At 45.3% G+C, this 71,889-nt stretch overlaps 2 protein-coding genes across 6 annotated transcripts; both read right to left on the reverse strand.

Annotated features, from left to right (window-relative positions):
- Positions 1-1,922: 1,922 nt before the first annotated feature.
- Positions 1,923-30,681, reverse strand: eogt (EGF domain specific O-linked N-acetylglucosamine transferase). 5 transcript variants are annotated; one of them, XM_089009462.1, is made up of 16 exons: positions 30,478-30,681; positions 28,968-29,209; positions 28,779-28,882; positions 28,603-28,711; positions 19,722-19,816; positions 19,545-19,649; positions 18,465-18,571; positions 18,179-18,282; positions 10,958-11,050; positions 10,590-10,661; positions 9,568-9,654; positions 7,805-7,873; positions 7,614-7,675; positions 7,400-7,519; positions 2,877-2,979; positions 1,923-2,234 (listed from the first exon to the last, which is right to left on the reverse strand). In XM_089009462.1, the coding sequence occupies exons 2-16, from the start codon at positions 29,163-29,165 to the stop codon at positions 2,088-2,090; spliced, it is 1,575 nt and encodes a 524-aa protein (XP_088865588.1). In that variant the 5' UTR covers positions 29,166-29,209; positions 30,478-30,681; the 3' UTR covers positions 1,923-2,087. The 5 variants fall into 5 exon arrangements, 4 of the variants coding, with proteins under 4 accessions (XP_088865588.1, XP_088865587.1, XP_088865586.1 ...); XM_089009461.1 differs by having other exon boundaries at positions 28,968-29,180; positions 30,478-30,680; XM_089009460.1 differs by lacking the exon at positions 30,478-30,681 and adding an exon at positions 30,200-30,462 and having other exon boundaries at positions 28,968-29,180.
- A 1,613-nt stretch (positions 30,682-32,294) lies between these two features.
- On the reverse strand, positions 32,295-56,496 carry tmf1 (TATA element modulatory factor 1). The gene is made up of 17 exons (XM_089009459.1): positions 55,960-56,496; positions 54,503-55,887; positions 53,026-53,129; positions 52,201-52,327; positions 51,978-52,083; positions 50,400-50,542; positions 45,898-46,064; positions 45,196-45,352; positions 44,970-45,062; positions 41,111-41,267; positions 40,802-40,994; positions 38,434-38,503; positions 38,253-38,345; positions 37,445-37,546; positions 34,117-34,275; positions 33,913-34,038; positions 32,295-33,841 (listed from the first exon to the last, which is right to left on the reverse strand). Exons 1-17 carry the CDS (start codon positions 56,093-56,095, stop codon positions 33,701-33,703), a joined length of 3,459 nt encoding a protein of 1,152 aa, XP_088865585.1. The 5' UTR covers positions 56,096-56,496; the 3' UTR covers positions 32,295-33,700.
- Between the last annotated feature and the right edge of the window lie 15,393 nt (positions 56,497-71,889).

Consider the following 71,889-nt stretch of genomic DNA (forward strand, 5'->3'; position numbering starts at 1 on the left):
CACGCTGTCGCCGGATAGCTGCTTTTCGTGAATCCAAATTAACTGAAGTTTTTCAACTTCTTCGATTGCCCGAGACCGTCGCTTTGAGAGCACGGAAACACCTTTTGCAACAGACGCACCTTTGATGGCTTCTCTGTTCCGGAGAATGGGAGCAATGGTTGACTTAGCATAGCCGTGCTCGGCCACTAAATCACACAAACGCACACATCGTTCGTGTTTTTCAATTATCTCCTTCTTCTCAGCGACAGTGATTTTATTTGGTGTTTATTAAAGTGTCCAAAATCTGCAAAAAATTGAGCTGCGAATTGGGCATTTTCAGAAAGTCCCGCCCCCAGTACGTGACGTCACGCCAAGACGTCTTGGATTGCTTGTGAATCAAAACAATGGCTTCATATTCGGAGAATATGCTTTCTTGTTACACATCCAGTTATGAATATGATTCAAATAGTTCTGAAGAGGAAAGCATGCAATCGATTAAATAATTTATTTGTGCCATTTTGAGGCAACATCGGGGGGGAAATCTCTCACCCAAAAAAATGAGGCACAAAATGGCGACCTCCAGTGGCCACCCCCGATTCCACAGACTGATAAATTCCTTATATGGCGCTTGGACGCCCTCTTCTGGCCTACTGGCGGCTTTTGGGTGCAACACGAGGTCCCCAGAACAAGCAAGTACAGCAAAATACATTGACGTGATGGAAGGAATATGATGCGTCTTTTTTACGGTCAAGAGCGGTCCTTTAGTGACGTCACGTACGGACTCGTCACCAACTCAAAACACTTCCTGAAAGACTTCCCGAATATTCAACACGAGTCTTAAAACGTAAAATATAGCTATATGCGGTGGAATCTTTGTAAAATACGTAACGTAATAAGTCATTTGAAGCCATTATACAAATTATGGACACAACTAAAAAATGTACCTAGTTAGGCGTACATTGATTTAGTGAGTACTCCTGTGCTGTTAACGCCATTTACGTGGATCATTGAACATAGCAAAACTGTCCCTATAATATTAAAAAAAAAAACAAAAGAAAACCACATTGTAAGATGCAATTTTACTGAAGTAATTGACAAAATACTAGAGAATTAACGACTAACATAAAATGCATTGATTAAGTGCATCAATCTGTCCGTATACGTTTTCACGTGACTTTAGTTCCCTTTTACTGAGTATCTTCATTTTTACTAAGTTCATAGACTTGCTTGTTGTGTAGCCACAAGGGGACACAAGCCAGTGTCTTCTTGTGCCGGTCCCAAGCCCGGATAAATACACAGGGTTGTGTCAGGAAGGGCATCCGACAAAAGCTTGGCCAAAACAAACATGCAAATCAAACCTTTGAATATGGAGGACACTGATTCGCTGTGGCGACCCCTTGAAGGGAAAGGCCCAAGGGAAAAGACACACCATTAATATGACTGGTTTTCTGTTCCTTGGTAAAAATCCAGCCAAATTATCAAAATAAAAGTCAATTTGCCAGGTACACACGCAAGGTTACTGCTCGCTAGCCTGCACACTGCTCATTAGCTTGCACGCTTGCTTTCTGCTGCCTCTCACAGTAGTATATTGATGCTAACGTTAGCATGGGGCTTGTCAGAGTGCCATTGACATTCAACTGTTTCATCAATGGTATTGTTTCATGGCAAATTATAGAATCTATCAAATTAGAACCTGTTCTCTCCGCAAAGGTGAATCCTTCGGCCTGCCACAAGTTGTCTCCTTGCGTTCCGTCCGATATAACACCAGATTTTTTTTTACTCGTCCGCTTATTCAAAAGGGGGCGTTTACCTGTTTTGACATCAACGGCACCTAAATCAAGATCATCCAATCAAAATTATGCTTTCCGCCAACTGGCGTCAATATCATGCAATCAAAATTTCCGCCAACACAAGCCGAAACGGGAAATGAACAGCAAAAAAGCGAGAATACATATTTAGTTTTATCCGGTCAATTTGGTCTGAAAAAGTCGGAAATCCGATGATCGGCGGAAAATTCTTATCCCTGAATTTTGTGTGCGTGCGACACCCCACCCCCACCACCAAATACGTTAGCTTTTTCTTGTGGTGTCTCCAGCCGAGCGAGGATTCTAGAACTCGTCGCGCAACCTCCAATGCTGCCATTTGGGATGACGGGTGACGTGACGCACCGCCTCCAGCACCAGGCGCAGAAATTCCTCCACGTCAAATGAGTAGTTGGTGAATTTGGGATGATCTCCCAGAGTCGGGTGGTGACCCTGGGTAAAACAGGGGGGAGCATCTTTCCATGACTACGACAACTCGAAGGAACGTGGATGACCTAAAACTTCTTCAAGAAAAAAAAACAAGTTTTTTTTTTTTGTCAAATCAAACGTTTGTTTTATTCAATAAAGCAAAAGGTACGCACAAACCACTCGAGGCCATGTGGACTCTTCTTTCTAACCAGCTTTCAAAACTCTCAAGTACACATTTCAGTCAGGTTTTAATCCAAAATAGGCTTCTGATTGGCTGCCGGTGCCGAGTATGCAAATTGCAAAACGAACGTTCATTTGTTAATTTGCATACTCGGCACCGCCAGCCAATCAGGCCAAACAAACGTTTGTTTGTCAATTTGCATACTCGGCACCGGCAGCCAATCAGGAGCCTGCTTCGGACTACACTGAAAAATCAGGCAGGCAACTTTATGGCCGGGCAGGCAACTTTTCAGAGTTGTCTTCCCGGGTGTCCACTAACTTTTTGTCATGAATTTTAGACATTGCAACATGGCCATGGCGGAACAGCAAAGGGTCCCGTTTGATCTGCTTAATCGCTTGAAAACTATGCCGGTGTCAAGCCCAAGTTATGCCGCAGTCGTGCAAACATCTGGCATCGGGGGAGGGGGGTAGTTCTCCTTCCCTTACCTTGTCCTGGGGGAACACTTTATCCTCTCTCTGCCAAGTCATATAGCGAACACCCCGCAGCCGCGCCAAATCTCGATAGCAACCCTCATCGTGGCAATTATACCTGGGTGGCACACAACAATAATAATAATAATAATAATACATGTCATTTATACGTGCCTTTCAAAACTATCAAGGTCACTTTACAGTCACATGTTTTTCTGTGGGTGAGCAGCAGCAGCCACACGCGCTAGCATTCACGCAACCCAGAAGTAACTTAAATAGATAATAATTAAGCTAGCTAGCGAGCTAATTGATAGCTAGCTAGCCAGTTAGAAAGTTGGATATCGAATAGAATGCTAGCTAGAGAGCTAGCCAGCCAGCTAAACAGCTATTAGATACAGTAAAGTCTCGTTATATCGATATTCAAGGGAGTCCGAAAAAATATCAATATAACCGGGACTATCGATATATCCGACCCTGTTTGCATGTAATCTTCTCCGTGCGTGCATAGAAATAGTATCGATATAACCGGGACTATCGATATATCCGATATCGATATAATGAGACTTTACTGTAGTTCGCTAGCTATATAGCTATTAGATAGCAAGCTAGATAGCTAGTGAGCCAGTCAGCAAGCTAGACAGCGAATAGAAAGCTAATAGATAGTAACTAGACTAGAGCTAATAGATAGCGAATAGATAGCTAGGTAGCTAATTAGATACCAAGTTAGACTGTCATAATTTATAATATAACAGGAACCCTAACCATGAATTGAGATCAGTACATTTAAAGGACAACCGACACCATTTTTTGGTTTCCTAACTGACATCAGAAAAATGTTTTATAGCATCTAAAATACCCAAAACACGCAGGCTGATATTTTTAGTCAAGTGCAAAACACAAATAAAAATGACTTCAAGTGTCCCAAAACTACTTCAAAATGACCCCGGAGATGCCGAGTTTCAAAAGGTCCCGCCCCCTTGTTTGTGACGTCACGCCAGGACGTCTTGCCTCGCACTAGAATCAATACAATGGCTTCAGATTCGGAGAAGATGCTTTCTTGTTACTCATCCAGTTATGAATATGATTCAAATAGTTCTGAAGAGGAAAGCATAAATGTTTGCAATCGATTGAAGAAGTCCTCCCGTATCAATTCGAGCCGTCAGGACTCCAAAGTAGCGTCCGAGAAAATGCACAAGATGGCGACCAAGCTCCGTTGGAAATGGGCTGATTTGTCTGCTGGAAATTTGTGTCAACTAGTATCAAATAGTAGTCTTGGTGCAACACACAACGATTCACCATCGCGTTTTTATGTGTTTTCCTTCTAATTTCGCCATCAACACGGATCAACATGAAGTTTTCAGACCAAACAAAGTACCCAAAATGCATTGTGTGTCGCTTTCTCGGTCAGGTGCGTCCCTGACGTGACGCCACGTCAGGAATCGTTACCAACTCAAAAACAAGACTTCCTGAATATTCAGTGCGAGTCTTAAAACGTAAAATATAGCTATATGCGGTGGCATCTTTGTAAAATACGCTCAGTAGAAGTCATTTGAAGTGATTTTACAAATTATGGACACAACTTGTCCGGAGGCGTCCATTGTCCTTTAAATACAGCAAGTGATATAAAATACACGTAAATAACCCGAAAGTTGGAGCACAATATATTAGCAACATTTGCCTTTGCCACCATAAAGAGTCATATCCCCCTATTTTTGGCTCATTTTATTTGTCATTATTTGGGTTCTTCAAAATTCAATCTTAACTCTAGACCAGGGGTCGGGAACCTATGTCTCACGAGCCATATATGGCTCTTTTGATGATTGCATATGGCTTGCATATGGCTCGCCGATAAATCTAATATTCTCATATTCTCGCATTTTCTGTTGGAGCTGCAGTTGGCGGAAAGCGCAATTTTGATTGGATGACACTGGCCGTCAGTTGAAACAGGTAAACGCCCCTTTGAATGAGCCCGACGAGTAAAACAAAGTAGACTTCAGCTTGAATTGCATCAAGTGTACAGATGGATTCGCCTTTGTGGAGAGAAAATGTTCTGATTCTAATTTGCTATGAAACAATACCATCGATGAAACAGTCGAATGACAGTGGCATTTCAACAAGCTCTTTGCTAACGTTAGCATCAGTATACTTCTGCGAGACAGCAGAAAGCAAATGTGGAAGCTAATGAGCCGCGTGCAGACTATAGCTAGCAGTAACTTCGGGTATGGAGCCGGCAAGTTGACTTTCATTCCCATCGTTTGGCTGCATTTTCACCAATCATGAGGAACAGAAAACCATTCATGTTAAAGGTGAGTACTATCAAAGTTATTTTAAATAATACTTCTTCTTTTCCTTTCGGCTTTTCCCTTCAGGGGTGGCCACAGCGAATCAATGTCCTCCATCTATCCCGTATTATAAATAATACATTCTGACATTTTGTTGAAAAGTGGCCGCGCGTGCGTCTGTGTGCATGTGTGTGCGCGCGCACTCGCGTGTTGTGGCTCTCACTGAAAAACAAAGTTTCAGTTTCAGAAGGTCCCGCCCCCTTGTTTGTGACGTAGCGCCAGGACGTCTTGCCTTGCTTGAGAATCAAAACAATGGCATCAGATAAGGAGAAGATGCTTTCTTGTTACTCATCCAGTTATGAATATGATTCAAATAGTTCTGAAGATGAAAGCATAAATATTTGCAATCGATTAAAGAAGTCCTTCCGTCTCATTTTGAGGCGACTGGACACCAATGTAGCGCCCAGAAAATGCACAAGATGGCGCCCAAGCTCCATTGGAAATGGGCTAATTTGTCTGCTGGGAATTTGTGTTAACTAGTATCCATGCCTTTCCAGCAGTCCATTTATTTTGTTTTTCTACTTTCATTCCTTTCATCACTTTGCTGCTGTGAAATGTAAATTTCTCCACTGCGAGACAAATAAAGGTAAATCCAATCCAATCCAAATAGTCGTCTTGGTGCAACACGCAACGATTCACCATCGGGTTATTTATGTGTTTTCCTTCTAATTTCGCCATTAACACGGACCAACACTGTGTTTTCACACGAAAAAAGTACCTAAAATGCATTTTGTGTCGCTTTCTCGGTCAGGGGGCATTCCAAATGTGATGTCACGTAGGGGATTGTCATCAACTCGAAAAAAAAAAAGACTTCCTGAATATTCAGCGCAAGTCTTAAAACGTAAAATGTAGCTGTATGCGGTGGAATCTTTGTAAAATACACTGAGTAGAAGTCATTTCAAGTGATTTTAAATATTATGGACACAACTTGTCCGGAAGTGTCGGATGCTTTTAGTATCTCCGGCCCAAAAACTCCCTCCAGATCATGGGTGCTCATTACGTCGATCGCGATCTACTGGTCGATCGCGATCTACTGGTCAATCGCGATCTACTGGTCGATCGCGGAGGTAGTACTGGTTGATCGCAGCGTGACAGTAAAAAAAAACATTTGTCAGCCTATCAAACGTCCCGTCACTTGATTGACATACAGGGCAACCATTCAGATGACAACTGAATTTTTACCTTTAGGTCGCCGTGCATGCGTAAACAACGGCGCTAAACGCAGCAAAATTTACAAGCTAGTCAGCGAATTACCTCAGATTTTAAGCCCTTGCTAAAACATATGGTGATCAAAATGAGTGAGAAAGCGGGACCAAGTAAGGGGGCAAAACATATTACTTTCATACGGAATGGGAAAATGTGGAGCGGCATTTTCGGACTGTTAATGGAAAATACGACATTGACTTCCCGCCGAAAAGCTGAGAAAGAGAACGGTGGACGAACTAAAATCCCATTTGTCCGGACAGCAGTCATTTTTCACTCAACATACTTCAAAAGCGAAAGTCGCCACCGAAGCATCTTTCCGGGTGAGTCACGCCATCGTTAAAAACAATAAGTCCTTCCAAGACGGAGAGATGGTAAAATAAGCATTCGTGGAAGCAGCTGACTCCTTGTTCAGAGACTTGGACAGTTCTGTAACTTACACAGTAAAAGTACCCCAACTTGAGGAAATGTGCTACCTCCTTGGCTGCATTATTCGGCTCCACTTATTTATGTGAGTCAGCCTTTTCCTACATGAAGATCATTAAGTCCAAATCCCGTTCCACCATGAATGATGAACATCTGGAAATGTGCTTGAGGCTGGCTGTCAGCAGCTACTGTCCGAACTATGCATCCCTGGCTGATTCAATTCAGTGCAAGTCATCAAAGTAAACTCAGGTAATTACAAAAAAATGTTATTTATTATGTTATGTATATGTAGTTATTATGTGTATTGTGCAATATTGGCTTATTCAGTTATGCAAGATACATCAACATACATTGTACATACAAAGAATCCTTAAACCATTTGAAAATAATTATGTTTTGCATTTTTGTCGTGGGTAGATCATTTTGACTTGGTAGTTTTTGTAAGTAGCTCGTATGCTGAAAAAGTGTGAGCAGCTCTGCTCCATATGGTGCTTGCCCAGCCCCTCTGTTAAATTTTAGAACCCATTGTGGCCCACGAGTCAAAAAGTTTGCCCACCCCTGACTTACAGCTCGAAGACCACAGCCCAGTCGGGGAGGAAGAGGAGATGCGTAAGTCCCGCCCCGTGCATCCCGATGAAGACGTCTGAGTTGTGAGTGATCCTCAGTTGCTCCGGGAATGGAACCTGACTGCCGGGGGTGGGGAGGGGGGACAGGAAGCCGGTGGAACGCCATCAGCGTTGAGTGGCAGTGGCCAAAAAAGCACACTCAGTCTCTCACTAACTTGTACTTGTAGTCGATCACGGTGACCTCCAGCCGCGTTTCCGTTTGTAGGGCGTTTACCAGCTGCAACAGGGGAGGGAAAAAAACAGCCATTGGTCCCACTAAGAAGGAAACGAGGAAAGTCGACCTCGCCGGCTTTGATCTTGGCTTGGTCTCAGAGAAAGAAGACTAGGTGGAATGAGCTGGACCCACCTCCTTCTGGTTTAGAATTCTTCGGTATTCGGTGCTGCGTGCCAGCAGGGTGACACGAACACGTCCAGCCTAAAGACATGGCGTTCGGTTCCAGGATGAGAACAAGAAACGTCAAATGGGGGTGAAATATTGCCAATACAGTGATAACTTGGCTTACGAACTTAATTGGTTCCCCAGACAGGTTGTGTGGGGTGAAAAGTGTGTATCCCAAAATTTATTTTTCCATAGGAAACCATTAAAATGACAACAATCTGTTCCTAGGTCCCCATAAAACATCATTTTCTAAGCCTTAAAGGACAACCGCCACCGTTTTTTTGTTTCCTGACTGACATCACAAAAACGTTTTAGAGCATCTAAAATATACATTTAGTCAAATGCAAAACACTTAAAATGTCTTAAAATGTAAAATACAGCTATATGCGGGGGAATCTTTGTAAAATACGCTCAGTAGAAGTCACTTGAAGTGATTTTACAAATTATGGACACAACTTGTCTGGAGGTGTCGGTTGTCCTTTAAAACTACACAAAATGTTCTACTTCATAATTTTCCAAGCCTTAGAACTAGACAAAATATACCTTATTTTATGTATAATAAATGTGTTATGGTATTATAATTGAAGAAATAAACTGTACTATATAATAAAGTCGTTTTATTTACCTTTGTGATGGTCCATCGATGAGAAGGTTTCTTCAGCCGTCATCTGTACAAATTTGAAGGTTTCGGACGTTTCGCCTCCTATCCAAGAGGCTTCGTCAGCGAGCTAAAGTCTGACTGGTCGTATCGGCCCTATTTATATATCCCTAATGTCCAGCCATGGCGGCGCCGGACACAGCTATGATAGGTCCCTACTCTCAGGTTGGGGGGAGCAGAGGACCACTCCCTGTGGCCCCACTGATTGTTCCTACATTCCTGACTAACGACTGGCCTATTTGTCCCACTCCCACCGGTATCGCCTCATCAGCATTACGAATGTTGCCTAACCTGTGTTGCCTAAGCAGGCTATTGTATGAACGATCCAAATTGAACCTCACCCCACCAGACCGGTTTAATGAAGGATTTTGTTGTTTTATAAGAATCGCTTCTTTAACCCCCCTTTCAAACCATCTATGTTCTTTCGCTAAGATTTTAACCTCATTGTCGTCAAATGAGTGGTTGCTAGCTTTTAGGTGCAACCACTGGGGTTGGGGTTGGTGGCGGGGAACAGAGGACAAAAAAAAAGTCGGCTGGCATTTTCTTTTTTGGAGAATGGCCTCACTGAGTGAGGCCATTCTCCAAAAAAGAAAATGTAACTCCCTGTAACTCCCACCCCGTCACTGCTGCGTTCCTGACCAATCACGTGGCTTTAACCGAAGAATGGGGGTGGGGAATAGAGGACAAAAACAGTCGGCTGCAATTTTCTTGTTAGGAGAACGGGCTTGTTCTCAAACGACACATCACTCATTGTGGCGCTCCGTGTGTATCCCGAAAAATAGTTCGTATGCCAAGGTAAAATGTTCATAAACTTAACGTTTGTAAACCAAAACCTTCGTAAGCCAAGGGGTTCGTAAACTGTATTCCAAATTGTTTTTTTTCTGGAACCAGAATGGCATCTAATATAGGCAAGCGCAGATATACGCAGGAGAGCTGAGTCAAGTGCTCGTTCAACGACCCGCCGAGCACAATGGGATCACGTTGGGGTGCAAGAGGCTTCCGGGTGCTCCATGCGCTTCGGTTCTTTGAAGACGACGGAACAAGACGGGCTGGGACGTTCGGAGCCTCGTACCATGGCTCCGCGCTGCAGTACGTTCAGACGATGGAGGACATGTTGGGCGAATGCCCGAAACAGCCCTTGGCTGGAGCAACCCAAGACCTGCCATCAAACGCATGTCAGTCGCGTCGCTTTTTTTTGCTCCACCGTGCGCATCGTTAAAGGACAATCGACACCATTTTTTGGTTTCCGAACTGACATCACAAAAACGTTTTATAGCATCTCAAATACCCAAACAGGCAGGCTGATATTTGTAGTCAAATGCAAAACACCAGCAAAAATGACTTAAATTGTCCCAAAACTGCCATGAATGAACTTGAAACTGGGCAGATTCAGAAAGTCCCGCCCCCTTGTTAGTGACGTTAATAAGGGTGACACACTGCCTTGCTCCAGAATCAAAACAAGCTTCAGAGACTTCAGATTCGGAGAAGATGCTTTCTTGTTAGTCATTCAGTTATGAATAGGATTCAAAGAGTCCTGAAGAGGAAAGCATAAATGTTTGCAATCGATTAAAGAAGTCCTTCTGTATCAATTCGAGCCTTCTGGACTCCAATGTAGCGCCCAGAAAATGTACAAGATGGCGCACAAGCTCCGTTGGAAATGGGCTGATTTGTCCGCTGGGAATTTGTGTCAACTTACACCTTCTTTATGCGTGATACCTTAATTGGCTGCAACACACAACGATTCACCATCGCGTTATTTATGTAGTTTTCCTTCTAATTTCGCAATCAACAGTGTTTTCAGATGAAAAAAAAGTACCGAAAATGCATTGTGGGTCGCTTTCTCTGTCAGGGGCGTTCCCTCCGTGACGTCACTTAGGGCATCGTCATCAACTTGAAAACAAGACATCATGAATATTCAGCGCGAGTCTTAAAACGTAAAATATAGCTATATGCGGTGGAATCTTTGTAAAATGCGCTCAGTTGAAGTCATTCGAAGTGATTTTACAAATTATGGACGCAACTTTTCCGGCGGTGTCGGTTGTCCTTTAAGCCACTATTCGGAAGCCAAGACGGTACGTTTGCCGGTAGACTTACAAGCGGCGTGTTGTAAAAGAGGCCGTATCTCATTCTCGGGAGTAGGGAGAAGAAGGCGTCTTTGAAGCATACCTAGCAAAGCACCAAATTAACTCACAGGACGGATGCAAATGGTGGCAGACATTTAAACAGCGTCTTCCCCCAAGCCATTAACTCTTTGAACAGTAGCCAAAATGGAACTGTATAGTGCCTCTTTGCAATTTTTTGATGATGATCGTAGTGCGGCGTGTTCGACCGGAAACAAATTCCTTGTGTGTTCTACATATTCGGCAATAAAGATGATTCTGATTCTGACATACATCAAACTCGGGATTGCTCCCAGTGTTCGGCGAGCTTGGGAGTCGGGAAGAGAGGCAGTCGTGACTTACCCGCTTGGAATCAAAGGTCTTGAGGTGAATGACATCCGTTTGTGAGAAGGCCTTCCACGTTTCGCTAAACAAATCTCCATATTCGGCAAAGCTCTGTTGTAAAATGAACACAGCAATCGTTCTAAATGCCGATGTCAACATTCACACCTTGCACCAGTGGCCAATCTGAATTTGGAAACGGGGATGAGAATGACAAATGAGAAAAAAGTCTGAAAAAAAGCCAGGGGTCTGGGGGCCACAGCGATGTTAGGAATTTAATAATAATAATACATTTCATTTGAAGCGCCTTTCAAAGCTCTCAAGGACACTTTACAGTCACAGACAAGCATAGGTACTATAATAAATAAAGTACAACCACAAATAGAATACAATAAATAAAATAGTTATAAATAGAAACAAGAGAAAGAGCTACACAGAAAATGAATTTTTAAATAGGTGGGTTTTGAGATGGGATTTGAATGTGGGAAGAGAATCGATGTTACGAATGTTGGGAGGAAGTGAGGTCCAGAGTTTGGGGGCAGAGCAGCTGAAAGCCATGTCCCCCATCGTGTTGAGACGGGCAGGGTGGGCATACAGAGGTGGAGGGAGGAAGAGGATCTGAGGGAACGAGAGGAATATAAATTTGAAGAAGGTCAGATAGGTAAGGAGGGGAGAGGTTATGGATAGCTTTAAAGGACAACTAACGTCTCCGGACAAGTTGTGTCCATAATTTGTAAAATGGCTTCAAATGACTTCTACTGAGCGTATTTTACAAAGATTCCAACGCATATAGCTATATTTTACGGTTTAAGACTCATGCTGAATATTCCGGAAGTCTTGTTTTTGAGTTGGTGACGAGTCCTTACCCTATGTCACTGAAGAAACGCCCCTGAACGAAAAAAAAACACATTGTAGCAGTCCTTCCATCACGTTAATGCATTTTGCTGTACTTGTTTGGTCTGAAAATGTCGTGTTGCACCAAAAACAGGTAGATGAGTGCGACAAAGCTACATGTAAGGAATTTATCAGCCTGTGGAGCTTTGTCGCCCTCATCTGCCTCTTTTTTGGTGATACATTTCCCCCGCTATTGCCTCAAAATGGCACAGAATAAATTATTTAATCGATTTCAAACATGTATGCTTTCCTCTTCAGAACTATTTGAATCATATTCATAACTGGATGAGTAACAAGAAAGCATATTCTCAGAATCTGAAGCCATTGTTTTGATTCTCCAGCAAGGCAAGACGTCTTGGGGGGACGCCATGAAGAAGGGGGCGGGACCTTCTGAAACTGGCTACTTCCAGGATCATTTTTTTTTGCAGATTTTGGACACTTTAAGTCATTTTTGTTGGTGTTTTGCAATTGACTAAAAATATCAGCCTGCGTGTTTTGGGTATTTTAGATGCTATAACACGTTTTTCTGATGTCAGTTAGGAAACAAAAAAGTGATGTTGGTTGTCCTTTAAATGTATAAAGAATTTTAAAGTTGATTCTATATTTAATAAACACAAAAAACATTAATTTCTTTACTGAAATTTAACTGTATTTATGAAAATAAAGTCCCTTGTTTGGTGGGCTACCTGTATGGCAAAATTGTTATATCAGTTTCCTTTTTTGCCGTGCTTCAAATATTGCATTTGTTCAAGTTTATGTAAGAGTTTCACCATTTGCCACACTTCTGAAGGAATTTTCATTCTACGATATTTATACATCATTATGTTGTCAATGTAAACATAATATAGTATCATAGGATCAAGGATATAAAGGTCAGGCTAGCTCATAGCTAGTTAGCAATAAATTGTACATTGATGGCTACTATAATAATAGTCATTTTCGTAGACAATAACAGTCAACTTTATACATAACTAAATGAGCTAAATGTGACACTATGCTTTTTGTTCAGTTAGCTAGCTCGTGTTACTTTCGGGTTGAGTGAACGCTGCCGCGTCTGGCTGCCGCTGCTCACCCGCAGAAAAAACATGTGACTGTAAAGTGACCTTGACAGTTTTGAAAGGTGCTTATAAATGAAATTTATTATTATTATTATTAAATGCTTGAAAGAGCAAAAAAAATAAGTGTACACAGTGTCTGAAATAACGTCTGCCCGGACGCCGAGGGCGTTCCAACTTTTACGTCGGGCGTACGTTTTACAGAAAGAAAAAAAATAAAGAAAGATTTTTTCCAAATCAAACATGTGCTTTATTCCGATTTCGAAATCTTCGTTCGGTTTGGAAATTTGGGAATTTCGGTTCGTTTGGCAATTTGCATACACGGCAGCCAATCACAAGCCCGCATCGAATAACTTTGTGCTTCCGGGTTCATTTGCATATCACTTTCCAAAGTAGACGCACAGAGAACACAAGAATAATGGATAAGTGGCTAGGAATCAAGACAAAACCTCAGCCCCAGAAGAAAGATTCAAAAGAAGCTAACAAAATGTATGATGCTACAAAAAGTAAACATACATTAAAAGCATTGTGGAAAGAGGAGTTCACATTATTATTATTCTTACTATTGTTGCAGACGATGCAATGCAAACATTGCATTGTTCAACATTCCGAACAGTGTATGGACAAACGACAACTGGAGCAAAATAATCAGAGAGGGATATTTACCATAAATTAAGCAAGGGAGCATTTGTGGTACATCACTTACTTAATTTTAAAGTGTTGTTCTGTTATATATTCTGATTATCAATCCTTAATGCTTTGCAACAATGTTTTTTTGTGATTAGTCGTCTTATTTCGTCGGTGTAAGCTCTCAGTCGTACAGGAGTGGTCCATCGATGCGAAGGTTTCTTCAGCCGTCATCTGTACAAAAGTGAAGGTTTCGGACGTTTCGCCTCCTATCCAAGAGGCTTCGTCAGCGAACTAAAGTCTGACTGGTCGTATCGGCCCCAAATGGGGTCCATCGATGCGAAGGTTTCTTCAGCCGTCATCTGTACAAAAGTGAAGGTTTCGGACGTTTCGCCTCCTATCCAAGAGGCTTCGTCAGCGAACTAAAGTCTGACTGGTCGTATCGGCCCCAAATGGGGTCCATCGATGCGAAGGTTTCTTCAGCCGTCATCTGTACAAAAGTGAAGGTTTCGGACGTTTCGCCTCCTATCCAAGAGGCTTCGTCAGCGAACTAAAGTCTGACTGGTCGTATCGGCCCCAAATGGGGTCCATCGATGCGAAGGTTTCTTCAGCCGTCATCTGTACAAAAGTGAAGGTTTCGGACGTTTCGCCTCCTATCCAAGAGGCTTCGTCAGCGAACTAAAGTCTGACAGGTCGTATCGGCCCCAAATGGGGTCCATCGATGCGAAGGTTTCTTCAGCCGTCATCTGTACAAAAGTGAAGGTTTCGGACGTTTCGCCTCCTATCCAAGAGGCTTCGTCAGCGAACTAAAGTCTGACTGGTCGTATCGGCCCCAAATGGGGCCGATACCTTATCCTATATATAATAAACGTGCTATTGTATTGTAATGAAAGAAATACACTGCACTGTATAATAAAGTCACTTTATTTACATTTGTGATGGTCATTGATGGCAATTGACACCTGTTGCTTTCTGACTTGTAAGGTCTTACGAAACTGAGGCATCACATTATCATTCATCATGTTGATGATTCTCATAGCCTTTTCTGAACGGAACTGTTCAATAAGAGCCTGCACATCAACTGTTGAATGGCCTGCTTCTGCTTGTCCTCTTGAAGGCAAATCAAATTCTCTGTGTTGATGACCTCATTATGGTCAGCAACAAGCTCCTCGATGTCATCAGAGATTTTATGACAACAAAAGGCTCGAGTCCGATGATTCCACGGACGCGGAATAAAACGCGACAAAAGAAGGCGGGCGGGGCGAATAAAATGGCACAGTCGCCCAAATGGGGCCGATACGACCAGTCAGACTTTAGTTCGCTGACGAAGCCTCTTGGATAGGAGGCGAAACGTCCGAAACCTTCACTTTTGTACAGATGACGGCTGAAGAAACCTTCGCATCGATGGACCACTCCTGTACGACTGAGAGCTTACACAGACGAAATAAGACGACTAATCACAAAAAAACATTGTTGCAAAGCATTAAGGATTGATAATCAGAATCAGATGACGGCTGAAGAAACCTTCGCATCGATAGTCGTCTTATTGTGTTTCAAGTTGTGAAAAGTTGTGAAAGTTGTGAAAAATGGGGCAGACAACTTTATAGCTGGGCAGGCAACTTTTCATAGTTGTCTGCCCTGGTGTCCGCTAACTTTCTGTCATGAGTTCCATCTAAAACAGTTTTTGATCCCAGCACTCTTGTCAATTTCCCTCGCTCGATCTTTATCCTTCTTTTCTAACATTTTCACCATCGTACACAACGTCGCTTGAGTAGTTTGTACTATCTGCCTGTGTCTAATGCGCCATTATCTCCAGCTAACTGTCAGGTTACACTACATCTTGTGAAACTCACTTCCTCTCAACATTTGTAAAATCGATTCTCTTCCTACCTTCAAGTCCCATCTCAAACCCACCTATTTAAAATAGCATTTTCTGTGTAATTCTCACTCGTTTCTATTTATAATTGTACTTTATTTATTGTATTCTATTTTGTATTATTATTATTATTATTATTATTATTATTATTATACAGCAAAACTCGGTTGTACAATCGAGTCATCTGCCGCAAACACGTTTTAATGTTTATATCGCAAAACGCAAATATTTACACTACGGGGAGCTCAAGCACAGTACAGTGAGACCTCAACTTACGAACTTAATTGGTTCCCAGACAGAGTGTGTAAGGCGAAAAGTGTGTATCTCGAGAAAAAAATTCCCATAGGAAACCATTAAAATGGGAATAATCCCTTCCCGGGTTTCCATTAAATATACTTTTCAACTAAATAAGCCTTAAAACTACACACAACCTACCTTATCCTATATATAATAAACGTGCTATTGTATTGTAATGAAAGAAATACACTGCACTGTATAATAAAGTCACTTTATTTACATTTGTGATGGTCATTGATGGCAATTGACACCTGTTGCTTTCTGACTTGTAAGGTCTTACGAAACTGAGGCATCACATTATCATTCATCATGTTGATGATTCTCATAGCCTTTTCTGAACGGAACTGTTCAATAAAAGCCTGCACATCAACTGTTGAATGGCCTGCTTCTGCTTGTCCTCTTGAAGGCAAATCAAATTCTCTGTGTTGATGACCTCATTATGGTCAGCAACAAGCTCCTCGATGTCATCAGAGATTTTATGACAACAAAAGGCTTGAGTCCGATGATTCCACGGACGCGGAATAAACCGCGACAAAAGAAGGCGGGCGGGGCGAATAAAATGGCACAGTCGCGTCTAACAATCACCTCGTGCAAAGCAAACACTTGGAGCACAAGCAAACTTTTGGAGCACAAGACGTAGCGATGCACTTCCGTCGTAATCATGTCACTGGTGAGGTGACAGTGACTCGTTGAAATGAAATGAAATTGCAGAACGACAATGAAATGAAGTGTCGCGAACGTAGGCCACGCCCGAACTGTCAACTCGCACGTGACAATTTAGCGTGACTATTGACACCCTGTTCCAGTGTGTGAAAAAACTAGCTCTGATTGGCTTACCATGACACATGACTCTACCGTTTAGCCAATCACAATCACTTCTATCGCAACTTGACAGAGGGGTGCGTTCAAGTGTAGCAACACAAAAACGTTGGTGTTTGTCACCGCTCATTCAGTTAGACAATGCTTTCCAAACAGCCTAGAGTCTTAAGAAATCGTGCACTATTCTCGAACCTGAACGCACCCCAAGTCTTGGATGACAAATAAACAGAGCAGAGTAGACGGGTACGGCTGGTAGTTTCTTCAATTTATTCATAGTAACGCACCACATTTGAACTGAGGCTGAACACGAGCCTGTGGTGTTTATTTTCCGGTCCTATAATAGTCAAATTATGAGCAAAAAGCTCCAAGTAGGCGATCGACGTGTGCATTCAATGAGAAGGGGTATGGAAAGTAGCGCCGCACTGTTCTGTCGTACTTCTGCCGAAGATCACTTTCGCCAGATCCGAAGGTCGTGTGCTTGACGGCCCGGCCGTGGTGGGTTTGTATTATGAAAACAGTACGTATTATAAGGCTTAATTTTCATAAATTTGACGTTCGTATGATGAAAAGTTCGTATTATAAGGCATTCGTAAGTTGAGGTCTCACTGTATATGATAGTGGTGCTTGTGCCAGCACTTAGATTCTAACGCCAGGAATGAGATTGACAAATGAGAAAAAAGTCTTTTAAAAAAAGGGACACACACGCATAAATACTGTTATGTGTCTATAAATATGATTTCAACAAAATGTCAGAATGTATTATTTAAAATAACTTTGTGATAATAATCACCATTAATATGAATAGTTTTCTGTTCCTTATGATAGGTAAAAATCCAGCCAAACTATCAAAATAAAAGTCAACTTGCCGTGTACATATGCAAGGCTACTGCTAGCTGGCTTGCACACGGCTCATTAGCTTGCACGCTTGCTTTCTGCTGTCTCTCGCAGAAGTATATTGATGCTGACGTTAGCATGGGGCTTGTCATAGTGCCATTGAGATTCGACTGTTTCATCAATGCTATTGTTTTATTGCAAATTAGAATCTATCAAATTAGAACCTGTTCTCTCCACAAAGGCGAATAAACGTGATTTTTTACTTTTTTACCGCTTGTTCCCCCGCTTGGGGGTGTTTACCTGTTTCGACATCAACGGCAACTAAGTCAAGATCATCCAATCAAAATTACGCTCTCCGCCATCACAAGCCGAAACAGGAAATGAACAGTGAAAAAGCGAGAATACATATTTAGTTTTATCTGGTCATTTTTGGTCTGAAAAAGTCAGAAATCTGCGGATCGGCGGAAAATTCTCATCCCTGTGGAAAAAATGTCCCGGGATGGAACAGATTTGTTCTTTAAGATCGCCCAGTGCACACACAGCGCTTTTTATGCCCCAAGACGGCGGCGCGTGAACAGGCAGCGGCTTCTCTCTCTCCCGGCAAATTGGCATTTTTGTGTTTATTATGTTTGTTCAACTCATTATAAGTGCCTTGCACGCTGGGTCCGAGAGGACAGTAATTTCATCTGTGTGTCATGCATATTAGCATACTTGACAATGAAGCTGACTTTGACAGCAAACTAAAAATGAACGCCACCCCGCATCCCCCACCCCCCAACGATGTTGGCGGTTACGTGGCGGCGGTCAACTTGAAATCGAGGGGGTTGAGCAGGTACCCACCGTGTCCCACATGACGATGTTGATGTCTGAGCTGAAGGAGTTGTTGAGGTGTTGGGAGATGTACAGGTTGACAAAGTCACAGAAATGGTGGTACATGTTCACCCCTGGCGAAAAAAAAACACGGCCAGGATAATTTTTTTTGCCATGCCGCCACTAACTGCTCGACGGCGGGAGACAAGCAAACGACAAGCAAGCGACGCCCGCGAAGACCAAAGGATGAAAAAAAATGTTTGAATGAGCGGGAGGACTCAGACTGAGGCGAGCGGCGGCGGTCTGGCGGGCTTACCGGCGTCCAGTTTCATGAAAACGGTGGGTTTCTCCATGACCACATCGCAGGATTTGGAGCCAAAGGGATCAAAGTCCAGCTGGGTGTAGTTTTGTAGCTCGGCGTACCTGCGAAAACCACAGCGTTTCCATGGCCACTTGTTTTGCCCGGCAGTAGCACTTTGTAGTGATGTGTCGTTCGCGAACGAGCCGGTTCTTAGAGCCGGATCTCTGAAGTGAACGAAGAGAGCCTGTTCCTAACAAGGAGCCGGAAATGGGAGCTGACTTTTTTTGTCCTCTATTCCCGCCCCCAGTCTTCGGTTAAAGCCGCACGTGATTGGTCGATATCCGTGGTAGAGGAGGGAGGAGAGAATTACAGAGACATGCAGCAGTGAGGAGAAGGGGGCAGGGGGGACGTTAGGATAGACAGGTGGACAAATAATAATTAAAAAATGATTTCTAAGGGCATTTTAATACTGTTAAGGTCACTTTACAGTCACAGCATCAGTTTTATGTGAGTGAGCAGCGGCAGCCACACGCGCTAGTGTTCACTCAACCCCAAAATAACTCAAATAGATGGGAAGCTAGCTCGCTAGCTAATACATACAGTCGCTAATAGATAGCTACCTAGCCAGCTAGATAGATAAATGATAGCTAGTTAGATAGCTAGCCATCCAGCTAATAGATAGCAAATATATAGCTCGGCAGCTAGCTTGATAGCTAGCTAGACTGTCATAAGTCTTCTCTCATAAGCAATTCTGTCAAACGGAAATTCCTTCCTCCAGAAAATGGAGTTATGCTGTTATGCTTAAATTATGATATTTTTTTTACTAGTTGGTATGATAGCATTATTAATATGAAAAGCAAATTAGTGACAGCTGATGATCAGACCAGAGTAACCACAGGGAAAGTGAAAGTTAGTGGATGCTATCTGTGCACATATAAATCAGGCCATATAAATAAAAATATTTCATATAGTGTATTTTTACATGAATAATTTGTTTGGCTCTCTGAAAACAATTCCCATCACTAGCGAGAAAGGCAACGGCGGCCGTTGATTTGGACAAGTGGCAAGAGATTTTGGAGCGACCGACTCACTCACCAAGACTGCAAGGGGCTCTTGTGCTGTCTCGCTGCAGCGAGCGCTCGCTTGTCGAGTTGGCAACAGCCGCCGATCTCACCACTTTGAACAAAGTCCTCCCGATACCTGCGGCAAAAACATGCATCAGGTTGCCGGATTTGTCTCGGCCATGAAAAAACAAAAAGTTATCATCTTGACCTTTCGTGACCCCTGCGCGGTTTCCGCAAGTCCAGGTAGAGGCCGGTAGCTTGACAGAATCTTGCGTGGCTCGTGCATCTCAAAGAAGAGTCGCCCTGCGGACAAAAGTCACTTGTTTTTCTTCATCCAAATTGACACCGTGGTTCAGGTCTTCTTCTTTTCCTTTCGACTTTTCCCTTCAAGGGGTCGCCACAGCGAATCAGTGACCTCCATCTTCAGAGGTTTCATTGGCATGTTTGTTTTGGCCAAGCTTTTACGTCGGATTCCCTTCCTGACAAAATCCTCTGTATTTATCCGGGCTTGGGTCAGGCACAAGAAGACTTATGTCCCCCTAGCCTTTTGCATGAAGTGTATAGATGGCTTGTGCGGGTTGTTTGTGGAGCCTGATTGATGGGATATTTTAACCTTCCAGTTTACACTCTGCTTTTGAACTATCAATGTTTTTTGGAATGGAATGGAATTTTTTTTTGGGTGATACACACTTTTTGGCTTACACACTCTGTTTGGGAACCAATTAAATTCGTAAGCTGAGGTCTTACTGTACTAATAATAATACAAATACTACTACTATTACTTTTCCTTTCGGCTTTTCTACTAACACGAATAATACTAATACTACTACTACTACTACTAATAATAATAATAATAATACATTTTATTTCTAAGCGCCTTTCAAAATTCTCAAGGACACTTTAATAAAAGTGTCACATCTCGTCGCCGTCCTGGGCGTGCCCCGCCCGTCACCTCCTCCGCTGCTCCCTGGAGACGGCCCCTCCCATCATCACTAACCTGGGGTCCCACAGCTGTTTGACATTCACTGATTGTGCCTTCTGACTATATATGCCGATCGCACATTACCGTCTCCGTCGGAGAATTCCTTCCGCATCCAGGCCGCTGGTAGCGGCTACACCGACTGAGCGTTGAGGGGGGTGTTTCGTCGCGGTTTGAACGCCGATCTCAAGGACGAGTTGGCTACCTGCGACGCTGGCACTACCTTCGACGACCTGGTCGACATAGTCATCGGCGTGGATCACCGTCTTCGGGAGCGGCAAAGGGAGCAGAGCGGCCGGCGGCCCAACGAGCCGCGAAGCCGGCCCAGGACGACCACACCCGGCAGCGAGCGCATGCGGCGCCTGGAGGGATCCCACAAACCCATGCTGATAGGGGGAGGGAACGACCGCACCAACCCCGTCGCACCCAAGACCCCCAGCCTAAGACCTCCTGCCCCTGCAAACCCACGTCGAAACGGCGACCACGGCGACCTCTGGAGGCCAAGTCCACGGTCCCCGTTACGCGGTTGGAGCTGGACGGTGAACCAAACCGTGCGGGCGCTAGTGGACTCGGGGGCCGACGGGTGTATCATCGATTCCCAGCTGGCTGACTCGTTGGGCTGTCAACTGTTTGATCTCCTTCCCCCTAAGGAGATCGTCGATCTTGACGGCCACCTGTTAGCTAGAGTCACCCACATCACGGCCCCGCTTAAACTCAGGGTAGTGGGCAATCACCTGGAGCACCGACAATTTTTAGTTATGCCCTCCCGGAACGCGCTGTTGGTATTGGGTCTCCCTTGGCTCAATACCCATGACCCGTCCATTTCCTGGGAGGGCCCCACCATTCAGGGCTGGAGCCCCTACTGCTACGCCAACTGCCTGCGGTCGGCGACGGCAGGGCGAGACCCCTCCCGCGGTGGCCCGCCCGAGGCCATCTGCCTCAAGGGCGTGCCGCAGTGCTACCACGACCTGCGGGAGGTGTTCATGACAACGCCAATCCCTGCCACCCCACCGACTGTATGACTGCGCTATTGAACTGCAGCCAGGGGCTCCATTACCGGACTCCAGACTTTTCCATATTTCTCAACCAGAACGGGAAGCCCTGAGCACCTGTATAGACTCCTCCCTAGCGGCGGGACTCATTCGCCCGTCACGTTCTCCGCTGGGCGCAGGGTTCTTCTTTATCGATAAGAAAGACAGATCCCTGCTGTTTGATCACATTATGCTGTTATGCTTAAATTATGATACCGGAGTCTGAACGACATCACCATCCGTAACAAATACCCTCTCCCCCTCATGGACTCAGCCTTCGCGCCCCTTCAGTCAGCTACTATTTTTTCTAAATTGGACCTCCGTAGCGCTTACCATCTGGTCCCTATCCGTGAGGGGGACGAATGGAAAACAGCATTCAAGACGCCTTTAGGGCATTTTGAGTACCTGGTGATGCCGTTCGGACTCACGAACGCGCCCGCCGTCTTCCAAAATCTAATCAATGATGTGCTCAGGGACTTCCTCAATGTTTTTGTTTACCTTGATGACATTCTCATTTTCTCTCGATCTGCAGAGGAGCACCGGCAACACGTCCGACGGGTCCTGGCGCGGCTCCTGCAAAACCGGCTCTACGTGAAGGCAGAGAAGTGCGAGTTCCATGTCCGCGTCTTTTCTGGGGTTCGTCGTGGAGTAGGGGCAGCTCAGGGCCGACCCCGCTACAACTAAAGCGGTGGTAGAATGGCCTACCCCGAAGACGCGCAAGCAGCTCCAGCGGTTTCTGGGGTTTGCCAACTTCTACCGCCGCTTCATTCGCGGGTATAATCAGGAGGCACTCCCCCTCACTAACCTCACATCCACCAAGGTTCCCTTTGGGTGGACGCCCGACGCTCTCCTGCGTCATCCCGACCCGGACCTCCCGTTTATGGTCGAGGTTGACGCATCCGAGTCCGGAGTAGGGGCCGTCCTGTCCCAGCGCTGTCCCACTGACCAGAAGCTACGCCCATGCGCCTTTTTCTCCCGCCGTCTCAGCCTCGCCGAAGCCAACTATGACGTCGGCAACCGGGAACTGCTGGCGGTCGTCCTGGCTCTGCAGGAATGGAGACACTGGCTTGAGGGAGCTACACACCCCTTCACCATCTACACGGATCATAAAAACCTGGCGGCCATCTGGACTGCCAAGAGACTTAACTCACGACAGGCCCGGTGGTCACTCTTCCTCACCGGTTTCAACTTTTCTCTCACCTACTGCCCAGCGTCGCAGAACACCAAGCCCAATGCCCTATCCCGCATTCATGAGCCGGCAGAGAGGGAGGAGATCACCGCCAACATCCTGCCGGCCCTGCGCATCCTGGGCGCCCTGAGGTGGGAGGTTGAGAGGTCCGCTCGTCACTTCCTGGACGAGCGGACGCTGGCGCGCTTTGGCTGCCGCTGCTTTCCCGCGTAATGTTTTTTACCTGTTTTTTACCTTCTTTTAGCCTTTTAAACCTCTTTTTAGCTTTTTTATGGTTCACGAACCTCTGGAATTACCAGACAGTCACCAAACGAACGTTGGCTATCGATCCATCTCATGATTCCGGTCGCTTATCCGGATCACTGACGAAGCCGCGTTATCATCTCCACCCACCTGTTCCCGCTGTCGAGGGCTACCTGGCCGCTGCCTCCCTCTGGGTGTTGCTGGTGAATATCATGGCGCTTCTCCATCGACCTGTTGGGCGGCTACAGTACTCGGCGGCGGAGCTGCTGAAGTTCCGCTCCCGATGGACGAGCGTGCCACCGGCGATTCTCCGATTTCCGGAAATCGCTCGTCGCCATTCACGGAGGTATATCCACCGCGGATCACGTCGAGGCTTTCACCTCGATGGCTCCAAGGATATCACCTCCCTGTGGTCATCCGTCCGCCAGCCGCGCAGAGGGAGTAGGCGCCCGATCGACCACCGTATGTTAGCCGGCCTGGCTAGGTCGGCTAATGCGCCTCGTCGTGGGGACGCCACCAGCGTCAACTTCGGCCTCCTCAACGTCCGCTCGCTTACGGGAAAGGGGTGTCTTATCCAAGACATTCTAATTGACCGTAAGCTTGACTTTTTTTGTATAACTGAGACTTGGCAAACGGCGGGAGACTTCTCCGAGCTCAATGGCGCAACTCCACCAGGCTTTGTTTACATTGCTAAGCCCCGCCTCTCAGGCCGCGGAGGTGGACTTGCGATACTTTACCGCAAGAACTGGAGAATCCTTCAAGTTTCTATCCAGGAAACCCAATCTTTTGAATGCCTTGCGTGTAAAATTTCTGGACCCTCACCCACCATCATAGCCACTGTATACCGTGCACCAAAACCACATTGTGACTTTCTAAAAGAATTCTCTGAGGTCCTCACACACCTCTCCACCCTGTCACCGAATGTAATTATTCTCGGAGACTTCAACATCCACATGGACAATTCCACTCTTCCCCTCACTAAAGACTTCACCTCCTCACTCGACAGCCTTGGTCTGCACCAATTCTCGGATTTTCCCACCCACATAAAAGGCCACACCCTGGACCTCATCTGCATGTCTGGCCTTACCCCTAAGAATTGCACAGCTGATGAAATCCCTATAACGGACCATTTCCTGGTTTCATTCAATGTTTCCATCACTCTCTCTCTCCCCAAACCACGCCGTGTCATCACATATCGCAACATCAAGGACATCAACGTTGCCACCCTTGCTGAGATGATTGCCACCCTGACTCTGGACCACAACTCTTCTCCTGATGAACTTGTCTCCCGGTACAACGCGGACCTCACGAACACCCTCAACGCCCTTGCTCCTGTAAAGTCCCGGTCTGTTCAATTTACCCGACCTGCACCCTGGTTCACCCCCCATCTCCGCTCCATCAAGACAAAGACTCGCCAACTTGAAAGACTTTACAGAAAGTCCGGGCTCACTATCCACAAGGACATGTATGCAACTCACCTTACCCTTTATAAGGACTCTATCTCACGCGCAAAATCGCTTTATTACTCTGCACTCATTGATTCAAATTCTCGTAACTCACGGGCCCTCTTTTCCGCTTATCACAAAATCACACAATCTCCTATCTCTCTCCCCTCACACTTTTATTCCTCTGAGACATGCAACACTCTGCTGATGTTTTTTAGCGAAAAGATCAACAAAATCCATCAGCACCTCGGGTCCTCTGTCCGCCCCCCTTCTCCCAGCCTTTCTACTCCTTCCAAACTTTTTTCCGCTTTTGCACTCCCCCATCCCTCTATAATCTCAGACATTATCACTAAAGCCAAGAACTCCTCCTGTCAACTCGACCCCCTCCCCACTATCCTTATCAAGTCCTGCCTACCCTCTCTTCTCCCATTTATTTCTACCATTATTCACTCCTCATTATCAACTGGAATTGTTCCTATCCCACTCAAAACCGCAGCTGTCACTCCAATCTTGAAAAAACCTGGCTCAGACCCAAACGATTTCAATAACTTACGTCCAATTTCCCACCTTCCATTCATCGCCAAAATTCTTGAAAAGACAGTTGTTTCACAGCTTCACTCACACCTCACTCACAATAACCTCTATGAACAATTCCAGTCTGGTTTCCGCCCCCGCTACAGTACTGAATCGGCTCTCATAAAAATCACGAATGATCTTTTTATGGCAGCCGATGCCGGTTCACTCTCCATCCTCATTCTTCTCGACCTGACCTCAGCTTTTGACACCATTTCCCACCCTATCCTTCTCGACAGACTTTCCACCCTAGGCATCACCCACACCCCACTCCGCTGGTTTCATTCCTATCTCTCTGATCGCGCACAATTCATCCAAATCAACTCGTTCACCTCACGGTCCTCTCCGGTGTCCTCTGGTGTGCCTCAAGGGTCTGTCCTGGGGCCACTTCTCTTTATTATCTACCTACTTCCTCTTGGCAATATTTTCCGTAAGTTTGGCATTCACTTTCACTGCTTCGCGGATGACACCCAACTCTACCTCTCCAGCAAACCCGACGCTTCTCTTCCACCTTCATCCCTCTCATGTTGCCTCTCAGAAATCAAATCCTGGCTTTCCCATAACTTTCTCAAGCTCAACAGTGAAAAAACTGAACTTCTTCTTGTCGGTACCAAATCCACCCTCCACAAAACTAACAGTTTCTCCCTCACCATTGACAGTTCTACCGTGTCCCCCTCCCCTCAGGTCAAGAGTCTGGGTGTCATCCTCGATAGCTCACTTTCCTTTCACTCCCATATTAATAACATTACTCGGTCTGCTTATTTCCACCTCCGTAATATTAACCGTCTCCGTCCCTCGCTCACCCCTCACTCCGCTGCTATCCTTATCCACAGTCTTGTCACCTCCCGCATCGATTATTGCAACGCACTTCTCTTCGGTGTCAATCAGAAATTTCTCCATAAACTCCAACTCGTCCAAAATTCTTCAGCCCGGATCATCACTAAAACCCCCTCCTTTCACCACATCACCCCTGTACTCCAGCAACTCCACTGGCTGCCGGTTAAACATCGTATCGAATTCAAAATACTTCTGTTTACTTTCAAAGCCATCCATAACCTTGCTCCTCCCTATCTTTCTGACCTGCTTCAAATCTCTGTTTCCTCTCGGTCCCTCAGATCCTCATCCTCCCTTCACCTCTATGTGCCCTCTGCCCGTCTCACCACGATGGGATGCAGAGCCTTCAGCCGCTCTGCTCCCAAACTCTGGAATTCACTCCCACCCAACATCCGTAATATTGACTCCCTCCCTATTTTCAAGGCTCATCTCAAAACCCATTTGTTTAAAATTGCTTTCAATGTCTAATTCTCTCTGCTATTGTATTATTTATCATTTTACTTATGGTTTTATTGTTATGTGCTGTGTTCTATTGTTTTTATTGTAAAGTGTCCTTGGGTGTTTTGAAAGGCGCTTGAAATAAAATGTATTATTATTATTATAAAGTTCAGCAAGCCCAGGGGACGGCCCCCATCCCCAGAGGCTGCCCCACGGATCACCTGTTCGTCCCCCCCCCCCTCCGCTATGCACTGAGGTGCTCATCTGGGGGCACACCTCCAAGATAGCCTGTCACCCAGGGGTCAACAGGACGATCCAACTCATCGCCCAACGGTTCTGGTGGCCGGGGTTCAGGAGGGACATCACCCTCTTCGTGAAAGCCTGCCCGACCTGTGCCCGTGAGAAAGCCTCCCACCAGCCCCCGGCAGGACTCCTCCAGCCTCTACCGATACTGTCTAGACCCTGGTCCCACATCTCCGTCGACTTCGTGACAGGCTTCCCCCCCTCCCGTGGCAAGACGGTCGTCCTCACCGTAGTGGACCGATTCTCCAAGTCGGCCCACTTCGTCCCGTTAACCAGGTTGTCGTCCGCCATCGACACGGCTCAACTCCTGGTTAACCACGTCGTCCGTCTCCACGGGATTCCGACGAGCATCGTGTCGGACCGGGGACCGCAGTTCGTGTCCAAGGTATGGAAGCGTTTCTGTCGGTTCCTAGGGGCGTCGGCGAGCCTGTCGTGTGGATACCATCCCCAGACCAACGGACAGACGGAGAGGAAGAACCAGGACCTGGAGGCGGCCCTCCGGTGCGTGTGACTCCACAATCCGGCGTCATAGGCCCTCCACTTACTCTGGGTGGAGTACGCCCACAACTCCCTGGTCTCCACAGCAACAGGTCGGTCCCCGTTCATGTCTGCCTGTGGCTATCAGCCGCCTCTGTTTCCCACCCAGGAGGGCCAGGTGGAGGTCCCGTCTATCGAACATCACCTCAGACGGGCCCACCGAGTCTGGAAGGAGACCAGGGCCGCCCTGTCACGCACGGCGTCCCGGAACCAGCGGGTCGCGGACTGTCGTCAGCGACAGGCACCCAGCTACCATGTCAGGTAGGAGGTTTGGCTGTCCACGAGGGACCTTCGGCTAGCGGGGACTTCAGCCAAGCTGGGCCCACGCTTCACGGGTCCCTTCCCCATCGAGGCCATCCTCAGCCCGGTCTCGGTGAGGCTCCGGCTGCCACCCACCATGCGGATCCATCCCGTATTCCACGTTTCCCTCCTCAAGCCAGTGGAAACCAGCTCCTTAGCCCCCACGCCCACCCCCCCCCCATTTTTCCCCCCGGATGTTGGACGACGGACCGGTCTACACCGTGCGGGAGATCCTGAACTCCAGGCGCATGGGCAGGGGAGTGCAGTACCTGGTCGACTGGGAGGGCTATGGACCGGAGGAACGTCAGTGGGTCCCACGTTCCTGGATCCTCGACCCGTCTCTCACCCGGGCGTTCCATGCGGCTCACCCATCCAAACCTGGTGGGCCGCCAAGAGGCGTCCGTTGAGGGGGGGGGGGGGGGCACTGTCACATCTCGTCGCCGTCCTGGGCGCGCCCCGCCCCTCCCGTCACCTCCTCCGCTGCTCCCTGGAGACGGCCCCTCCCATCATCACTCACCTGGGTTCCCACAGCTGTTTGTCATTCACTGATTGTGCCTTCTGACTATATATGCCGATCGCACATTACCGTCTCCGTCAGAGAATTCCGGAAGCTACCCTCGCTACTACCTTGCCGTCAGGTCTGCCTCAGTTAGTCGCCGTCACTTACCGTCCCTGTCTATTATTTTTGCATGCGTGTCTCAGTAGACTTTTTGCTCCTGGAAATCTGTCTCGTCGTGTATTTCGGATCCAAACCTTCCCACCTTCCTTTGTCACTCGAGTCCTGCCTTCTAGCCTCGAGTGGCGTGATATAGGACTATTAATTAATACTACTAATAATACTACTAATACTACTAGTACTACTAGTACTACTTCTTCTTTTCCACTAATACTAATAATACTAATAATACTACTACTACTAATAATAATAATAATAATTTACATTTACATACATAATAAATAATACATATAAATAAATAATACAAATAATACAATAATAATACATAATAAACATTTTATTTACACACAATATATTTTCCACAACAAAACGGGTAAAAAAAGGATAAAAACTTATGTGAAATAACATCGAATTAATACATGATTGAATAAGGAAAGAATATTTTCACATTCGCAACTGTTCCAATGGATGAATTAAAAGAAGTATTTTAAAAAAATGTGGTTCAGGTGCTTCCGGCAAAAGTGAAACGAGCAACACTTACAGGCTTGACGGCTCGACAAAGTGTTTGGAGCTCAGAGCGCCGCTCTTTGACGTAGCCAAAATCGGCCTGCTTCCAGAAAAGATGGCGGGCGGCCTCCACGGAATCCATCCTAAGAGGAAAGGCGTGGCTCATCCAAATACTGCCGCGACGTCCGCCATGTCAGAAACGAGACTTACCATGCAGAGTCTGACGGCTTGCAATCGGGATAGCTGAAGCGCTTCTCCGAATCGCACTTTTTCTCATAACCCCAACAGGAAGACAAATTCAGCTGGGCAAAATGCTGTCGAAAGAACAGTTGAAGAAACACCACATCTTCCCAAATTTGCTCAAATGTGGTTGTGAGGAATGCGCTGGGGGTCTCTTACCTGAAAGGGGCATTGGGGGTCAAGCCGGCACTGCTTGGCAAAGTCCTTGTTGTTGTACAGGAAGTAGGGAATGTGCTCCGTTGCAAGGGAAATGCTGCTGTAGTTGAATTCAGCGACCGCCGCCGAAAGCAGAACCGCCACCGACAGCAGGACCGCCGCCGACAGCAGCGCCGCGGCAGGAATCACTCGGGTGTGCATGTGGGCTCTTGAAACCTGGGGCCAAAAGGGAGAGGCGGAGCCTCCTTTTGCAAGGCCCAGGACCTTCACACCAGTGATGGGAATTCTTGCTCTGTTCAGAGAGCCGGTTCTTTTGGCTCGGCTCACTAAAAAGACTGGCTCTTTTGGCTCCCAAATGGCTCCTCAGTTTTTTTTTTTTGCTTAAATTTATTAACTACCAAAAAAATCATGTAAAATTATCTCATCTCATCTCATCTCATTTTTCGTACCGCTTATTCCTCATTAGGGTCGCAGGGGTTGCTGGAGCCTATCTCAGCCGTCTTCGGGCACGACATGTAAAATTATGTGAAAAACAAATTATATAATAAAAGTGTAGTACGTCGTACATTATTTGAAATAATAAAAAAACGCTCACAAACGCGGAAATGCCTTTTGCGCACGTGCACATTGTGCCTTTCTCAATCCGACTGTACGCAGCGAGAAAAAATATATATAAACAATTGAGAATTACTTTTGCTGGTTTGCCGTATCAAAGTTGTAGTGCGCCGTACATTATTTGAAATTATAAAAAAAAAACGTAAAAAATACGTGGAAAACGTATAATTTGACATGTATGAAAGCCAAAAGAGCTGAATCATTTTCATGAGCCGAGCCAAGACAACCGGCTTTCTGAAAATTCCCATCACTACATCACTACAAAACAATCCAGGGAGGTCAACCGTCGAGTTGACTGTTTTCACAGTTTGAAAAGGGGCACGAGTGGGGATGTGCACACAATTGTGGCTGGCGATGGCAATCGTTTTGAGTACAGACTTGAGGAGCTGAAGTCACTCGATGAGCTTCGTGAACCCCCCCCCCCCCTTCAACCGGTGTGTAGACCTGCCACCTTTAAAATCTGTGAATGAAGGCAGCGTCTGCGAAATTCGGCTATCTTGAAACGGATTCCCCCGAAAACAGGACAAGGCAGGGCATCTTTTTTTGGTCGCACGTTTATCCTCAGTCGTCTCCGACGCGCTGCAGCAAGCTAACGTTATCAAACTTTGAGCTAACAGTACCTTGCGATTCGATTTGAATTTGGAATGCTTTGGCAAAAATGAATTCATTAGCCCGTGTACAGCCTGGAGTCCCACGCCGCTGTTTGGACGCGTTTCGAACCGTTCCGCGATTTTTCACGTTGATGCTAACCGGACGATAATTCGGATGAAGGCTAAATCGATGCACCGCGTTCGGGGACGGAAGCAGTCTGGATAAGTGTTCCCCACACACACGCTCGTCATCACTTCGTCGGAACTTAACGAGTGGCGTAAAGTTGAAGAACGGACGTCGTGTTTACCCGTGGGCGGAACTTAATTTTCGTCGAAGGGAAGCGTCGCTCTCGTCGGTGGTCGCCATTGGATCCGGATGCTCGTGCGCGGTGTGTCGCGATCACCGCTAGATGGCCGACTCCATTCGATAGACCTGCCGCTTCTCCTCGATGAGATCAATGGTGGGTGATTGCAGGACCGCGGACCACAACGCGCAGTAGCCACTAGTGATGGGAATTCTGTTTATTTTCAGAGAGCCGGTTCTTTTGGCTCGGCTTACTAAAAAAGATCCGGCTCTTTTGGCTTTCCAAATGGCTCCTCAGTTTGGTTGTTTTTTTTGTTGTTGCTTACATTAAATAACTACCAAAAATCATGTAAAATTATGTAAAAAAATACACTACATCAAATATATTTATTTATATGGCTTGCTTTATATGTGCACAGAGAGCATCCACGAACTTTCACTTTTCCTGTAGTTACTCTGGTCTGATGATCAGCTATCACCAATTTTATTTTCATATTAATAAAGCTATCATACAAACTAGTAAAAATGACTGGCTATGTGCAAACTGACAAAAAAAGATCATGATGTTCCCATGTTACAAGTCCACGTGTATAGTGCTAATGGCAGCCAGAGACCATATAAGGCCGTTTTTGACATAAATGGAACAAAGATTTCGATGGAGATTGACGCCGGCGCTCGCGTCAGCATTATCTCTGAAAATGTGTATGAGCGGCCGTTCTCGCATATACGTACCACTACAGGGGAGTCGTGTAGCTCTAAAGGGCTATTTAGGGGAACCCATTCCTGTCAGAAGTCAATTTAATATTAAAGTGAGATATGAAGATCAGACTGCTGACTTACCGCTGGTAGTTGTGGGTAGTTAATGGACCGTCACTTTGTGGACGAGAGTGGCTAGATAAAATAAAAGTAAAGTTAGAAATGATCAAAACAGTAACAAAAAACAAAAGGCTGTCGTCTCCAAGACACGAGTGAATCCCAGAAATACTCAAGCTAGATGACGACTTCGATAATGATGACATGAAGCCAACAGATCTGACTGACAAAGATATCACAAAACCAATGAAAACAAAGAAGCCATGTTTACTTCTACTTCTACTGTGCGTATTTTACAAAGATTCCACCGCAGAGAGCTATATTTTACGTTTTAAGACTCGCGCTGAATATTCCGGAAGTCTTGTTTTTGTTGAGTTGGTGACGAGTCCTCACCCTACGTCACTGAAGGAACGCCCCTGACCGAAAAAAGGATACATTGTAGCAGTCCTTCCATCACGTCAATGCATTTTTCTGTACTTTGGTCTGAAAACGTCGTGTAGGACCAGAAAGAGGCAGAAAAGGGCGACAAAGCTCCATGTAAGGAATTAATCAGCCTGTGGAAACTAGCTGATTAATTCCTTACACGGATTTGTCGCCATTTTCTGCCTTTTTTGGATGCGACATTTCCCACCCCTGATGCCTCAAAATGACACGGAATAAATTATTTAATCGATTGCAAACATGTACGCTTTCTTCTTCAGAACTATTTGAATCATATTCATAACTGGATGAGTAACAAGAAAGCATATTCTCCGAATCTGAAGCCATTGTTTTGATTCTCGAGCAAGGCAAGACGTCTTGCCGTGACACCACGAACATGGGGGCGGGACCTTCTGAAACTGGCCACTTCCAGTTTCAAATTGAAGCACTTTTTAGACACTTTATGTCATTTTTATTGGTGTTTTGCATTTGACTAAAAGTATCATACTGTGTGTTTTGGGTATTTTAAATGCTATAAAACGTTTTTCCGATGTCAGTTAGGAAACAAAAAAGTGACGTCGGTTGTCCTTTAACCGAAGACTGGGGGTGGGGGAATAGAGGACAAAAAAAGTCGGCTCCTATTTCCGGCTTCAGAGATCTGGCTCTAAGAACCGGCTCGTTCGCGAACGACACATCACTAGTGTATATATACCGGTATATAGCGAATATCTATATGGCAACGGCAAACAAAGATTTGAACATCCTGCGACCTTCACTGGCTGAGGGGAAGGGAAAGCAAAGAGATCAAGAATGCCATTCAAAACGTTTATTCATAACCCTGTGTACAATTGAAATTCCACACCGTCAGTTCTCCACCACAGACCACACTATATAAATCAATCTTCATAGACTTTCTACGTCCTGTACATGTTTGAATATTGAAGAGAAGTAAGCATGGAAGAACGCGTACGGTGCAAAACCCTTCACCATCTGAACCGTGAACAAAAGAAGCAAAACATGGATGGCATGACTCGCGCTGAATATTCAGGAAGTCTTGTTTTCGAGTTGATGACGATACCCGAAGTGACGACACGGTGGGAACGCCCGTGACCGAGAAAGCGACACACAATGCATTTTGGGTCCTTTTTTCGTCTGAAAACAACGTGTTGATCGCAAAATTAGAAGGAAGACGACATAAATAACGCGATGGTGAATAGTTGTGTGTTGCAGCCAATTGTGGTAAGACGCATAAAGAAGGTGTAAGTTGACACAAATTCCCAGCGGACAAATCAGCCCATTTCCAACGGAGCTTGTGCGCCATCTTGTGCATTTTCTGGCCGCTACTTTGGAGTCGAGACGGCTCGAATTGATACGGAAGGACTTCCTTAATCGATTGCAAACATTTATGCTTTCCTCTTCAGAACTATTTGAATCATATTCATAACTGGATGAGTAACAAGAAAGCATCTTCTCCGAATCTGAACTCTCTGAAGCCATTGTTTTGATTCTGGAGCAAGGCAGTGTGTGACCGATAGTGACGTCACAAACAAGGGGGCGGGACTTTCCGAATATGCCCAGTTCCAAGCTCATTTTGTTGCAGTTTTAAGACACTTTAAAGGACAACAGACACCATTTTTTTGTTTCCTAACTGACATCAGAAAAACGTTTTATAGCATCTAAAATACCCAAAACACACAAGCTGATATTTTTAGTCAAATGAAAAACACCAATAAAATGAGTTGTCCCAAAAGTGTCCCAAAACTACTTCAAAATGATCCCGGAAACGGCGAGTTTCGGAAGGTCCCGCCCCCTTGTTCGTGACGTCACACCAGGACGGCTTGCCTTGCTCAAGAATCAAAACAATGGCTTCAGATTCGGAGAAGATGCTTTCTTGTTACTCCTCCAGTTATGGATATGATTCAAATAGTTCAAGCGAGCCTATGCTGGAGATGAACGAGACAAATTATTCCACATGGCCTCAAGGTGCAGCAGAGTTATTTCTGATTCTTCAGCAGTTCGTCAATTTGGGTTTTGAACATATTCTTAACATCTTCGAGGTCCAAACGGAGCTCCTCTGCCTCTTCGGCTTTTTCCCCGTACATCTGCAAAATGGTGTTGTGCCTCTGCTCCAAATCCTGAAAGGCAAACGACGTTGGTATCCCACAAAATTGATGTTGTGGCTTTGCGTTTGGGTCGCGCGTCTCACCTTGAGTCGACTCCTCAACTCCGAAATCTCCGTCAGCTGCTCCTGCATGTGGTCGTTGAAATTGTTGAGTTGAACCAGCTCCCCCGCCATCGCCGAGCGGCTCCTCTCCAGACTGGAAATCTCCATCTAGCGCGGCCCAAAGGAAGCGAAGTGATGGACAGGGGGCCTTCAAAAATGACAACCGTCTGCGTGCGTCCCACCGACCTGCAACTGGGTGACCTCTCCGTCCCTCAGTTTGAGTTGAGCCTGCAAATTCTCGATGAGGCTGGAGCCGCCGGATAGGCGGGCCGCTTCGTACAAGCTGGTGCCGCCGATTGACACAGACAGGGCTCCACCCCCGGCCGTCCGCTCTGAAGAATCATCCTACAGAGCAGGGATGAGAATGAAAAATCAGAAAAAAAGTCTGGAAAAAAAAGGCAGGGGGGGGCACACGCATATGTATAGATACATATAGTGATACATTGGCTTACGCACTTTGGTTTGGTTCCCAGACAGATTGTGTAATGCGAAAAGTGTGTATCCCCAAAATTAATTTCCCATAGGAAACTATTAAAATGAGGATAATCCGTTCCCAGGTCCCCATTAAACATAACTTTCTACTTTCTAATTTTGTAAGCCTTAAAACTACACAAAATATACCATATTTTATGCTTACTAAATGTGCTATGGTATGATAATTAAAGAAATAAACTGTACTGCTTAATAAAGTCGTTTAATTTACCTTTGTGATGGTCGTTGATCGCTTGATGGAATGGAGTGGCCGGTTTCATCAGCATTAAACACTTGATGAGGAACGCAACCTTCTTCTTTCACCATCTTGAGGAATGATCCCTTGTAGGTGCTTTCCCTGCGATAATTTTACCTTGTTCCTCATCAATTGTGTTCTGTTTAGCTGGGTTGACACCTTTTTACATCAAGTGTACAGATGGCTTGTGCGGATTATTTGTGGAGCCTGATTGATGGGATATAATAATAATAATAAATATAATGATTGTTTCATTTTGTTTTTATTGTAAGTATTTCGTTTCTTGTGTCGTGTTTCATTTGGCCGTGAGTGTTAGTGGCGTGTCGAACTGTGCTGCCATTATCCAGCGCACCACGTGTTTGCGCCGATAGTCCCGCATGTGATGCATTCAGGGACATCATGTCAGTGAACTTGTGTTGTATTCTGTTTTTCTGTAAATAACCACGATACGATCACACGTTGTTAATTCTGTTTTGTTATCTATAATGTTTTGCATATTGGGAACTACTTGGACAAGACTTATGTTAATCACAAGACGAAACCCATGCGACTTGACCCATCCCTTCTGCCATACTGTGTGTGTTGCAGCAATAAAAGAAATAAAGACACATCCATGCGTCTGGTATTAAGCCGGCAGCAACATAGCAACATGGAGCATGGGGAAGGATGTGTATATATATATATATATATATATATATATATATATATATATATATATATATATATATATATATATATATATATATATATATATATATATATATATATATAGTGTATATATATATATATATAAGTGTTTCGGCCCTTATCTTCCTTACACTCTTAGGGGGCCGGGCCACACCCAGCAGGCTGCAAGGTGTTCCCCTGGTGGTGGTTTTCCATATAGTCCTTGGTGGGTCAGGTGGAAAGAGCCCACTTTCCAGATTAAGCCGGGTCGGGATATGGACCCAGGTCTCCTGGTTCACAGCCGATGCCTCTACTTCTCCGCCAACTAAGTGGCTATGATAGTATAGGTTTATCAGGTATATTTATACTAGCTGTCCAATCTTTGTCAGCTCTTTTTGCCCATATCCAGCTAGATGCTTTCACTGCTGTCTCAGCTAGTTCTTTCAATGCTCTAGCTTTCTGCTGGGAGGACAGTCCTAGTTTCTTGAGCAGTCCATATACGAACTAACTAACCCTCTTGCACCTACTTCAACCGCAAACAGCCTGGCTGTGAATCCTTCCTGCCTACCTGCTTGCATCGTATTTTCATACTTGGCCACTTTATACTTGTGGCATGAAATGTAAATTTCTCCACTGCGAGACTAATAAAGGCAAATCCAATCCAAATTGGGTTGTAGTGTTCTTACTGTGCTATGAGGTTTGCACACACTAGATTTAAAGGACAACCGACATCACTTTTTTGGTTCCTAACTGACATCAGAAAAATGTTTTATAGCATCTAAAATACCCAAAACAAGCAGTATGATATTTTTAGTCAAATGAAAAACACCAATAAAAATTAAGTGTCCAAAATCTGCAAAAAATTGAGCTGCGAATTGGGCATTTTCAGAAAGTCCCGCCCCCAGTTTGTGACGTCACGCCAAGACGTCTTGCCTTGCTTGGAAATGGCTCAACATTTTTGTCACAACACACAAGGATTCACCATCGCGTTATTTATGTGTTTTCCTTCTAATTTCGCCATCAACACGAATGACTTAAAAAAATCGAAACCGGAAGTGGCCAGATTCAGAAGATCCCGCCCCCTTGTTCGTGGTGTCACGCCAAGACGTCTTGCCTTGCTCGAGAATCAAAACAATGGCTTCAGATTCAGAGAAGATGCTTTCTTGTTACTCATCCAGTTATGAATGATTGAAATAGTTCTGAAGAGGAAAGCATATATGTTTGCAATCGATTAAAGAATTTATTCCGTGTCATTTTGAGGCATCAGGGGCGGGGGGGGATGTCGCACCCAAAAAAGGCAGAAGATGGCGATAATCTTCCGTGTGGAAATGGCTCAACATTTTTGTCACAACACACAAGGATTCACCATCGCGTTATTTATGTGTTTTCCTTCTAATTTCACCATCAACATGGATCAACACGAAGTTTTCAGACCAAATAAAGTACCGCAAAATACATTGCGTGATCAAAGGACTGCTACAGTGTGTCCTTTCTCGGTCAGGGGCGTTCCTTCAGTGACGTGACGACTCATCACCAACTCAAAAACAAGTCTTCCGGAATATTCAGCGCGAGTCTTAAAACGTAAAATATAGCTATATGCGGTGGAATCTTTGTAAAATACACTCAATAGAAGTCATTTGAAGAGATTTGACAAATTATGGACACAACTTGTCCGGAGACGTCGGTTTTCCTTTAATGCTTTAGTATATCCGGCCCAAACATTCCCTCCAAATGCTCCTGGCCCGGCCCCTCAGTCAAATTTTAGAACCCATTGTGGCCCGCGAGTCAAAAAGTTTGACCACCCCTGGTTTAGATCATGCATCACCAGGGTTCTTGCTCACAAATTAAGATCATCCAATCAAAATGGCGCTTTCCGCCAACCGGCATCAGTATCATCCATTCAAAATGGCGCTTTCCGCCAACACAAGCCGAAACAGGAAATGAACAGCGAAAAAGCGAGAATACATATTTAGTTTTATCTGGTCATTTTGGTCAGAAAAAGTCGGAAATCTGCCGATCGGTGGAAAATTGTCATCCCTGTACAGAGGCAAAAAAGTGTCCAGGTGACATCCCAACAGGCAACGATGCCCGCGACCCGTGTTTGCGGAACGGTGACAATACCTGTTCCAATATCGAGCAGTGCAGAGCGGCGTTGTCAGCCTCGCCGATGGAGCCGCAGCGGGACAGTGATGGCGCGGAAGAAGCCGGGCCGCCGTGGCTCCTCTGCTCATCAACATCAAAGTCAAAGATGAAATTACTGTCCTCTCGGACCCAGCATGCAAGGCACTTATAATGACTTTAAAGGACAACCGACGCCTCCGGACAAGTTGTGTCCATAATTTGTGAAATCGCTTCAAATGACTTCTACTGAGCGTATTTTACGCATCTCGCTATATTTTACATTTTAAGACTTGCGCTGAATATTCCAGAAGTCTTGTTTTTGAGTTGGTGACGAGTCCTGACGTCACGTCACGGAAGGAACGCCCCTGACCGAGAAAGGACACACTGTAGCAGTCCTTTCATCACGTCAATGCATTTTGCGGTACTTTGTTTGGTCTGAAAACTTCGTGTTGCTCCGTGTTGATGGCGAAATTAGAAGGAAAACACATAAATCGCGAGATGGTGAATCGTTGTGTGTTGCACCGAGCAACTATTTGATATTTGCTGACAAAAATTCCAAGGAAAAAAAATCAGCCCATTTCCACGGAGCTTTGGCGCCATCTTCTGCCTTTGTTGGGTGCTACACCCCCCCCCCATACTGCGTGTTTTGGGTATTTTAGATGCTATAAACGTTTTTCTGATGTCAGTTAGGAAACAAAAAAGTGGTGTCGGTTGTCCTTTAATAAACATAATAAACACGAAAATGGCAATCATGCGAGCGAATCAAGCACCGCTTGACGGAATCAGGCCAAAAAGCAAGCGAGCCCACCTTCTCCTTGAGCGCCTCTTGCACCAAGTACAACTTTTTCTTCTCCTGTTCCACCTTCATCTTCTCCATCTCCAGTTGATTGGTTAGCAGCAGCTTGTGGAGGAGAAAGCGAATTTGAGGAAGGAAGATGTGTCGTCGGGGGCGACGGCACCCGAAAAGAGGCCGGGAGGCAAAACCGCACCTTTTCTTTCTTTGCCTCTTCAAGCAGGCGCCCGTGTTGGCCCCGCAGATTTTCCAACTCTATTCGCTCCCTGCCGTCAAGAAAAGGCACCTCAGATCATTTTTAATAATAATAATAATAATAATAATAATAATACATTTCATTTCTGAGCGCCTTTCAAAACTCTCAAGGTCACTTTACAGTCACAGGATCGGTTTGTCTGCGGTTGAGAAGCGACAGCCACATGCGCCAGCGTTCACTCAACCCGGAAGTAACTGAAATAGATAGAAAGCTAGCCAGCTAGCTAATAGATATTCCAGCTCGACAGTTAGCGAAATAGCTAGATAGCCATATAGCTAATAATAATACATTTCATTTCTAAACGCCTTTCAAAACTCTCAAGATAGCAAATGGATAGCAAATATATCGCGAGCTAGGTAGCTAGCTCATGGATAGTTCTATTATTATTATGATTATAGATTTCTCCGGAAAGCGGTTTAAGACTTGATTCCAGCTGTCATTCTCGAGGATTATGTGCTACACGGCGGTTATCGTACGATTCGCTTTGCCACCGGATGTGTTGGTGTGGCACTTGATTTTTCGGCAAGCGGTTCCCATGGCAAAATGGCCAAATGGAGGGCCGTTTTGTACACGGGTGAACATTCGATAGCAAAGCCCTAAAGGGATCGTGAACCTTTTTGACTAAGAGAGCCATAAAAGTAAAATATTTAGAGAATATTTAGGAAAGGTTGAGTGAACGCAGCGCATGTGGCTGTCACTGCTCACCCACAGAAAAACACATCATTTGACTGTAAAGTGACCTTGAGAGTTTTGAAAGGCGCTTAGAAATGAAATTATTATTATTATTATTATTATTATTATTATAAATGTTTTTCAGTGAGAGCCACACGCACACTCACGCACGCAAATACGCATGCAAACACGCACGCATGTGATTTCAACAAAATGTCAGAATGTATTATTTAAAATAACTTTGTGGTAATACTCACAATTAATATGAATAGTTTTCCGTTCCTCGTGATTGGCAAAAAAGAAATCCAGCCAAACGATCGGAATGAAAGTCAACTTGCCGGATACATACGCAAAGTTACGGCTACCGAGCCTGCACACTGCTCATTAGCTTGCATGCTTGCTTTCTGCTGTTTCTCACATAAGTATATTGATGCTAACGTTAGCATAAAAAAGTGGCACATCAAAGTGCCAATGATATTAAACTGTTTCATACATGGTATTTATTGTTTCATTGCAAATTAGAATCACGGCAGAACCTTTTCCCTCCACTAAGGCGAATCCTTCGGTCCATTCAACCTGAAGTGTACGATACTCGTCTTTTTTTTTTACTCGTCAGGCTCCTCAGGCAAGGGGGCATTTACCTGTTTCGACATCAACGGCCACCTAGGTCAGTATCATCCAATCAAAATTGTTCTTTGAACATCAACGGCCACCTTAGGTCAGTATCATCCAATCAAAATTGGGTTTGCCGCCAACTGCCGCTCAAACAGGAAATGAACAGAAAAAAGCGAGAATATGTACAGTATTTAGTTTTACGTCTGTGTAAGCTCTCAGTCGTACAGGAGTTGTCCATCGATGAGAAGGTTTCTTGAGCCGTCATCTGTACTTCTTTGAAGGTGTTGGACGTTTCGCTTCTTATCCAAGAGTCAGCAAACTAAAATCTTTTGCTGGTAGTTTTGGCCCAATATATATCCCTACTGTCCAGGCATGCCAGTGCCAGACTCTGCTATGATTGGTCCCTGCTCTCAGGTTAGGGGGAGAAGAGGACTACTCCCTGTGGCTACACTGATTACTTCTACTGTCCTGACTGATTACTTCTATTGTCCTGCCTGAGTATGGGGTCTACGATTGGCCTGATTGTCCCATTTGAACTGGTATCACCTCATCAGCATAACTAAGTCTATGTTGCCTAAGAAGTCGGTTGTAGGAACGATCCAAATTGAACCTCACCCCACCATGCCGACTCAGTGAAGGGTTTTGCTGTTTTATAAAAAATAGCTTATTTTACTCCCCTTTCAAACCATCTATTTTCTTTCGCTGAGATTTTAACTTCATTGTCGTCAAATGAGTGGTTGCTAGCTTTTGGGTGCATATGTACTGCAGATTGAGGCCCACTAGTATTATCCCTGGGATGTTGATAAAGTATTTTTTGAGAATGTGTTTAGTCTCCCCAATGTACAATTTTCTGTACAATTTTCGTTTTTACAATGTATTGAATACATGACTTAGTTTTATCGGCGAGCCAGATGCAATCATCAAAAGAGCCACAAAGGTTCCCCCACCCCTGCCCTAAAAGGTTCCAATGATGCAGACTGGACGGATAGACGGTGAAGCTATGTTAGGTTTGAACATGTACCTGCTGCTTTCATCTTCCAATCTCTCTCGTCCGCTCTTCTCAGCCTCCGCCAGGGCCTGGAGCCGAACCTTCTCCTGGTGAAGGAGGGAATTCTGGGATTCGAGGGAGGCCAGCTGGCACTTGACAGAGAGCAAGTCTTCTGTGGCCGAGTGCTCCTTCTCCACTGCAGCGGCGAGTTGCGCCTGCGCTTTGACTGACAGACAATGAGAGGGGAGGTTGCTTTCGGGCCAGAAGTGTCACTCGCCGTAAACAAAAAAAGGTGGGCAGCAACCGAGGCGGCACTTTTGTAACAGCGGAGGAAAAACTTACCGAGCCGATCGGACATGCTCGTCTCCAGTTTTTCCCAGGATGCCGTTTGTCCCCCCAGCGAAGCCTGTAGGTTCTCAATTTGACGCAGCAGGGGCCTGGTTGCAGAAGTCACGCTTTGGCTCAGCTCCTGGTTTCTAAACTCAGCCTCCTGGAGCCTCTATGGACGGACAATACAATAATAATAATAATAATAATAATAATAATAATAATAATAAGAAGAAGAAGAAGAAGAAGAAGAAGAAGAAGAAGAAGGAATCCATTCCATTTCCTTTTGCCTTTCAAAACACTCAAGGTCACTTTACAGTCACAGAATAATCTATGAGAAGGTTTCTTCAGCCGTCATCTGTACTTCTTTGAAGGTGTCGGACGTTTCGCTTCTTATCCAAGAGGCTTCGTCAGCGAACATTTTTTTTTTTGCTGGTAGGCCAAAACTACCAGCAAAAAAAAATTTGTTCGCTGACGAAGCCTCTTAGATACGAAGTGAAACGTCCGCCACCTTCAAAGAAGTACAGATGACGGCTGAAGAAACCTGCTCATCGATGGACGACTCCTGTACGACTGAGAGCTTACACAGAAGAGTCACAGAATAAGATTTTCTGTGTGTGAGCAGCGGCAGCCACACGCGCCAGCGTTCACTCAACCCAGAAGTAACTCAAATAGATAGAAAGCTAGCTAGCTAATAGCTAGCCAATAGATAGCTAATAGATAGACAGCTAGTTAGGTAGCCGTATAACTAATAGATAGCCAGCTAGATAGCTAGCGAGCCAGCCAGATAGCTAAATGATAGCAAATAGATAGCCAGCTAGGTAGCTAGCTAGATAGCCAGCCGGGTAGTAATCATAGCAATACATTTCATTTCCAAGTGCCCCTCAAAACTCTCAACACACTTTACAGTCACAGGATAAGTTTTTCTGTGGGTGAGCAGCGGCAGCCACACGCGTCAGCGTTCACTCAACCTGGAAGTAACTCAAATAGATAGAAAGCTAGCTAGCTAATAGATAGATAAAAGATAGCAAATAGATAGACAGCTAGCTAGGTAGCTAGCCAGCCAGCCGGGTAGTAATCATAACAATAACCATAATAATAATAATAATAATAATAATAATAATAATAATACATTTCATTTCCAAGCGCCCCTCAAAACTGTCAAGGTCACTTAACAGTCACAGGATAAGTTTTTCTGTGGGTGAGCAGTAGCAGACACACGCGCCAGCGTTCACTCAAGCCGGAAGTAACTCAAATAGATAGTAAGACAAATAATAATAATAATAATACATTTAATTTCCAGGCGCCTTTCAAAACTCTCACGTTTTACCTCTATGTGTCTTCTGCCTGTCTCACCACGATGGGGTGCAGAGCTTTCAGCCGCTGTACTCCTAAACTCTGGATTCACTTCCACCCAACATCCGTAATATTGACTCCCTTCCCACTTTCAAATCCCACCTCAAAACACACGTTTAAAGGACAACCGACGTCTCTGGACAAATAATTTGTAACATGGCTTCAAATGACTTCTACTGCGCATATTTTAAAAAGATTCCACCGCATATAGGTGTATTTTACGTTGTAAGACTCGCGCTGAATATTCAGGAAGTCTTGTTTTTGAGTTGGTGACGAGTCCGTACGTGACGTCACTAAAGGAACACCCCCTGATCGAAAAAAAGACACATTGTAGCAGTCCTTCCATCACGTCAATGTATTTTGCTGTATTGTTTGGCCTTGTGTTGCACCCAAAAGCCGCCAGGAGAGGGTGTCCAAGCTCCATATAAGGAATTTATCAGCCTGTGGAAACGGAGGTGGCCACATTTTGTGCCTCTTTTCTGGTGATCGTTTCTCCCCAATGTTGCCTCAAAATGGCATGGAAGAAATTCTTTAATCGATTGCAAACATGTATGCTTTCCTCTTCAGAACTATTTGAATGATATTCATAACTGGAGGTGGAACAAGAAAGCATATTCCCCGAATCTGAAGCCATTGTTTTGATTCTCAAGCAATGCAAGACGTCTTGGCGTGACGTCACAAACTGGGGGCGGGACTTTCTGAAAATGCCCAATTCGCAGCTCAATTTTTTGCAAATTTTGGACCCTTTAAGTCATTTTTATTGGTGTTTTGCATTTGAATAAAAATATCATACTGCGTGTTTTGGGTATTTTAGATGCTATAAAACATTTTTCTGATGTCAGTTAAGAAACAAAAAAGTGACGTCGGTTGTCCTTTAAAATTGCATTCATGTCTAGTTCAATCGGCTATTTTGTTATTTTTCATTTTATTTGTGGTTTTATTGTTTTAATAATAATAATAATAATAATAATAATAATAATAATAATAATAATAATAATAACAATAATAATATCCGGTTTCCTCCCACACTCCAAAAACATGCATGGCAGGCAGATTGACCACTCCAAATTGTCCCTAGGTGTGAGTATGAGAGTGACTGTTGTATGTCTTTGTGTGCCCTGCGATTGGCTGGCAACCAATTCAGGGTGTCGCCCGCCTCGTGCCCGAGGACAGCTGAGATAGGCTCCAGCAACCCCCGCGACCCTAATGAGGAATAAACGGTACGGAAAATGAGATAATTTTACATGGTTTTTTTTGGTAGTTAATAAATTTAAGCAAAAAAAAACTGAGGAGCCATTTGGGAGCCAAAAGAGCCAGTCTTTTGTGCGGGTGAGCAGCGTAAGCCATTTGCGCTCGCCTTCACTCTACCTGGAAGTAACACAGCAGCAAAGTTAGAAAAGGAAGTCGTGATACCTTGGCTTACAAACTTAATTGGTTCCCAGACAGTGTGTCAGACAGTGTGTAAGGCAAAAAGTGTGGATCCCAAAAAATAATTTCCCATAGAAAACAATTAAAATCAGAATAATCTGTTCCCAGGTCCCCATTAAACATAATTTTCTACTTTCTAATTTTCTTAGCCTTAAAACTACACATAATATACCTTATTTTATGTAGAATAAATGTGCTATGGTATTATAATTAAAGAAATAAACTGTACTATATAATAAAGTCGTTTTATTTACCTTTGTGATGGTCGTTGATGGCTTGATGGAATGGAGTGGCCGGTTTCATCAGCATTAAACACTTGATGAGGAACATAGCCTTCTTCTTTCACCATCTTGAGGAATGATCCCCAGGGGCTTTCTCTGCGATAATTTTACCTAGTTCCTCATCAATTGTGTTGTTTAGCTGGATTGATAGCTTTTTGCTTTTGGCTTGTGCGGGTTATTTGTGAAGCCTGATTGGTGGGAATTTTAATCTTGCAGTCTACACTCTTCCTTTGAACTATCAATGTTGAAACAAGTCCAAATTTCACTGCTTTCTATCCATTTTGTCACTCTCTCTCTGTCGTCTGCCTGTCTCTTTAATGTTTAAACCACCTCCCCTCACTGCTGCGATCTTGACCAATCACGTGAATTTAACCGAAGACTGGGGGTGGGGAATAGAGGACAAAAAATATGTCAGCGGCCATTTTATTTTTGGAGAATGGCTTCAATCCCTTTGTCTGTAACCACCCCTCCTCACTGATGCATTATTGACCAATCACGTGGCTTTAACCGACGACTGGGGAGGGAATAGAAGACCAAAACAAGCCGGCTGCCATTTTCTTGTTAGGAGAACTGGCTCGTTCGCGAATGACACATCAGTCATTGTGGCAGCTCCGTGTGTATCCCGAAAAATAGTTTGTATGCCAAGGTAAAACTTTCATAAATTTAACATTCGTAAACCGAAAAGTTCGTAACCCAAGAGGTTCGTAAACCGAGGTGTCACTGTACAATACAATACATATTGATTTACAGAAAGACAGGTGGCAGGCGGAGTGGTGGCGAAAGAGAGCCAAGATGGCAGAGGGCATTACCTGCTGCAATTGGCCTATCTCCTCCCTCAAATAATCTTCCTTCCTCCCCTGCTGTTGCTCCGCCCTCTGAAGCGCCAACCTCAGGTCGCCCACCTGCACGCCATATCAAGACCCAATGAGTATTGGACCCCCGAAGCCCTCGGAGGGGGCCAACCCCTCTGCCCGGGGCAACGCAGTCTCATTTCAAACGGCGATGGGACGGCCATTTCCATGGTCAGTGCGTTACCTGGTTGGCCAGAAGCTCTTGCTGGATACGGGCTTCCCCTTGGGCCTTCTCCAAGGCCAGGCTTTGTAACTCCTTGGCCTTCATCTCCCGACTCAGCGCCGCCTCTTCCACCTCACTGGCCCTGCTGGCCTGAGTTTTGTGAAGTTCTGCCAGCTCCCTGGCGACAAAAAAAGAAAAGCTTCAAGATGTGGCCCCGTCGTCGAGTGGTTAGCACGCCGGCTTCACAGTGCAGAGGTCGTGAGTTCAAGACCCGGTCCAGCCTCCCTGTGTGGAGTTTGCATGTTCTCCCCAGAACCACGTGGGTTTTCTCCGGGTCCTCCGGTTTCCTCCCACATTCCAAAAACATGCATGGCAGGCTGATTGAACGCTCCAAATAGTTCCAAGGTGTGAATGTGAGAGTGACTGGTTGTTTGTCTCTGAGTGCCCTGCGATTCGCTGGCAACCAATTTGGGGTGTCCCCCGCCTGGTGCCCGAAGACGGCTGGGATAGGTTCCAGCACCCCCCGCGACCCTCATGAGGAATAAGCAGTACGGAAAATGGATGGATGGATTCCAAAATGCACTTGATCTTTGCCGTACGCATCAAGTTTGAAAACTAATCCTTGAATCAGCTGAACAACAAGCAGACAAGCGCTTGGCTTGCATATTGAACAACGCCTCCTACCCCCCGTTCCACTTCTTGTCCTCAATACCAGATGTTTACTTGTAGGAGTTATCCAGAGCCGCCTGGAGACTTCTGTTCTTCTCAAGCAGGTCCTCCGAGTCGGCATGCAGCCTGTTCTGCTCCTTCTCCTGATGCTCGACGGCGGAGTTCAACTTCTGGATGTTGTCTCGGTGCTGTTTCTCCACTTCTTCCTTCCCCTCCAAAACCTAAAGAAAGTTTCCAAAACACAGGGATGAGAATGACAAATGAGTAAATAAGTCTGAAATAAAGGCGGGGGGATGGGATATATACTTTTATACACAGTAAAGTCTCGTTATATCGATATCGTTTATATTGATAATACTGCTTATTACGACACTATTTTCATTTCCCGTGCACATTTCTAGTCTTTTTATGTATAATTAGTTCCGTTTAGTACGATTCGTGGTTTTTACGATAATCCGGTTACTACGGTGCTCTTTTTCATCTCCCGCCGACCATTTCGCTATGTTTATATCGCTACACGCCATCGGTCGCGCCATCGGCCTCGCCCTTGGTCGACTTGGTCACGTGACTTGGTCACATGAGTTTGTTACGTGACCAGCTCCCGTGTAGCAGAGCCATTTCCATTTTCAGACGCTAGCTTGTGTGTAGCAGACGAAATTGAAGTGTTTGTGTTAAAAGGTAAAAATGGGAAGCAGAAGAAGATTGATGACTTTTTTTAAATTGCATACATAATACAGTAAGGTGTAAGCGTTGCAGTTTCCCTGTTGTGTTATGTACATGCCCACTGTACTGTATATGAATGCAATCGTTTTTTTGCAACAATGTTTCTTGTTTTGTCTGCTGAAGCGTGATTTTGAAAATTACCATACATTCCATACTGTGTATACAAGGACAACTGATGTCACTTTTTATTCAAATGCAAAACACCAATAAAAATGACTTCACGCCAAGACGTCTTGCATTGCTTGTGAATCCAAACAATGGCTTCAGATTCGGATAATATGCTTTCTTGTTACACAACATTTACACTTACACTTGCAACATTCGGGGAACATCTCTCACCCAAAAAAAAGAGGCACAAAATGGCAAGCTCATGGCCAGCTCCGTTTGTTATATGGCGCTTGGATGCCCTCTTTTGGCGGCTTTTGTTAATGCAGTTCGGCGCAGGACGGATATATCGACAGTACGGTTATATCGACATTTTTCTAACTCCTGAGAATATCCATATAACAAGACTTTACTGTGTGTACATATATATATATATTACATTTATGAAAATTAAACCTTGGATTAAGCACTATTTTACACCCCCCCCCACCACGGCTGGCGTAGTAATCTAACACCAAAGCACACGACCGAACAGCGCCCTTTCTATGAGTTCACGCGTCGATCGTCTTTAACGATATTTTTGCTTTTATGGGACTGAAAAAGACCGCACCACAGGCTCGTGTTCAGCCGAAGAAGACACAAAACAAAATTCCAGTCGAGGAGAAATAGGAGATCATTGAGAAACATAAACGAGGTCTGCGTTTCTAGCGTCACAGGTGCGCACCGCAGCTGTCATGTGAATTTCAGCCTGACACATTTCACACGCTGTGTGTCACTTCCCTGAGAGTAAATTTCTACGACCATTCTACAAATAAAGAGCGATATGCTAAGTCCAACATTGCTACACAAAGGCGTTATTTACTCGATGTTTTCACGTGCGAGTTGACAGCTGGGGCGGGGTCGCCGCTCCCGTCCTCTGCCAGCTTCTGTGTGATCTGATCACCGATACTGGGACACTTCAACGAGTCGTTGTCACCTCACCAGTGACATGATTACGACGCCTCGCGCCTCACCAGTGTCTTGGACTTGCCAGCACAAGAGTTTGCTTCGGCCGAGGTGATTGTTAGCCGCGATCTCAGCTTCGGTGCGTGTGTTGATCCGGTCCGAGTTTTTCCCCCCCGCGTCCCGTAAATGTCTGCCTTCTTTCGGGATTGTGCCTATTTTTGCACCACCGCTAGTTTATTTCCTACGATTCCGCTGGTTCACCTGTTTTTGGACCAGCGCCATTTGTTACGTTAATAAACACCCTGCAATGACCTCCTGTCTCTGTCGCCTGCTTGGGGAACCAAACATCCCACTTTGTTTCGACGAGTCGGTTACTTTCTGCCTCGTTCGGAAGGTGACACCATTCATTCACTATGTACGGTATTTTCATGACATTTTGGAGGACATTTAAGACTTACAGTCGTGAAAATGCGGTAGCAAGCTCTGTTGCTCGTCCTGCATGCAATGTTCGTGTGTGCATGGTCGTGTATGTGTGTGTGTTCGTGTCTGCGCATGACTATGTCTGCATGTGTGCGTGCGTCCGCGCATTGTGAGTGTGTGCGTATGTATGTGTGCGTGCGCGCGCATGCACGTACGTGTGTGTCCATGCACGTACGTGTGTGTCCATGCACGTATGTGTGTGTGCGTGTGGCTCTTTGCAGTAACAATTAAAAAAATGGCTCCTCATCTCTGACTGGTTGGCCACCCCTGGTCTGGGGCAATAGAAGAGCTTGATTCTGTCTGAAGTCTGAACCCCATTCCATCAACCCATCAACGACCATCACAATGGTAAATAAAATTACTTTATTATCCAGTGCAGTGTATTTCTTTCATTAAAAATAAAAGCACTGTAAAAAGCCCCACTGTGTGTGTATGTGTGTGTGCATATACATATATATATATATATATATATATATATATATATATATATATATATATATATATATATATATATATATATATTGTGATGTCACGAGAGGCTGTGTCCTAGAGGGCAAATACATCCCCCTAAGATGGCTCCACCCAGAGAGAGTCTTGGCCCCACCTGGTGGAAGGCAGCAATTAAACCCACACACCTGCAGCTGATCAGGGTTTGATTGGAAAGCAGGGCTCTTAAGGCAGAGAGCATCTGAGTGTGCAGCTTGGGGAAAGACAAGCTCGATTGCTGTGCTCTGTGGAGAAGTTGATTGCTGCGTGGAACTCATTGCCAGTTGGGACCACACGACTGGACACTGGATTTGAACCTAGCTAAGGTGGCTAGGCTACATGACGAGGACGTCAAGAGGGGTGAGGCCTAGAGACTCTTGTAAAGAACTCCGTCTGAAGTTTTACCTCAGAAGAGACTTTATTTGGATTTAAGTATCAGAAGAGACTTTATTTGGATTTAAGTATCAGAAGAGACTTTATTTTGATAAGTATTGGAAGAGACACTATTCAAACCTTTGTTGCTTGTGAATTCCCCCTGGAACCCTTGATTAAAACCTTCCATGGCCTCACCGAACTCTTCCCATGCCCGTGTTTTCGCCTCGGCGACCACTGAGGCTGCATTCCGCTTGGCTAGTCGATACGTGTCAGCTGTCTCAGGAGACCCACAGGCTATATAAGCCCGGTAGGACTCCTTCTTCAGCTTTACGGCATCCCTTACTACTGGTGTCCACCAGCGAGTACGGGGATTGCCGCCACGACAGGCACCAACCACCTTACGGCCGCAACTCTGATTTGCCGCCTCAGCAAGGGAGGTACGGAACATGGTCCATTCGGACTCGATGTCCCCCACCTCCCCCGGGACATGTGTATAGTTCTGCCGGAGGTGGGAGTTGAAACTCCTTCTGACAGGGGATTCTGCCAGACGTTCCCAACAAACCCTCACAACACGTTTGGGTCTTCCAGGTCGGACTGGCATCTTCCCCCACCAACGGAGCCTACTCACCACCAGGTGGTGATCAGTTGACAGCTCCGCCCCTCTCTTCACTCGAGTGTCCAAAACATGAGGCCGCAAATCAGATGATACAACTATAAAGTCAATCATCGAACTGCGACCAAGGGTGTCCTGGTGCCACGTGCACGTATGGATACCCTTATGTTTGAATAAAGTGTTTGTTATAGACAATCCGTGTTGAGCACAGAAGTCTAATAACAAGACACCACTCCTGTTCTGATCGGGGGGGCCATTCCTCCCAATCACGCCCTTCCAGGTCCCACTGTCATTGCCCACATGAGCATTGAAATCGCCCAGCAGGACAAGGGAGTCCCCAGGGGGAGCGCTCTCCAGCACACCCCCTAAGGTCTCCAAAAAGGATGGGTACACTGAACTGCTGTTTGGTGCATATGCACAGACAACAGCTCACATTGCACCCGACTCCTCTGGCCCCTCCCATGGGTGGTGAGCCCTTGAGAAGCACTTTCTGCCAACGGCGTCATTATCATCCAATCAAAATTGCGCTTTCCGCCAACACAAGCCAAAACAGGAAATGAACAGCGAAAAATCGAGAATACATATTTAGTTTTATCTGGTCATTTGACAAAGTCAGAAATCCACCAATCGGTGGAAATTTCTCATCCCTGAAAACAGTAAAACCACAACAGTTCTGTTTTCCCATAGAAGTCAATTTGTTTTCCGAGCGCATTTGATTCATCCTTGACAATCCAAATGAATTGGAAGGAACCCAGGGACTTTTCCAGCCTGTTTTGTGTCTATTGAGAGAGCATTCCGATGAGCTGGAAAATGTCTGCAGCGCGCTCACCTGCCGCAGTTGCCCGAGCTCCTCCTCTAGGTCATTTGTTTTCCTCTGTTGCTTGGCGAGTCTCGCCTCGCTGTCCTTCTCCTTGGCGCGCAGTTTCTTGATGATGTTGCTGTGCTGAAGCTGTTGCTTGGACAACTTTTCGCCTACAAAGTGAGACGTGGACAGGCCAACGCATTAGGACTCCCAAGCAGCTCCCCTCTCAACTGAGCGAACCGTGTCAAAACCGCGCTACGTGCATTTATAATGAGAATAATAATAATAATACATTTAATTTTAAGCGCCTTTCAAAGCTCTCAAGGACACTTTACAGTCACAGACAAGCATAGGTACTATAATAAATAAAATACAATCACAAATAGAATACAATAAATAAAATACAATTACAAATAGAAACAAGACAAAGAGCAGCACAGAAAATGAAATTTCAAATAGGTGGGTTTTGAGATGGGATTTGAAGGTGGGAAGAGAATCGATGCTACGAATGTTGGAAGGAAGTGAGTTCCAGAGTTTGGGGACAGAGCAGCTGAAAGCTGTGTCCCCCAGCGTGCTGAGACGGGCAGGGGGGGGCACAGAGGTGGAGGGAGGAAGAGGATCTGAGAGAACGAGAGGGAATAGAAATTTGAAGAAGATCAGATAGGTATGGGGGGGGTCTAGGTTATGGATAGCTTTAATGGACAACCGACAATTTTTTTCTTTCCTAACTGACATCAGAAAAACGTTTTATACTATAAAATGTTTTTACGTTACCCAATACCCAAAACACGCAGGCTGATATTTTTAGTCAAATGACTCAAAGTGTCCCAAAACTGACACAAAATGAGCTCAAGAAATGGCGAGATTCAGAAAGTCCCGCCCGATTGTTTGTGACGTCACGCCAGGATACGCAAAACAATGGCTCCAGAGAGTTCTGATTCTGAGAAGATGCTTTCTTGTTACTCATCCAGTTATGAATATAATTCAAATAGTTATAAAGAGGAAAGCATAAATGCAATCGATTTAAAAAATCCTTCCGTGTCAATTAGAGCCGTCTGGACTCCAATGTAGCGTCCCAGAAAATGCACAAGATGGCACCCAAGCTCCGTTGGAAATGGGCTGATTTGTCTGCTGGGAATTTGTGTCAACCAGTATCAAATAGTAGTCTTTGGTGCAACAGACAACAATTCACCATCGTGTTATTTATATGTCTTCCTTCTAATTTCGCCATCAACACAGGTCAACACGAAGTTTTCAGACCAAACAAAGTACCCAAAATGCATTGCGCGTCGCTTTCTTGGTCAGTGACGTTCCAGATGTGACGTCATGTCAGGCATCGTCATCAACTCGAAAACAAGACTTCAGCGCGAGTCTTAAAACGTAAACTATAGCTATATGTGGTGGAATCTCTGTAAAATACGCTCAGTAGAAGTCATTTGAAGTGATTTTACATATTATGGACGCAACTACCCGGAGGTGTCGGTTATCCTTTAAATGTATAAAGAAGAATTTTAAAGAATCTGCCGGTGATTCTGCTGAAACTGCTCACACGCCACCGTTCCCAAGATGGTAAGTGGGGGTGAGGGTGGACCATTACATCCTTACCCTCTTCCAGCAGGCCTCGGATCTGTTCCTCCTTCTCTTTGATGAGATCCAAAGAAATGCCGGAATGGAGTCTGGAGGTAAGCTCCTCTCGCAGGCCTTTGATTTCCTGCAAAGAAACTGCAACCTGGAAACAAAGACACGGGACCCGCTGGCGACCCCGCCCCCCCACAAATGTGGCCGCGACTTGACGAAGGCGGGGTTGCATTTTCACGATTTCCCACACCTTCTTGGCGATATCTCTCTCTTTGCAAGCCAGCTGCGCTTTCCTCTCGGTGTCTGCGATGCGCCGCGTAAATTCTTCCTTTAAGGACAGAACTGCCGAGCTCTCCTCCTTCAGAGTTGCAACTTCACTGTGGGCAGGGGGAGGTGATATTACAGCGAGAGGCACAATGTTTTTTGGCAAATTTATAATAATAATAATAATACATTTCATTTCCAAGCGCCCCTCAAAACTCTCAAGGTCACTTTACGGTCACAGGATAGGTTTTTTCTGTGGGTGAGCAGCGGCAGCCACACGCTAGCGTTCACTCAACCCGGAAGTAACTCAAATAGATAGAAAGGTAGCGAGCTAATAGATAGCCAATAGATAGCCTATAACTAAAAGCTAGCCAGCTAGATAGCTAGCGAGCCAGCCAGATAGCTAAAAGATAGCAAATAGCCAGCCTTCACTCAACCCCGAAGTAACTTAAATAGACAGCAAGCTAGACATCTAGCGAATATATAGCTAATAGCTAGCGAATAGATAGCTATTAGCCAGCGAATAGATAGCTATTAGCCAGCAAATAGTCATCATTTCATCTGTGCTGTATGTCATGCATCAGAATCAGACTCAGAAAACCTTTATTCGTCCCACAATGGGGATATTTGCATATTAGCATATTTGACAATAAAGCTGACTTTGATTTTTTTAACTTTGAATACATAGCTATTAGCTAGCGAATAGATAGCAACGGTCTCAGGCAATAGAAGAGGTTGAAAAACAAATACACAATACACAAAATATACGTATCTATTCGCTAATTTAGAATGTTCAATATGATAAACTCACTCTCGAAGATTGTCACACTGTTCTTCCAGTCGAGCTTTGTCCTTACTGGTGGCCAGCAGCTGAGCTTCTCTCTTTTCAAGGCTGCTCGACAGCTCACTGATAATCTACAGTGGCACAAATTTGCGTTGCCGCCATAATTTTTTTCTTTCAATCAAGGAAATGTTATCTTAAAAAAAAAAGATGATAATACAGTGATACCTTGGCTCACGAACATAATTGGTTCCCAGACAGAGTGTGTAAGGCGAAAAGTGTGTATCTCAAAAAAATAATTTCCCATAGGAAACCATTAAAATGAGAATAATCTGTTCCCAGTTCCCTATAAAACATCATTTTCTACTTTCTAATTTTCTAAGCCTTAAAACGACACAAAATATACCTTATTTTATGTATATTTAATGTGCTATGGTATTATAATTAATGAAATAAACTGTACTGTATAATGAAGTTGTTTTATTTATCTTTGTGATGGTCGTTGATGGCTTGATGGAGAGTTGCCGATATCATCAGCATGAAACACTTGATAAGGAACGTAGTCTTCTTCATTCACCATCTTGAGGAATAATCCCTTGTAGGTGCTTTCTCTGCGATAATTTTACCTAGTTCCTCATCAATTGTGTTTACCTGGGTTGATAGCTTTTTGCATCAAGTGTACAGATGGCTTGTGCGGGTTATTTGTGGAGACTGATTGGTGGGAATTTTAACCTTGCAGTCTACAGTCTGTCTTTGCACTATCAATGTTGAAACGACTCCAAATTTCACTGTTTTCTATCCAGTTTGTCACTCTCTCTCTGTCATCTGCCTGTCTCTTTAATGTTTAAGACATCTCCCCTCACTGCTGCGTTCTTGACCAATCACGTGTCCAAGAGGTCCTTTGGACCGTCGCAGAGGAGACCAAAGATGTCTCAACAGTTCAGGTTTTGGAGCTTCAAAAGGTGAGCTTTAACCGACCACTGGGGGCGGGGAATAGAGGACAAAAAAAAGTCGGCATCGATTTTGTTTTTGGAGAACGGCTTCACTCTCTCTCTGTAAACAACCACCCCTTCACTGCTGCGTTCTTGACCAATCACAACTGGGGCGGGGAATAGAGGACCAAAACAAATCGGCTGCCATTTTTTTGTTAGGAGAACGGGCTCGTTCGCCAACAACACATCACTCATTGTGGCAGCTCCGTGTGTATCCCGAAAAATAGTTTGTATGCCAAGGTAAAATTTTCATACATTTAATGTTCGTAAACCGACAAGTTCGTAAGACAAGGGGTTCGTAAACTAGAATAATACATTTTAGTTTAAGCGCCATTCAAGCTCTCAATGACACTTTACAGTCACAGACAAGCATAGGTACTATAACAAATAAAATACAATCGCAAAATACAATACAATAAATACAATATAATTATAAATAGAAACAAGAGAAAGAGCTACATAGAAATTGCAATTTTAAATAGGCACTCAATAACACTTTTCTTGTTGAATCTCACCTTTTGAAGCTCCAAAACCTGAACTGTTGAGACACCTTTGGTCTCCTCTGCGACGGTCCAAAGGACCTCTTGGACTGCACCGGAGCTGGGATGGCACCCCCCAACGTCGGCCCCCGAAGGGCGTTGTTCTTCAGCCAGCTGTTCGGGTTGTTCGCAATTTACCGGCGTCGCACTGCGTCCGCTCTCTTCCATCTCGTCCACAGACTGCTTCCTTGGGCTTCCTGTCAGGCTTCCCGTCGGGCACTCTTCCATCTCTTTTTGGAGCTCACCGGCGCTCGCAGCCAGTCCCCTTCTTGGCTTCCCACTGCCGTCTGACGCCGCGTCCGCTGCAAGGGAAGCAGGCGAAGTCACGGAAGCTAGCGTCCGACCGCCAGGGATCTCGTCATCCGAGTTCATTTCGCTGACGCTTCGGCTGTCCAGCGACTGAACGCTGAAGGAATCAATACGCTCAAAGGCATCCGAGGAGGACCCGCAACTCTCGCTGAGCTTGGAGTCGTCTTCCAGGTGCGGGAAATCTCCGCAGGCCGAAGTGGAAAGAAGTTGGAAGGAGCCGTGCATCAAGTGAAGGCCGGCCTTGCCTTCTCCCGTCTCTTGTCTGGAGCTGGCCGAACTCTCGCTCAGCACGCTCTCGTGGTCCAGGACTTCAATGTCACTGGTGGTGGATGTTCCTGAAGAGATGGCGCTCACGGGAGGGGAGGGTGTGTTGCTCTGGCGGTCTTCCATTTTTAAATCCTTTTGCTCTAAATGGACATCCTTGGAGGATTGGGAGTCTGGCGGATCAGAATTCATCCCGTTTTTGCATTTGGAAGGAACTGCGGCAGGGTCTGAAGAAGCTGAGGGGTTGCCCTCGACGGTGGGGTATACCTTTTCGATCTGCGGCCACTCCGCATTGAAGTCGAGAGAAACTTGGCTGGCAGGTTTTTCTCCGCTGGTATCGGTCTTGGTGTCATCTGGGCTGCAGGTCAGTTCGCCACCGTTTTCACTCAGAGAAACCGGCTGGGGAGGAAGAGCGTCCTGGACCACCCGTTGGCCATCGCCAACTGTGTGATCTTGGTAATTCGATTCAGCAGACACCTTTTTCTTTGGGGTCTCTGTGTCTTCCTTCATCACAGAATTTTTCAGATTCTTTTCTTTTGCCATGGACTGCCTCTGAGATTTAACGGGAGGTACGGACACGACCTGGGATGCGGCGGAGATGCACTGACCATCGCCGGGTGGCAGGAAGGTGTTAAAAAAGTTTTCAGATTCATCCACAACGGTGCGGGTGACCGGGGTCGTTATGGCCACGGAGGGAGACGGAGGTGAAAGCTTTTCTTCGGGTGGTGCTTCCCACTGCCGTATCCCCCACCCACCACTTAATGACAACTTTTCAGGCAAAGTCACATCTGACAAAAAGAAAAGCGTACTTGAACACACTGCGAACGTTGGTTACGACGCATCCGTTCCGGAAAACCTACCTTCATCAGGCATTGGGCAAGTGTTATTCCATGGGCTCTCTTCTTGAATATCCAGGACACGGTCGATTGATTTCTGGGCTGTCGTGAGTGCTTGTTTGGCGAAAGTGGACAGATGAGATGCGTTGAACCAACTCATCTTGGGCACTTGGCTAGCTCCAAGTTGTGACGAGGATCTCCAAAGAAATCAACCGGCAAAGCATGGCCGATTCGACTCGCCCCGCTTCGTCGCTCGAAGTGAAAACGCAGACAAAAATGACAAAAATGACGACAAAAACAGTTGGAGTCGGACTGTCTTTGTTGGCACACCGAAGCACTGCTAATAAGCTATCTCAAGCTGCTACGGAAGAGCGTTCGTCCCAAGCTCACGATAAGGACAAGCGGGAATCCCGACAGCACTTCAGAAGTCAACTACCGTAGTCCTCAAAAAGAACCAGTCAACCTAATGGTGCGGCCATTGGGTTTGTTTTGGTCGCTACCAGCTGGTGATCTCGATCCCCTCGCTACGTCGTCACTTCCGCATCACGCTGTCCCGTAACGTCACCGCCGAGCCCGACTGTCGCCGACTGTAGCCGATAGTGATGTGTCGTTGCGAACGAGCCGGTCCTTAAAGCCGTATCTCTGAAGAAGAGAGCCAGTTCGTAGCAATGAGCCGAAATGGGAGCCGACATTTTTTGTCCCGCCCCCGCTCTTCGGTTAAAGCCGCACGTGATTTGTCGATATCCATTGTACTGGAGGGAGGGGATAATTACAGACACACGCAGCAGTGAGGAGGGGGTGGGAGTAGACAGGTGGACAAATGTTGTCACACAATGCTTTTATTAATATTCAAATATGATATATTTTACTAGTTGGTGTGATGGCATTATTAATATGAAAAGCAAATTAGTGATAGCTGATCATCGGGCCAGAGTAACCATAGGGAAAGTCAAAGTTTGTGGATGCTCTCTGTGCACATATAAAACAAGCCATATAAATAAAAATAGTTGATCTAGTGTTGATCTAGTGTATTTTTTACATGAGTAATTCGTTTTCACATAATTGATGATTTTTGGTAGTTAATTAATTGAATCAAAAAAAAAAAAAAAACTAAAGAGCCATTCGGGAGCCATAAGACCCGGAACTTTTTAGTGAAATGAGCCAAAACAACCGGCTCTCTGAAAGGAGCCGGAATTCACATCACTCGGAGCCGACTGGCGGATCGGGCGCGCTCGGAAATGCTCACGGCCTCGTCCCGACCCAGGATGTTTGAACCCTCAGGATTCCTAAACGTTCAAAACTCTCTCTCAAGGGGTCGCCGTCCATTTGAAAGACGGATGCCCTTGCCGTGGATTGAACTACTTCCAAGTAACACGTTCGCTTCAATTACCTTTTGAAATGATTGGAAAAGAACGAATGCTATTCATCAACGTACAGACAGAGTTTACTGGAATTTGTCCCATCGCTGGTCCACTATTTTTAGACCAGGCCCTCAAGCCACGGTAGAAAAAAAACATTAACTTAATATGTTTGATTTTTCAAATGTGGGTATGAGGAATGCCAAAGTGGTGCCTGAGCCCGGAGCAATGATTGGACGAGAGCTGGCATGTGATCATCTGCAGCCAGTGATGGCCAACCGGGCGTGTCATAACTGCCATTTTCACTCGAGTTTTTCCCTGACTTCTGTCGCACAGATTCTCATACCCCTGAGACCAGATGTGTCAAACATCCGGCCCACGGGCCGGAACCGCCTACCAAGGAGGTTTAATCAGGCCCGCAGAATTTTACAAGTGGAAAAAATGCACAAACGACATGGAATTCATCTTTTTAATGGGGTGCAATTCAAGAATTGTCCACTATGGGTCAGAGTGGTGCTGTTTCGATCACCAATTAGGGGCAGCATCATGCTGTCAGGGTTCGCAGTCTTGACGGAAAACGGCACACGGTTATTGCCCATGAGACAAGAGTTAGGGATGTGACAATATTTTTCAATAATAGTTCATCACACATTTTCTAATACAATATCATATTTAAGTGCATTTAAATAGCTTTCAAATGATTGATAGATTATTGTACTATGACAAATAAGGAAATAATGGAATTTTTAATGTTCGAAATATGATGGGATTTTCTGCCTGTAATTACACAGTTAAAAAATGAAAATCTGTGACCGAAGTCTTTATTACAGTTTAAACTATCATAACTTTCTTAATTTTTGGCAGATCTTAACGAGTAAGGTACCTTATGAAAGCTTTTGAAATTCTAAACAAGAACAGAAAACAAGAAAAATCAAGAAAAAAAACGAGAAAAGATTCAAAATATAAATAAGCAAATACCAACGATCGAATGCAGGCAGATTTTCGTCAGAAATAAAAAATGGCTGTCACTGAATACTAGGAAAGAAAATCGCAAGCTCTAGAAATATCTATGCTAATGCTTCTTTTAGCTTGAAACCTGGCAGTTATATCCTACCACTTCTATGAGTTATAAAAATACACTTACTCACCTTTATAAACTGTAGTGTTAGCAAAAAGAGCGTAAACTTCAATATTTGTTTTCCCCGTTTCTCGATGTCGTATTCGGAAATTTCAAGAACCAGCATGGAGGGAAACGTGTAATACGTCATCATCAGCTGCATAGCTTGGAAAATCCCACGAAAAACGATTACGTACTTCATAAAAATGCAATGATATACGACTGCGAATACAGAGTGCGCTCGGTTCACTGGACAGAAACAATCGTGGTGGAATATAGGTCACTGTAGCGTACCTACAAGAGTCTCAATTTTTCTATACCTTAACAATTGAGGACCATTTAGCGGTTGCTCAAGAGGAGAAAAAACACAGTTGCGCCTCATCTGGGGGCAGAGCTTTGTCCTATTGCCAAAAAGAAGCGTTCAAATATGTCTGCCCACATTAGTGTCATTATTGTAATTCTGGTACTTACTTGTAACAAAGAAACCAGCTGTGCAAAATAATAAAAAGGCACAATGGTGTTGATTAAGTGCAGCGGGTAGTGTAGCATTACATTGGGGTGTTTAGTGTGAATGCAAGATGTGAAATGGAGAACCTGTGATGAAGCCTAATGGCTTGAGCAGAGATAAGATATCCCGCAAGTATCTGATTTACAACGTCAGCGTTGAGTTAATGAACCTTTGCGTTTAATTTCTCATTCCACACTGGTTCATGAAGCTGAGAGGAACTTGCTTGCATTTTAACCGCCATGCAAGTGTCTCGAGTAATTCTGAGGCCGTCTTCAACAGCGACTGCGAGGCCTTTTCTTCCAAGCCAAACGCGATCACAGACCCTGACCTATCGATGAGGTTTCTTCAGCCGTCATCTGTACTTCTTTGAAGATGTCGGACGTTTTACTTCTTATCCAAGAGGCTTCGTCAGCGAACTAAAATTTTTGCTGCTAGTTAATATACTACTTTATCAACATCACAGGTATAATACTAGTGGGACTCAATCCGCAGTACATATGCACTTAAAAGCTAGCAACCACTCATTTGACGACAATGAGGTTAAAAAGCTTAGCGAAAGAAATAGATGATTTGAAAAAAATAAGCTATTTTCATAAAACAGTAAAACCCTTCACTAAGTCGCCATGGAGGGGTGAGGTTCAATTTGGATCGTTCCTACAACCAACTTCTTAGGCAACATAGGCTTAGTTATGCTGATGAGGTGATACCAAAGGGGCCAGACGTGATACCAATCAGGCCAGTCGTAGACCCCATACTCAGGAAGGACAGTAGAGTAATCAGTCAGGACAATAGAAGTCTTCTGCCCTGACCAAATGGTTGGTGTGTAGACAGCGAGCTTAACAATTGTCCAATAAAAACACGAAGATGAGAATCCACCGTTTAGTATTTTTATGGAAGTCTTTCTTGTAAAACTGCATACAAACAGAAAAAGAATACAAATGTTGTACAGCATCCAATTATGCATATAAAATAACATGAATGAAACAGGCCTATTCTCTCGCACATTCAACGATCCTACGGAACGCATGTGAAATGCTTAACTGGCGAAATATCGATGTAGGATTATAGGTAACTTGCACAACAAACAATAAAATGTATAATAGTGTAAATGTACTGACAGATTGTGCCTGAACAAGTCGATAGAAAGAGGACGGACGTGGATGTAATCACAACTCTCCACAGTTCAATTTCAAAATGGCTACTCCACAACGTTTTTGAGTGTTTTAACTATTCCACCACTAGGGGGCACTGTACTTCATTGTAACGTAATTACTGGGGGCAGCACACTCCCCGCCTGGCATCTATAAGATAGCAAACCAACAGAAATAACAATAAACATCATCAAAAGGTAAGTATCAATTTCCTATTTTCTTCACAGCGACCAATGTTCCGTCGTCTTGACGGTGGCGATACACACGATGCCCATGGGCCCCGCCCCGATCTTGATGTACTGGTCCAAATAGGTGCGTGGGTCGCCAGGATCCATCACCATCTGTAGAGCTGCCCGGAACTGCTCGTCGGACACCCTCTGCGGCTCTCTCTCTGCGGGGAGCGGGTATCGGGCGGCGCCGGCGGCAGGGCGTGCGGGTGCAGCTGCCCGTCGGGAGGCGTGAGGCCGGAAGATCCTCGGAGGGGCACGCAGGGGCCGTTTTGAGAAGATGACTTGTGGGGACACATTGGCGGCCCGATGGGGCTGCGCCCTCCGTCGCTTTCCGCCCTGGGATACGTGTTGTCTACTGTGTGGTCTTCATCACGCCATCGGTTGCCGCCAGTTTAGGGGTACGGATGTTGGGCTCTGAGAGGGTTCTCTTTTCCCGGGGGGACTGCGGGCTGCCATCCCGCACCTGATAGCTGGACTTTGGCCTGTGTTCGGCATGGGGATCATGGAGGATCAGCTGATCCTGGTTCTGGTCCCAATGTTGTCTGTCTCGGTGAGGAGGTCGTGGAGGGGGACCGGATCCCAGTCTGTCTCTGTTACCCCGGCCTGGTTCTTGGCCTCGGGGCTGCTGCTGAGGCCGAGCGTGGTTGGACTCTGATGAAGACTCAGATGAGGCGAGGTTGGAAGGCTTGCTCTCTGCTTTCCGTTTAAACTTTACATAGCGATCTTTCATCTCCGGCTTCTTCTTCAAAGTATGCTGAAGAGACAAGAGACCATGTTGGACTGGCTTTTGAGGAGGTTTTTGGGGCGCTCTCCTGTGAACCTCTCCTTAATGTAGATGCTGCTCTCACAGGGTCTGAAGAAGCCAACTCGACCATTCTCTAGGATACTTGTCCTGAAAGTGTTCACAGTGGGTTTTTGGGCTCCCCTGGGGCTGACGTCTCCTATGATTACCCATCCCAAATCAAGGTGTTGGGCATATATATTATAATAGTGTAAATGTACTTACAGATTGTGCCTGAACAAGTCGATAGAAAGAGGATGGACATGGATGTAATCACAACTCTCCACAGTTCGATTTCAAAATGGCTACTCCACAACGTTTTTGAGTGTTTTTAATTATTCCACCACTAGGGGGGCACTGTACTGCATTGTAACGTTATTACTGGGGGCAGCACAAGAAGTAATCAGTGTAGCTGCAGGGAGGAGTCATCTGCTCTCCCCAACTTGAGAGCAAGAACCAATCATAGCAGAAGTCTGGCACCGCCACGCCTGGATAGTTGGGATATATATTGGGCCAAAACTACCAGCAAAAGATATTAGTTCGCTGACGAAGCCCCTTGGATAAGAAGCAAAACGTCCGACACCTTCAAAGAAGTACAGATGCCGGCTGAAGAAACCTTCTCATCGATGGACCACTCCTGTGCGACAGAGAGCTTACACAGACGAAGCCCTGACTTGCAAACAACTTTAGCATATAAAGAGAGTGAGTGGGGGTGGGGGGGCTCAAGGAAAATGTGCCTTGGCATAGATGGGCACTGGACATTATTTTCTCCACCACCTGGCCCCTCCGTCCTCATTTATATATCATCATCATCATCATCATTATTCCTCGTCGTTTTCAAGCGGTTCTGTCCCAGTCCTAAAAAAAAAACACACACACACAGTGGGAGAGAACCACGAGGAGGGCCATTCATTCTCTACAGATGGTCTTCATGTATTATCAGCATGCGTTTGTCTGACTTAATGGCCTAGTACCAGTATGCTAAGTCCACCATTGCTACCATCATTCGGAACAAAGAATCTATTAAAGGTGCATGTGTTGCTAAAGGTGTTTCCGTGTTGTCAAAGCAACGGTCTCGGGCAATAGAAGAGGTTGAAAAACTTCGGTTAATTTGGGTTAACGAAAAGCAGCTAGCCGGCGACAGCGTGAATATAGCAATTATATCCGAGAAAGCCCGGCAAATTCACTCTGATATCGTCATGCGGCAACCTGGAAGTTCGGCATTTAGTGATGATTTTAAAGCTACTACTACTACTTAGCAATTCACAGTACTTTTTTAACCATTTAACGACATAAACCAATAATGACTAAGAACCCTGTAGAGGTATGTGTTCAAACATTTAACCTGGGCCAATTTACTTTACAGTCAGATTTACAACCATATGAACTCCACAGAGCAGCTTATTCATCATTTGATTGGCAACAGTTAACGTGTTTTGTTTAAAATGTCACGTCAGCATTATTTATATACTGTATAAAAACTGTAGCATAGAAAAAAGAATTAAGAAAAAGTTATTGTCGTGCTAACTTGACTTATAAATGAAGTCCAAGTCTCTCTGTCTCAATGCAGATCACTGCCAGTGAAGAAAGTCGTCCTTGATCAGTCCTGTTCCGACAGTATGTTTTCAGTCTTTTGTGCTGAGAATGACCACTCCACTGTTGCTGTAGTAGCTGGAACAGTGAGCACGAGCTGGAGCAACTTTGTCGCTTCAGGAATAGTTTCAATGACATCCTTCTTGGCCAAAAAGATGAGAAGCTGTCCAGAAGATTTACATTCATCCCTCACCATTTGTGAGCTATACAATAATATTAAGCAGATTCTTTACTTACAGACTTACACTGTCTGTAAGTGAAGAATCTGCTTAATATTAGATATCAAGTAGACAGGATGAACTTCGTACAACGATGTGAGCTATACAGTCCGGTGCACCTAGGCACTGGTTTAGATATGTGGACGATACTTTTGTCATAATTAAAAAACAAGAAATTCAATCCTTCACAGATCACCTCAACTCGGTAGACATCAAAATTAAATGTACTCGTGAGGACATTAAAGAGAACCAACTAGCCTTCTTGGATTGTAAAGTAATTATAAAAGAGGACAGAGCGACTAAAAACAAAAGTCTTTAGGAAGGCTACGCACACTGACTGAATACTTACTTTTTGATTCTAACCACCCTATACAACACAAACTAGGAGTTATCAGAACTCTCCAGCATAGGGCTAAACTAATACCAACAAGCATTGAAGGTAGAGAAAAGGAGTCAAAACATATCAGGAGAGCACTCACTCAGGAGAAAACTCACAAATGTCAGAAAGAAAGAACAGGGAATTAAACCAAAAATTCTCAAGATACAAAAAGGAGATGTCATGATCTGGTTGACGACCAACGGGGGGCGCTGTCGCCCCCGCCTACACCTCACAGGTGCTGGTCGTCCCGATCAGATTGGCGACGTCAGCCCTGCCTGCAGCCTCGCAGGTGCTGGTCATTATAATCAATGTCACTTAAAAGGACACCGGGCACGATCATCCGGTGCCGATTCATTGTTTGTTTGCTGCTTGGTTGCAGCATGCATTGTGTACGTGTTTGTTTAACCTTGGCGGACTTTTACACTTGGTTTTCTGTTGCTACTTTGTATTTTTTCCATTCAGATCATTTTGATGTTTTACATTTTGTTCCTGCTGACTTTATTTTAATACAATTTGTCAAACAACCTCCTGCTCCCTCCTGCCTGCTTTTTGGGATCCGAACCCGCCATCACCACCTCGCAAAACCGTGACAGAATGAATCGGCCAACCATCGGATCCCGCAGGTACATCGGACCCGTCTCATTTCCACCCTGTGCCTGGCAATGCTACGTCCACGTTAGCGAAAGCCTCGTCGCGTTTGAATCGCGTCACTCAACGAGCCGCAACGTCCACGTAAACGTCCGGCCGAGACCTCCTTCCAGGTGGCCGTCCAGGGTGACCCTGGGTGACTGGCATTGCACGCCCACGTCCAGCCACGCTGTCGTCGTGCATGACGAATTGAGTCTCATCCACGACGAGCCGTGCAACGTCCGAGTCAATGTCAGTCCGAGACCCCACTCACCGCTGGATCCCGGAGCGGCTCTGGACTGGTCTCGTTTCCCCCGGAGCCGGGCAGTTCACGCCCACGTCGGCGTCCGGCCGAGACCTGGTCCCATACGGCCGTACGGGGTGCCATTCTGCGCCTGGCAGTTCGACGTCCACGCAGAGCCATGCGCCGTCGCGTGAACGTGCGAGAGGGATCGCACTCACGCCCACGACGATCCGTGCCGCGTCTTCGTCCACCCCAGGCCGAGTCCCGTTCCCATCAGGCCGCCGCCCGTCGTATGCTGGAGAGGCAGCGGTTGCCCTCTCCACCGACCGTTCCCTGGCGAGTGGACCTTTTTGGGAGACTGTTGGGACTTCTGGAAGCAGCCCCTTGAAGGGGGGGTACTGTCATGATCTGGTTGACGACCAACGGGGGGCGCTGTCGCCCCCGCCTACACCTCACAGGTGCTGGTCGTCCCGATCAGATTGGCGACGTCAGCCCTGCCTGCAGCCTCGCAGGTGCTGGTCATTATAATCAATGTCACTTAAAAGGACACCGGGCACGATCATCCGGTGCCGATTCATTGTTTGTTTGCTGCTTGGTTGCAGCATGCATTGTGTACGTGTTTGTTTAACCTTGGCGGACTTTTACACTTGGTTTTCTGTTGCTACTTTGTATTTTTTCCATTCAGATCATTTTGATGTTTTACATTTTGTTCCTGCTGACTTTATTTTAATACAATTTGTCAAACAACCTCCTGCTCCCTCCTGCCTGCTTTTTGGGATCCGAACCCGCCATCACCACCTCGCAAAACCGTGACAGGAGAGGAGTAGCAGTACCTTATATTGCAGGAGTTTCTAAAAAACTACAAAGAGTCCTTTGGCAACACAAAATTCCTACTTATTTCAAACCGATAAACACGTTAAGGCAAAAATTAGTGCATCCAAAAGATACGCTGCCAAATGAAAAACAATGCAATGTAGTTCATTGTAAGAATGAAAATTGTAAAGAGCAGTACATTGGGGAGACTCAACAAATTATCAAAAAAAGACTATCAACATCGCAGGGATAATACTAGTGGGCCTCAATCGTCAGTATATTTGCACCAAAAAGCTAGCAACCACTCATTTGACGACAATGAGGTTAAAATCTTAGCGAAAGAAAAATAGATGGTTTGAAAGGGGAGTAAAAGAAGCGATTCTCATAAAACAACTAAATCCTTCATTAAACCGGTCTGGTGGGGTGAGGTTCAATTTGGATCGTTCATACAATAGCCTGCTTAGGCAACACAGGTTAGGCAACATTCGTAATGCTGATAAGGTGATACCGGATGGAGCGGGGCAAACAGGCCAGTCGTTAGTCAGGAATGTAGGAACAATCAGTGGGGCCACAGGGAGTGGTCCTCTGCTCCCCCCAACCTGAGAGAAGGGACCTATCATAGCTCTGTCCGGCGCCGCCATGTCTGGACATTAGGGATATATAAATAGGGCCGGTACGACCAGTAAGATTTTAGTTTGCTGACGAAGCCTCTTGGATAGGAGGCGAAACGTCAGAGACCTTCAAAAAAGTACAGATGACGGCTGAAGAAACCTTCTCATCGATATACAGTCCGGTGTTTGTCTTCCTTTAATTATTATCTCTTGCTTCGATTGTCGATAAGTCCAGTTTAGAAAATTCTTTCAATTTAGATATGTAATCCACCATTCTGAAAATAAGGCCAAGCAACACGATAAAAATGACTGGAGGTAGTCATCTAAATAAACAAATACGAAAACGTTGATAAAGTCCCTGAGCACATCATTAATGAGGTCCTGGAATACGGCGGAAGCGTTGGTGAGTCTGAACGGCATCACCAAGTATTCAAAATGTCCCAAGGGCGTTTTGAATGCGGTTTTCCACTCATCCCCCTCTCTGATGCAATCCAGGTGGGAAGCACTTTGCAGATCTATTTAGAAAAGACGGTCGCCGATTGGAGCAGCACGAAGACTGAATCCATGAGGGAGAGAGGGTACTTATTGCGAATGGTGATGTCGTTCAGACCCCGATAATCGATGCACGGACGCAAGGATCTGTCTTTCTTTTCAATAAAGAAGAACCCTATGCCGAGCGGGGAACACGAGGGTCGGATGAGTCCCGCCGCGAGGGAAGAGTCTATGTCTGTGCTTAGGTCTTCTTGTTTCAATGGCGCAGTCATACGGTCGGTGGGGTGGCAGGGATTGCGCATTGTCCTTGCTGAACTCCTCCCGCAGGTCATGGTAGCAATGTGGCGCGCCCTCGAGACAGATCGCTTCGGGCGGGCCACCGCGGGAGGGGTCTTGCCCTGCCGTCGCAGAACGTAGGCAATAGGCAGTAGGGGCTCCAGCCCTGTATGGTGGGACCCTCCCAAGAAATGGAAGGGTCATGGTTACTGAGCCAAGGAAGGCCCAGTACTAACGGCACGTTACGGGAGGGCATGACTAGGAATTGGCGATGTTCGGTATGGTTACCCGCTAACCTGAGTTTTAGCTGTGCCGTGATGCGGGTAACCTTGGCCAGTAGTCGGCCATCAAGGTCGAGAATCTCCTTGGGGGTTAGGTGATCTATAAGTTCGCAGCCCAATAAATCGGCCAGCTGGGGATCGATGAAGCACCCATCGGCCCCCGAATCCACTAGCGCCCGTATAGCTTGGGAGCTAGAAGGGCCAATTAATTTGCCGTCCAGCTCCAATCACGTAACGGGTGCCGTGTTAGTCCCCTCCAGAGGTCGCCGCTTAGACGGGGATTTACAGGAGCTGGAGGTCTTTGGCTGGGGGCCTTGGGTGCGACGAGCCCCGGGGTTGGTGCGATCGTTTCCCCCTCGCATCGGCATGGGTTCGGGGGACCCCTCCTGGCGCTGCGATCGCGCGTTGCCGCCGGGTGTGGTCGTCCGCAGCCTGCTTCCGGGTTCGTTGGACCGCTGGTTGCTCTGCTCCCGCTGCCTCTCCCGAAGGCGATGATCCAGGCTGATGACATTGTCGATCATTTCGCTGAGAGTGGTGCCAGCGTCGCGGGTGGCCAACTCGTCCTTGAGAGAAAACTCCCCTCAGCGCTCGCTCGTTGTAGCCACTGCCAGCGGCCAGGATGCGGAAGGCGACCGAGTATTCAGCGGCCGAACGGGAACCCTGGATGCAGTCGTGGAGGAGCCCCTCTGCCTCGACTTCCGTCACCGGGTGGTGGAAGACTTGGCGCAGCTCCACCACGAAGTCCGGGTACGAGGCACACAGTTCTGGCTGGGACTCCCCGACGGCCAGCACGAAGGCTACCTTAGCCTCATCGCTAACGTAGGCGTGGGGTTGTTGATCGAACACGAGTGAGCACTGCATCAGAAATTGAGCGCAGCGCCCGGGTTCGCCTGCGTAGAGTGAGGGGTGAGGTAGCTGTGGCTCGCGCCTACCCACGGGAGGGGAGGAAGGGGCCGTAAGGGTGGCGAGGCGTGTCTCTACCTCTTGTAAGCGTTGAGCCAGCGTGGACGCAGTTTGGCGGACCTCCGTGATAGCTTGGGCCAGCTGACTCGAATGCTCCGCCTGAAGGGAAAGGGCGGCTATGAATCAGTCTCCACCGGCGGGATCCATGGTTGGTCGGCGTATTATGTCACGTCCACTCGAGGCGTGACGACAGGACTCGAGGCACGACGGAAGGTGGTAAAGGTTGGATCCGAAATACACGGGGAGACGGTTTCCAACAAAGAGTCTTTACTGAGACACAAATGATTTCACAGAAAATAAGGCAAGGATGAGGGCAATGACAAGACAGAACTGCATGCGTAGGGGTGACGGGGAACTTCCTGGAATACGCCGACAACGACCGTACGGTAGGTGTGGCTTTTATAGCCAGAAGGCACAATTAAGGGAATGGGGAACAGGTGTGTTAACCGGGAGAGCTAGGAAGGGAGGGGCCCGCTGCAAGGAGCAGCGGAGGAGGAGACAGGAGGGGAGGGGCGCCCTACTGACGACGACGAGGATGTGACAATTTGACAAAGATTCCACGCCATATAGCTATAATTTACGTTTTAAGACTCGTGGTGAATATTCAAGAAGTCTTGTTTTCGAGTTGATGACGATGCCTGACGTGGCGTCACGTCTGGAACCCTCCTGACCGAGAACACGACACACAATGCATTTTGGGTACTTTGTTTGGTCTGAAAACGTCGTGTTGATCTGTGTTGATGGCGAAATTAGAAGGAAAACACATAAATAATGAGATGGTGTATCGTTGTGTGTTTCACCAAGACTATTTGATACTAGTTGACACATACTCCCAGCCGACAAATCAGCCCATTTCCAACGGAGCTTGTGCGCCATCTTGTGCATTATCTGGGAGTTACATTGGAGTCCAGATGCCTCAAAATCATACGGAAGGACTTCATTAATGGATTGCAAGCATTTATGCTTTCCTCTTCAGAACTACAGTCAAGTCTCGTTATATCGATATTCAAGGGAGTCCGAAAAAATATCGTGCACAGAAATAGTATCGATATAACCGGGACTATCGATATATCCGATATCGATATAACGAGACTTTACTGTATTTGAATCATATTCATAACTGGATGAGTAACAAGTAAGCACCTTCTCCAAATATGAAGCCATTGTTTTGATGATAGAGCAAGGCAATACGTTCTGGCGTGACGTCACGAAGAAAGGGGCGGGACCTTTTGCAACTCGCCATTTCCGAGGTTATTTTGAAGTAGTTTTTAGACACTTTAAGTCATTTTTATTGGTATTTTGCATTTGACTAAAAATATCAGCCTGCGTGTTTTGGGTATTTTAGATGCTATAAAACATTTTTCTCATGTCAGTTAGGAAACAAAAAAATGGTGTTGGTTGTCCTTTAAATGGTGTAGCTCCTCCTTACCTCTCCAAGCTCATCCACCTTTACACATCTTCCCAATGCCTCAGGTCTGCTGACCAGACATTATTAGGTGTGCCAAAATCAAAGAGTCAGAGGGCATTGAGCCTTTTCCGTTACAGGTCCCACTCTCTGGAATAACTTGCCAGCAAGCCCCCTCTTTGCCCATCTTTAAAACCCTCTCAAAACTCACTTGTACTCTTTGGCATTGAACTCAGCATGATTCCGACTTGATATTGATTTCACTCCCTGGTGCTTTCTACTATCTTTGTGACTGCTTTATTTCCTGTATATGATAGCTATCCATCTTAGGCACTTTGTTACAACTTCAGCTGTATGAATCAATATATATTGTATTTTATTATATTGTATTTTAGTCTCCGTCAATTTCTCGCTGCAGAATCTTAAAGGACAACCGGCACCTCTGGACAAGTTGCGTCCATAATTTGTAAAATCACTTCAAATGACTTCTATTGACCGTATTTTACAAAGATTCCGACGCATATAGCTATATTTTACTTTTTAAAACTCTCACAGAATATTCATGAAGTCTTGTTTTCGAGATGATGACGATGCCTTAAGTGACATCATGGAGGGAACGCCCCTGACAGAGAAAGCAACGCACAATGCATTTCGTCTGAAAACAGTGTTGATCGCGAAATTAGAAGGAAAACTACATAAATAATGTGATGGTGAATCGTTGTGTCGCAGCCAATTGCGGTAACACACATAAAGAAGGTGTAAGTTTACACAAATTCCCAGTGGACCAAGCAGCCATTTCCAATGGTGCAGAGCAGTCGAGCACGAGCGGAGGCGAACGAGGAAGCTAACCAGTTAACGATTCGGCACTTGGATAGGGGAGGTTTCATGCATGTTTACTCATTTAGTCACACTGCATGCTAACTGTGAGCTCACCTGGTGAAAGCAATGGCCATATTAGTGGAGAAAACATAGTTGTATTAAGTCCATCCTGTCTACCTGATATCTAATTTAAACAGGAAGGCGGAAGTAGACGCCGAAACATGTCAAGTATTTGACCACCGACAATACACTGTCTGTAAGATAAGAATCTGTTTTAAATTAGTGGAGAAAACAGATCGGACAAACATCAACTTTCCACGGTGTCATTTGTTACTCTGTAGCGCTGTCGAGCTCTCTCTCGTCTCAACATCTCTGATCGTGTGCTGTTCAAATTGTGTGTCTTTTGTGTGTGTGCGTAAAACCCAGCCCTCATATTCATAACTGGATGAGTAACAAGAAATGAGCTTTTTCCGAATCTGAACTCTCTAAAGCCATTGTTTTGATTCAGGAGCAAGGCAGTTTGTGACCTAACGTGATGTCACGAACAAGGGGGCGGGACTTTCTGAATCTCCCGAGTTCCGAGCTCATTTTCTGGATGTTTTGGGACACTTTAAGTCATTTTTATTGGTGTTTTGCATTTGACTAAAAATATCAGCATGCGTGTTTTGGGTATTTTAGATGCTATAAAACGTTTTTCTGATGTCAGTTAGGAAACAAAAAAATGGTGTCGGTTGTCCTTTACGCGCTTTGTTACAGCTTCAGATGTTGTTAATCCGCTATATAAAGCAATATGTATTGTATTGTAATATATTGTATTTTAGTCTCCCTCAATTTCTCGCTGCAAAATCTCAAGTGAGCGGAAAGAAACTCTTTTCAACCACATTCATTCCGGCTGGCGCTGCTTCCTCTTTCCTGTCTTCGTCAGCGTGCTTCCCGCATTACCATTGTCTCATCCGTGCTGGAAAGAAATCTTGTTTGTTGCGGAGACGACATACAGTGTCTCGATATTCATGCCACTATTTCCTCAACACAATCGCTTTGCCGCAAAATGACTTTCTCAATGTCCAGCCAGGTAGGAAGACTCTTGAATGAATGTAACGGTCGCTGTTGATTCACCTGATGGAGAATAAGAAGTTATCATATTTAAAAGTCCCACGCAACCAATTAAAATATCTATGTTTTATTGCTTACAGCAGTTGGTGCTCAGAACGTCCAGAGGTGTGGTATTCTAATCAAGAAAACTTTGTTTTACTAATGTATCACTTAAAGGACAACTGACGTCACTTTTTTGCTTATTAACTGACATCAGAAAAACGTTTTATATCATCTAAAATACCCAAAACACGCAGTATGATATTTTTATTCAAATGTAAAACACCAATAAAAATGACTCAAAGTGTCCAAAATCTGCACAAGATTGAGCTGTAAATTGGGCATTTTCAGAAAGTACTGCTCCCAGTTCGTGTCGTCACGCCAAGGCGTCTTTCATTGCTGGACAATCAAAACAATGGCTTCAGATTTGGAGAATATGCTTTCTTGTGACACATCCAGTTATGAATATGATCCAAATAGTTCTGAAGAGGAAAGCATACATGCTTGCAATCGATTAGAGAAGTCCTTCCATGTCATTTTGAGGCATTTGGACTGCAATGTATCGTCGCAGAAAAATGGCGACCAGCTCCCGTGAGGAATGAATCAGCCCGTATCCACAGGCTGACAAATTCCCTCCAAGGAGCTTGGACGCCCTCCTCTGGCGGCTCTTGGGTGCAACACGAGGTCCCCAGACCAAACAAGTACAGCAAAATACATTGACGTGATGTAAGGACCGCTACAATGCGGCTTTTTTTCAGTCAGGGGCGTTCCTTTAGTGACGTCATGTACGGACTCGTCACCAACTCAAAAACAAGACTTCCTGAATATTCAGCGTGAGTCTTAAAACATAAAATATAGCAATATGCGGTGCAATATTATTAAAATACACTCAGTAGACGTCATTTGAAGCCATTTTACAAATTATGGACACAACCTGTCGGTTGTCCTTAAATAATAATAATAATAATAATAATAATAATAATAATAATAATAATA

This window comes from Hippocampus bargibanti, linkage group LG12, assembly GCF_051943395.1.
Source record: "Hippocampus bargibanti isolate YZ-2025 linkage group LG12, ASM5194339v1, whole genome shotgun sequence".
Taxonomy (NCBI): Eukaryota; Metazoa; Chordata; class Actinopteri; order Syngnathiformes; family Syngnathidae; genus Hippocampus; species Hippocampus bargibanti.

Bases quoted from the DNA above. Each gene is read 5' to 3' on its own strand.
- eogt (XM_089009460.1), bottom strand. From the start codon at position 30,247: ATGAATTCATTTTTGCCAAAGCATTCCAAATTCAAATCGAATCGCAAG. The intron at 19,650-19,721 runs GTCAAGATGATA...TTTTTGCCGCAG, and splicing joins CCGCGCAGGGGTCACGAAAG to GTATCGGGAGGACTTTGTTC. The intron at 18,283-18,464 runs GTAAGCCCGCCA...TTTTTTCGCCAG, and splicing joins TTTCATGAAACTGGACGCCG to GGGTGAACATGTACCACCAT.
- tmf1 (XM_089009459.1), bottom strand. From the start codon at position 56,095: ATGAGTTGGTTCAACGCATCTCATCTGTCCACTTTCGCCAAACAAGCA. The intron at 50,543-51,977 runs GTAAGGATGTAA...CTCACTTTGTAG, and splicing joins CCGAGGCCTGCTGGAAGAGG to GCGAAAAGTTGTCCAAGCAA. The intron at 38,346-38,433 runs GTGCGGTTTTGC...CTCCTCCACAAG, and splicing joins AAGAGGCAAAGAAAGAAAAG to CTGCTGCTAACCAATCAACT.